Source organism: Ursus americanus, chromosome 14, assembly GCF_024610735.1.
Source record: "Ursus americanus isolate L20-20 chromosome 14, mUrsAme1.1.p, whole genome shotgun sequence".
Taxonomy (NCBI): domain Eukaryota; kingdom Metazoa; phylum Chordata; class Mammalia; order Carnivora; family Ursidae; genus Ursus; species Ursus americanus.
Window position 1 is genome coordinate 50430889 of NC_142140.1, and position 56340 is coordinate 50487228.

Below are 56340 nucleotides of genomic sequence, written 5' to 3' on the forward strand. Positions count from 1 at the left end.
TTCCTAGTCTCCTGGCTTCTCAAATCCCCCCTGTAATTTTGTTTTAACAGGTAAAATCCATATAACAAAATTAACCACTAACCATTTTCAAGTGAGCATATCATTGTCATTTAGTACGTCCGCAGTGCTGTGCGACCACCACCTCTATCTAATTCCAGATCTTTCCATCATCCCAAAAGGAAACTTGTACCACTTAGCAGTCAGTCCGCCTCCCCCCTCCCCCCAGCCCCTGGCAACCATTAATCTGCTTTCTGTCTTTATGGATTTTAGCTCTTCTGGATATTTCATATAAATGAAATCATACAATAGCTGGCCTTTTGTGTCTGGCTTCTTTAACTCACGTTGTGTTTTCAAGAGTCATCCACATTGCAGCGTGTGTCAAGACTTCATTCCTTTTTATGGCTGAATAGTATTCCCCTGCATGGTTAGCCAACATTTTGTTTATCTCTTTGCTCTTTGATGGACATTTGGGTGGTTTCAATCTTCTAGCTTTTGTGAATAATGCTGCTGTGAACATTGGTGGCCTCGTATCTATTCAAGTACCTGCTTTCAATTCTTTCAGGTACACACTCGGGGGTGGAATTGCTGGGTCATGTGGAAACTCTATGTTGTATTTATCTGCTGCACATTTAAATGGGAACATGCCATCCCCCTACTCATAGCCCTCCCTTGACTCCCCCTGTCACTGAGAATCCAATCCTGACCCTCCTCATGGCCCTTGAGGCTGTGCCTCATGGTCCCACCATGCTGGCCCTTGTGCTGTTCAAACAGTCTGGCCTGTTGCAACCGCAGGGCCTTTGTACTTGCTGTTCACTCTTCTTGGATCACACGTGACGGGCTCTTCAGCTTTCAGGTTTTAGCTCAACTGTCTCCTCCTCAGAAAGCCCCCCCCCATCTGTCCCATCACCTCCCCACCTCACCTCCTTTCCCTCTCACTCCCTCCCTCCAGCCACACAGGCCTAGTCATGGATCCTTTGCCCACCCAGCACATTTCTGTCTCAGGACCTTTGCACAGGCTATTCCCCCTGCCTGGAACATCCTTCCCCATGACTCCTCCCTCACTTTAGGTCTTTATCCAAATCCCAGCTTCTTAGAGAAGGCTTCTCTGACTTCCCCCTATCTGAAATTGCAGCCACCAGCATGCCCTCTGTCTTCTTTCCTTAATCTTTTTCATAGCACTTACCATCTGACATCCAGTATCTTTTCCTTGTCTGATTTCTTGCCTGTCTTTCTGATTAGAACGTCAGCTCCAAGAACAGAGAATCTCTTCTGCCTCGTTCACCACTGTGTCCCAGCAACTGGTACAGTACTGGCACACAGTAGGTGCTCGATAGATGTCTGCTGATTAGCTGAACCCTCTCACCCCCAAAGACAGCAATTGATGTTAATCTCCCCCCAAATCTATCCTCCTGGCCCAAATTTGAGAACTTTTCACCTTGCTTTTCTCTTGAGTGAGGGCATAGGATGGGATGGGGTTCAAACACTGCCCAAGGTGTGGTACAGGGAGCCTCCAGGAGGGCCAGGGGCAAACAGAGCCCCACCTGCTCACCCCTCAAGGCTTGGACGCATCTGCTATCCACTTCCCTAGCACCCTGCTCACTTTCCAGGCTAATTTAATCATGCCTCCTGTGTCTCCCTTACCCACTAGAACCAGAATGCCCCTGAGAGGGCTTCAAGGTTTGTTCTTGGGGGCACTGGGTCTTCCTCAATACCTCGCCCCATGCCTGCACTAAGGGCATGTAAGGGGTGCTCTGTGTTTGAGGAATAAATGGAAGGAGTGGATATATGAACCAAATCGTAAAATGACCGCAGGACTGCACATCCTGTGCTGAGTAGGCTCTAGGAAAAGCCCAGTGGGCGCCTCTGGCCAGCGGTGGAGGTCTGGGCATTGCTCAGTTCCTCCTGAGTCCAGGAATGCGATTCATCCCCAACCACCGTCTGCCCCCACCCCTCGCACGTGTTACAAGGTCTGGCCTGGCACTCAGAACCTAAGGAGCCTGAGGCAGGCCACTGAGACCAAAGGCTCCAGGCCTGAGGCCAAGGTCGCAGAGCATCGGGGACAGGGGAGGGTGGAGGGGCGCAGAACGCGGACGTGGGGATCTGAGGCAGTGGACGCAACACATGGGGGGCACAGGGTGGGGACAGAGGGCACGGGTGATTTGAGCCATGTCTGAAGCCGGGGTGCCCGAGGTGCTAAGGTGCGCAACATGCAGAGTCCCCCAGACTGTGAGGATCAGATGGGAGGATCTGAACGTGAGTTGCCCTCAGCGCGGGACACCCTAGGTGTGGGGGTTTTCTGGTATAGGGTGCACAGAACGTGGGGTACCCAAGGCGCGGGGCACGCTGGGCATGGGAGAACCGCGGCGCACGGTAGGACGCCCGAAGCGAGAGTCACCCTGGGAGCAGAGAGTCGGCGTCCGGTGCGCAGGGACCGACCTGCACGGTGTAGGGCACGCGGCGCCCAGCAAGACTGCGCGCTCGCGCCGACGCGTTGGTTCCCGGAGCCGGGCAGTTCTCGCAGCCTCCACTGCGGCTGCGCAGCCGAGGGGTGGGGGTGGGGGGGCCGTCAGGGCTCTTTCGCGCCCCCAGTGCCCCCCCCCCCCATCTTTTGCCTCCAGAGCCGCTCGCCCGCGAGGGCAGAAGACTGGGATGGAATGGCGGCTGGCTAACCGATCCCGGCTGAAAGCAAGAGCAGCAGGAGAAAGAGGAGGGGCTGGGAGGGGGTCCTGGCCGGGATTTTTTCAAACTGAGCCGGGAGTCCCTTAAAGCATGCCACCCCTTCGTTTTATACAAGTAAAAGTCACCCCTCTCGCAGTCCATGAAGAACGCAAGTTAGAATCACCTCAAGCTAATAGATTCCCAGGGTTGCTCTGCTGGAGGAGGTGGGTGGGCTGCTGGGGGGGGGGCTTGGGGGGGGCGGGGAGGAGTCTCAGAGCCAGAGGGCTCTGGAGATGTCCAGCTTTCTCTGAGCCGCAAGTTCTTGCCCCCTTCCAATCCTGCTGGGTTTATAGAACGCTGGCACTGCCCCCCCCCCCCCAGCACCAAAACCTTCCATGGGTCCCATCAGGTGCTATCGATATAGCTCAAAGTGGGAAACTGAGGTGCGGAGAGGTGAGACACGCCCCCCCATCCCCACACCCAACAGACCCGAAGTCAAGGAACCACAGATAGATGGAATCCTTTCTGCATCGACCAAGCTCTGCTTCCTTCACATTTGTTCTCTTAGATCCAGTTCTTCCGCCTCACCATCAGGATTCAGGGCCTGAGCTCTACAGCCATAGACTCCGGGGCATGAAAGGGGAGCAAAGGTGGTCCACCTACCCTCTCTCCCCTGGGAAGTTTTGGGGCCTGATTTGCCCTCAGGTTCTGGGTTATGAAAATCCCTGCCTAGTTCTGAAATGAAGGCTCTCCATAAAAGGGGGTGGAGGGCAGTAGGTTGCCACAGAGGCTGTCCTGGTCACCCAGCAAGCCTGGAAGTCTGGTGTCTCCATTTTCCCCTATGTTCGGCCACCAAGATATGCTTCTTGGAAGGGATTCTTAGAGGCCAGGTCAATTTGTTTGCAGATATTCAATTTAGGCTTTCTTAGATACTCAGAGTTCCCACCCAAGTCTGACCCAAGTTCTGTGAATTTACCACCCCAAACCCTCCCACTGCTACCTCCACCCTATTCATCACCCATTCTGCAGAGCCAAGCTTGGGTGGCAATGCATTCTCTTTCCAGGAGACAGAAACAGGGGTTTGCCCTCCTCCCCTTCCTCAGTCCTTTCCCTTCTTCTATAATCCAGATCCGGATTTATCTGCTCTATTTCTCCACCACACCTCACTGTACATATGCCCACTCTGGACCCACCAAGAATCAGCCAGGACTTTGGACTTTGCTTGCACTGGCTGCTTTACTATTCAGGCCTCACTTGGACGGACTCCCTTACCTGAGGATCCAAGCCAGGGATTTGCTCCTCCCCATCGAACAGTCTTAGAGTTGCACCCATCTTTCATAAAACTGAGCCAGCAGCCAGGCTTCCAGGTCCCATCTCCAGAGATCCTAACCTGATCTTACCTCTCGGGACCTTCCAGCAGCCCTCACCCCTCCAGTTTTCCCCCAGCCCCCACCTGGCACTGAGTTATCTATTCTGCTGAAGTGCTTATTTTTGGCCTGGGGCCCGGTTTTATAGCCCCCACTGTGGGTCTTGGCAGTGACAGTCTGCTTCTGGGGATCCAAGCCAGGTTGGACAGACTTCCCTACCCTGGAGAGGGGGTGCAGGGCTCCCTCTGAAGCTTCAGCCTGAAACCTGCCCCTCACCTCACTCAGCCAGATGCCTACAAACCCTCTGGTTCCTTGCCCTACTTCTTCAAGTCCACCAGCTGCAGTGTAGTTGCTGGGCTGTGAAATTCCGTACCAGGTTTTTGCTCTTGCCAAGAACCTAAAATTCAATTTTTTTCTCTCCGCCCTCCTCTGTCCCCCCGCCCCGTCCCTCCCCCCCCCCCAAAGAGAGACTTGAGGCGTTTATAGACACAACCTCCACCTAACACTCCCCTCCCCGCTCCTGCTGCCCCCGTCAGCTGCAAGCCCTTGTCCGGTTGCCCAGGATCTTCTCCTGGGGTCTTGTCCTGTCATGGGGATTCCAGTCCAGGCTTTGCGTCCCTCCCTCGTCTTTTATTGTAGGTCTGGTCTCCCAGGGTAGCGGCCTCCTCAATGCTTTCCCTTCGCAACGCCCCTAGATCCTGAAGCCGCTTTTACCAGCCTGCTTCGTTGCAGCCAGCGATCCGGATCCCTTCGTGCGAGAGTCCAGCCCTCCTTTTGCCCCTCCCCCTTGCACATCTCTGCCAAAAAGATTGGGGCAGCCCGTGCCGCCTCAGCCACTAAGCAGCCCCCTCCTGAAGTCCCCCTGCGAGCCCAGGTCTGGGAATTCTAGGCCAGGTCTTGCTTGCTCCCACTGCATTAGGCATGACGCATTACTCCGTCCCCGAGGATGAATCCGGCCCCAAATTTGCGTGCCCCGGGTGCATTTGGCCCTGTCGCAGCTACCCGCCCCAACCTTCCTCCCATCTCTGTCTAATCCAATCCGGGTTTTGCATACCCCTTCCAGAGCTCCTCCATTTCTCCCTTCGCCGGGCTCGGCGCCTTTCCTTTACTTAACTGCCGGCGAAATCCTCTCCGGGTCTTCCTTGCGCCCGTCTCCCTTCCCCCACTCCCCGTTCCGACGCAGCGACCCTGCACATCGCCTTCCCTCTCTCCGCTTTTCCAGAGAGGTTGGAGGCGGCAGAGGGAAGGAAAGTCCAGTCCGGGTTTTCGGGTCGGCCCCCCGTGCGCTCGCGCAGGTTGCGGCGGCCGATCCCCGGCGGCGGCTCCGGGCCGGGTTTTGCGCGCGCCTGCCGCCCCCCTCCCGGAGCTGGTGCGTCGGGGAGAGGGGCTAGCAGGCAGCTTGTCATTGCTGGTGCCCGGCGCCGGCTCGGTCCGCGCGTCCTGCGGTGCCCACGGGCTCGGCCCGGCGCTCCCCCTCCGGCCGCCCCGGGGGCGCGACGCCGCCGCGCCCGCCTCCAGCCGCGCCCCCCCAGCTCCGCGCCGCCCGCCCCCAACCCGAGCCCCCCGCGGCCACTGCGGGGAGCCCAAGCCGTCGGCGCGGGAGCTGTTGGCGCTGCGGCGCCTCCGCCCCGCCGTCTGCCGAGGAGGCCCCGGCGGATGGGGCCGCGCGGGCCCCGGAGCGGCGCCGCCGGGCGGCGGGGGGCTGCAGGGGCGCTCCGGCTGGCCCGTTAACCCCTCGGCCGCCGCCGCCGCCGTCGGAGGGGGCTGGGAAGTCGCCTGGGCGCACACGTGCCGCCTCCGTCGGGGCCGCGGAGCTGCGGGGGAGATGCGGCCCGCTGTCTGCGCCGCCTCGAGGGGCTCCGCCTCACCCCAGCCCCCGGAGCTCTGACGCCGCCCCCGCCCCGCCGCCTCCCCCTTCCCGGGAGGGGCGCGGACCCGCTCGCCCCCAGTCCCGAGCCTCCGCTGCCGCGAGGGGGCCGCCTTTGGAGCTGTGTAATCCGCTTCTTTTTTAATTTTTTTTTTTTTTTTTTTTAATTTTTGGTTAGTGGCGGCGGTGCTGGGCCGGGGGAAGGAGGGGACACGGAGGCCACCCTTGCCCCGCCACCCCTCACCCTTTTTCCCCCCGCCCCGGTTCCGGGAGATGTGCCGGGCGGGGGGCCGGGGTTCGCGGAGCCGCAGGAGAGACGCGCAGGGCCGACCCCAGAGCGGCGCTGGACAGGTGAGTGTCTGCGGGCCCAGGACGAGGCGGACGCCGCACCTGGGCCAGGTGTGCGGGCCGAGGCGGATGGGGGAGGACTGGAGCCGCGGCCTGTTCGGGCCGCGAAGGGGGAGGGGATGCTGGAGCCGTGACTCCCCGCACCTGAGCGGGAGGGGAGTCGGGGACTGCCTACACTTCATACCCACCGGCTTAGGGGTCAAGAGGGGCGGCCCCCACGGAGCGCCGGGGACGCGGGGGTGCGGATGGGCGGCCGCGGGGTGCCGGCGGGGGGAGGGGACCGCGAGTGTGCCCGCGCGTGGCTGCGTGTGCCCGCGCGCGCGCCAGCCTTTGTGGGGAAGCGGCGCGGCGGTGCCTGCGTGTCCCCGGTGCGTGTGCGCGCGGGTGCTTGGCGCCCTGTTTGTGTAGGTGTCTGGGTGTGAGCGGAGAGGGTGCGTGTGCGCGCCGCGCGCGGGCCCCGGCCCCCGGAGGAGCTGCGTCGGGGGCTGGCACCGCAGGATGCTGGGCCGGGGATTGTTTTTCTCCCGGAGGCAGAGACGCGGTGGATGGGGAGGGGTCTGTCTGGGTGTCCGGCCGGGTGCAGCTCGGGGGGCACCGCCGTCAGGAGGTGTGCAGCCCGGCGGCGTCTTCTCTCTCTCCCGTGATACCCGGTTAAGCATGGGAAGCTGTTGGGTTTGATCCACCCCGATTCGGGCTTTGAGGGGGAGAGCCCTCCCTCTCCCCCAGGTGTTCATCGGGTAGAGCTATGGGGTTTCGGCTGTCATCCTCGCACCTGAGGGTCCTAGGACAGAAGTCCGGACCAGAAGAGGGTGGAGAGTGCCGTGCGTGCTTCAGCCTCGGCCAGAAAATGCCCCTGCAGGCATTGCTCCAGTGCACCCCTGGCACCCATCTGAAGACAGCATCCTGCCTGCACAGCCCCCCCCACACAGCCCCGTCCCTACCCGTCCGGTCTAGGTCAGCACCCAGCCCCATCCTCGCCCAGCACCTCACTGTACGTTCCTGGGCCATAACCACCGCCCCCCATGACCCTCCCCAGCCGTGGCAGCTGCGTGGTGTCCCGCCGTCCCAGTCTTGAGGCAGGGCCCCCTTTCCTCCCGGCTTCTGAAGGACCCAGAGCCTAGGTTTGTCTGCCCACATCCAAACATGTGGTGTGCCTGGGGGAGCAGGGGGAGGGGTTCAAAATGGCTGCCAAGATGGCTGGTCGCCTCTCCGCCTCTCTCTGTTTCTCTCTTTCTCTCCCTTTTCTGCTTGTTCTGTTCCCTTAGCTGCTACAGGAGTCACCGCAGAGAAGGGTTTGGACAGTGCGGGAACAGGTGTGGGGGACTCCTAGGGGTGATGTCTGCTCTAGGCCTGTTGACCTCGATGCTGCTTGCTTCTTGAAGAGAGGCCGTTGGTCTCTCTCTGCTCTTCTTTCCAGCACCCCAGGGGCGGGCAAGAGCTTGTAACCTGACCCTAGACTCAACCCCTTCAGTCCGGCTAACAGCTTGGGGGCTCCCTGCCCTCCAACCTGCTCTTCTACGCCTGACACCCTGAACTGATCGCCTGACACCCAGAATTGATCGTTTGGGGTGTTGTGGTGCCCCATGGAGGGACCCCATCGCTCATCCTTTCCATCTGCCCCACGGCCGGGGGCTCAGGACTCAGGGTGGGCCTGGGTCAGGCCCCAGCTGTGGGGGCAGGTGACTTCTCCTTCTTCCCCTCTCCCCACCCACTAATGCCAAATTTATTACTTAAAAGTAGGATGAAAACAGGGAGAATAAGAGAAGGAATACAACCTTCATTATCATATCGAGAAAATTATCCGTGATTTTCCTAACTAGCAATTTGCCTGCCATGCCGTTCAGAACTGACTTGCCCATTAATTACAGAGATGAAAAATCATCTGGAAAGCGGAAAAGGGAACTAATTCGATCCCTGGCTGGCGGCAGTGGCACCCATGCACCGAGCCACATACGTGTACACTCACATGTGAGCGCCAGCCCCCCCCCCCCCCGCTGGTATGGCCACCTTCCTCCTCTCCCTCAGTGACCTCCCGCAGGGCCTTTGTCCGCCCCATGCTTGTTGCTCCTGCCCTCCGATGCCCCACTAGGCCGTCCCTCCACAGGGCACCCAGCCCAGCCCCCACTCTTGGAGAGCTGGCTTAAGGCACGCTCACCCCTGCTAATGCCTGATCTTGGGCTTGGAGGCTACCCAGGCTTGGGGAGGGTGGGGAGCTGGGGACCAGCGTACCTGGGCCCTGGTGCCTGTAGGGAGCAGGTGGAAGGGAGACTCATGAAGCCCTGTTTCTATTCCCAGCATACCCTGGGGAGCCCCTTTTCTCCTGGGGGATCTAGGAGAACCCTCCAGACATGTGGGGGAGGAGCTGGCAGGCTCCCTGGCTGCTCTGGAGTCTGCATCAAGTGGTCTGGACTCTGGGCCCGGTGCCTCCACCTGTGAGAGCCACTGCGTCTGGAGTTTGCAGCCCCCTGTGCCCACCCCGCCACCCACCCTGCCCTGGCTGGTGGGAGAGCATGAGGGGCCCCAGCGTGGGCATCTGGTGGGGGTGGGGTGCTGCTCTCAGGAGGTTGTGCTGCTCAGCTAGAAGAGGAGGAGGGGGATCCCTGTGGTCCCCACCCGCTGGCTGGGGGGCTGGGGGGGGGCTGGGGGGCGCTGGAGCTCCAGGTCTCTGCTTCCTCCTGCCTCTCCAGCCAGCTGTGCGGCCAAGGACAAGGCTCTGGTTTCTATGTGGGCTCCTCTCAAGGATCCGATTTCCAGACGCCAGACACTTCCCCTCTTCCAGACCCCTCTTTGGGGGACAGGGGGGGGTTCCCTGGGTCTGGAACCTGACCTGGTGCCTCAGCAAGCCAGCCTTCCTTTTGGGCTGGGTCTTGGCCACCCCCATGAAAGAGGAAAGCAGGGTCCCAGGATGGGAGGCTGCTGCTGAGCAGAGCCATGGGGGAGGGGGCTCCACCACCCCCAAATCCAGTCCTCCGCCAGATGTCTGTATGTGTTCTGTGTGTGATTTGGATGGCGACCCGGCTACGCCTGTGTGTGGCCATGTGTCCAGCAGGCTAGCCCTGTTTTGGTAGGGGTCTCCTGTGTGCTGTGCTGTGAGTTTGGCAGAGCCGGCGGCCCTGCGCGTGTCTGCGGTCTGCACAGGAGCAGGGTTTGCCTCTTACGTGCACTTGCGGCCGTGTGCCTAGGGTGTGTACGTGCTGGGTGCGCCCCTTCGTGCAGTCCGTGAGCACAGGCCAAGCGCCTTCTCTACCAGGCGCTGTGCTGGCGATGCCATGGGGACCGTGCCCTGGTCCTGTCCTCATGGAACTCATAGTTTGGCAGCCCACAGAGATTTCAGTCAGGAGGCTGGTATCACAGGGCTTCGGGAGAAAGCTTGTGTCTCCTTTCTGGAGTGGCCAGGGTCCCAGCTGGGGAGGGGGCGGCCCCTGCGTCCAGGCACTGCGTCCAGCAGGTTCAGGCGGTGGGGCATCTTGGGGTTAGGCCCCGCATGATCTTCCCCATTACCTCATCCCCTTCACTCCCTCTTTCCTTGGGCTCCACCAAACATGCTAAGCACGATTCCACCCCAGGGCCTTTGCACTGGCTGTTCTTCCACCTGGGACTCTCACCCAGACATATTTGCAAGGCTTTTGCTCCTTCACCTGCTTCAAATGTCACCTCCCCCCCTCAAGTAACCTTTACCCCATGCGGCCTGTTTAAAATTGCAGCCTCCCACCTACCTCCTGACTGTTCCTAGCACGGATGGCTTCTCTCACACTGTAGTTTCTTGATTTATTGTGCCTGTATTTATCACTTGTCTCCCCAGCCAGGATCCAGGTGCTCAGGGAGTTTGTCGCTCGGTTTGCTTTTGGACCCAAGGTGCCTAGACTCATACCTGGCCCACAGTAGGCGTTCCAGAAATCTTACCTGAGTGAATGGGAGGGGGTCTGCCAAAGGACTGGAGACTCCCAGGTGAGCCCTCCAGCCGTGCCTAGCAAGGACTCCCATTAACCCTGCCCCTCTGGGGGGATTGAGGGCTCCCACTGGGGGCCTGACCAGGCCAGCCTTGCGTCTGTCTGCCGTGGCCACCGGCGAGTCCTCCTCTCTCAGGCGGCTCGTGGGTGCCCCGTGGGTGAGGGTGTATGTACGGAGCCACCTGCCCGTAGAGCTGTGTGGGCGCTGTGGGCTTTAGAGCTTGGGGTGGGAAACGGAGGGGCCCTCTGCTCATGCGGGGGATAGGAAACCCAGGGTCAAGGCCTGAGCAGCCCCTCCTCCTGGGGCACTGACCACGAGGAGGGGTGAGACCCTCACGCTTGTTTCAGCCTACGTGGGCCCTGCGTGGAGCAGAAGTCCTCTGCTTCCCCACCCCCAACTCCAAAATTGGGGGAAGATAAAAATTTCAATAAATAGATGCTGAGGCTAAAAATCGCTCTGCCCCCCAAAGCTAAAAATAGCCAAATAGCCGGGGCCCTTCCCTCAGTGGCTCAAAATACCCTGGAAGTCAGGAATGAGCAAGCCAGGAAGCCAAGTGGGTGCCCGTGTCCAGCCACCAGGGAGGTGGGGCAGGCAGGCCCGGGGCCCGGGGCCGGCTCTCTAGGCCAGGGTCCCAGACATGGCCGTATGGATACTGGGGCCGGTCATTCTTCGTGGGGGCTGTCCCAGGTACCATAGGACTTTGGGCAGCATCCCTGCTCTGTGCCCCCTAAATGCCAGCAGCACCCCTCCCACCCCCGGGTGAGACCTAAAAAGGACCCCAGACGTTGCCAGACAGCCTGGGGTAGAGGACAAAATTGTCCCTCATTGAGGACCACTGCTCAGGACCGGGGTGGGCAGACTTTGTCCATGAAGAGCCGGCCAGTAAGTCCGGAGCCAGGCAGGTGGCTTCGCTGCTCGCATGCATGTTCTCCCCCTGCCTCTTCGCAACCTTTCCGACGTGGCCAGAGCATGCTTAGTCCACTGGCTGTGCAGACACAGTCTCTGGGCCCCAGGTGGACAGCCCCTGCCCCAGAGAGCCCCCCAGCTGCCCTTGTGGTGGAAGTTGGGGCACGCGTGAATGCGCCCTCCTCTGCAGAGGAGCAGCCCCATTTGGGGCACAGTTGTGCACTTGAGGACATGGCAAGTCTGGTACAGTCTGTCCCTGTCACCTCCCTGCCCTCACCTCTTCCTCCTCCCCCACGCTCACTCCACTGGTCACACTGGCTTCCTCACTTGTCCTCACACATGCACCAGCCAGCCCCAGGACCTTTGCACAGGCTGTGCCCTCTGACAGGAACTCTTTTCTCTTCCTTGGACACCTGTCTGGCTTCTCTCTTACCTTCGAGGGGTTTTGCTGAAGTGTCTGGTCTTTCTAGATCACCCTATTTTAAATTGTACGTACACACACACACATACACACACACACACACCAGAGGCAGCCCCTGTTCCTCCACAAAACTAGTACATCATAGAATTGGCTTCTTTAGTGCTCTTTGTGTCTGGCCCATCCGTGGATATCTGTCCAGCTCCTGGTCAGTGCCTGGTACCCAGGTGCTCTAAAAAGGGTGTGTGGGGTTGCCATATGTTATTTCTAAGCCCTGTGGCCAATGTGGAAGGCTTTCATCCCATTTCCCTGGGGAGAGACAGAATTCAGGGGAAGAACGTGGGGCCTCGTCACACAGCCTGAAGTGGGTGGAGCTGGGATTCAAACGTAGGACCCTGGGACTCTTCCCTCTTGCCCTGCTGGGCATCCTCTCCGCCTCCCTCTGGTCTCTGTACCCCCACCCTGCCCCTTCACTGCCAGCGTCTGGAGGCCCAGAGACTCCTACCACCTCCTACCCTCTGTGTTAGGCCGTGGCTCCTACGACTTCTTTCAGCTCTGCTCTGTCGTGGTCAAAGTGCAAGGCTGTGGGATGGGCAGTGAACAGTATGAAGTGGAATGGACCACAGGCCTCCGTCGTACCCGCCTCCTGTGGTAAGGAGCTTAGAGGAGGCACTCGGCCAGTCTGTAAGTCAGGGAGGGCTTCCTGGGGGAGGGGGCCTCCCAGCAGCAGCCTGGAGGAGGAAAGAGGGATAAAGTGGAGGAGAGAGAGAGAATGTGAGGAGAGGCCTGCCCTGAGGTCAGAAAGAAGGTGGTGGCTCAAAGGGGAAAAGGTAAGAGGTTTTACAACAGCCAGGCCTGTGGAAAGGAGGCTGGAGGCTCATCTTGGGGGCGGAAGGATTGAGTTTGTGCCATGAGGTGTGTCCATGGGGCTGGGAAGGCCTTTGGAGGGGTCAAGGCCCACCAGGCAGGATAGGAATATTCAGCATGAGTTCTCTGTGGCTCCTGGGTGGGAGAGAACCACAGAGGGAAGAAGGGGGGCCAGGAAGCCAGCAGGAAGAGGAAGCCACCGTGGGCTGTCAAAGCGAAGGCTCTGGAAAGGGCCTTGAGACATTAGAGATGGGCTGGTGTGGGGGTTCTCAAAGGCAGGAGTTGACATGGTTTGCCGGGAGATTGGTAGGAGGGTGAAGAAAGGAAGCAGGGGCTAAACAGCAGGATTCTGGCTTTGACGGCTGAGGGGACAGGGAGAAAAAGGGTGGGGGCGGGGCTCACCCATTGCTCTCAGCAGCCCCCACCTCCCCTCAGTCTAATCTCCCTTGGCAGCAGAAGGAGTCTCTGAACTTCTGAGTCAGGCCATGCCCCTCCTCTGCACAGAACCCTCCTTGGCTCCCACCTCACCTGGAGAAAAAGCCTGTGTCCTACCCTTGACTCACAAGACCCTGCTAGCTCTGTCCTTTAACCTCTCCTTGCCCTCACCTCTTCCCACTCTCCCTTGCTCACTGGGCCACAGCCACATTCCAGCAGATTCTACCTCGGGGCCTTTGCATGTGCTATTCCGTCGGCCTGGGATGTTCTTTCCCTAGGTACCTAGATGGCTCACCTCCTTGACACTTTTGCTAAAATGTCTCCCTCTAGGAGAGGTGTTCCCTGACCATTACATTTGTACCCACAGATACACCCCCACACACACGCCCCTTCAGGCCTTTTTGCCTCCAAAGTACTTGTGACCCATTGGGAACTAGGTAACTATCTGCTGAGTGGATGACCTGTTCTCTGGGTCTGTTTTGTCTCTGTTCGTTAAGCAAATTAATAAGCGCTTGCTCTTGCCCAGGACTGGGCACGCAACAGAGAGCCAGACTGACCCACAATGGAACTTTCCCTGGGGAATCCCCAGCTGGTGGGAAAGATAGACGTTCAACAGCAAAGCCCAAGTCCAATTAGGGAGGCCCAGCGTGCCATGAATGTGGGTGTAGGAGAGACCAACACAGGCGGTCTGGGGGCAGAACCTTTTGAAGGAAGAGTGGGGGCAGGGACAGGAGCCCTGGCACTGTGTGCCTGTGAGAGGGAGAGAGAGAGGTATGGGGGGGGGGCAGGCACCTTGGGAAGCTAGAGCAGGGAAGGGGTTGATGAGGTGGCCGGAGACCAGAGCCTGAGATGCCGTGCTAGGGCACCTGAGACAATAGAGAGCCATGGAAGGTGGTAGGCTAGGAGGGACATGATTGGGTTTTCATTTTACAAAGATCACTTGGGCTGGGTAGAGAGCAGATGGGGTGGGAGTGGCAGATAGATGGGGGAGACCAGGGAGGAGGCCTTGGGAGAAATGGCCCCCACCGCTCTGTGGTCCAGTGCCACCGGGCAGCCAGAGTGACCTTTTAAAACTGACGAATCAAACCCCACCCTGTGGCACTGACATCTAGTGGGAGAAAGACAACAAACACTTCAATAAAATGCACAGCCGGCGTGCTAGCGATGGGTGCCATGGAGAAAACAGCCAGGATAGGATGTAGACGTGCTGAGACCAGCAGGGCCTCCCTGAGCAGGCGATGTTGGAGCGAAGACCTCAAGGAGGCAAGGGAGAAATCTGCGGGTAACTGGAGAGGAGGGAACAACCTGTGCAAAGGCCCTGAGACGGGACTATGCCTGATGGTTTCCTCCAGGAACCAGGGGCTGAGTGAGCAAGGAGGAGAGTGGGAGGAGCTGAGGGCAGGGATGGGACAGAGTGTGCAGGGCTGTGTAGGCCCCAGGGAGGACTTGGGCTTTTGCTCTGAGTGAGGTGGGAATCATAGAAGGTTCTGAGCAGAGGAGGAAGGTGCCCTGACCCAGGTGCTCACTGGCACCCTCTGGCTGCTATGGAAGGAACAGGCTGCGGGCGGAGAGGACCAGAGACACGAGAGGAGGGGGCAGGTCTGACCTGGGAGCAGGTGATGGGGCTGGACCAGAGAGGGTGGAGGAGTGGGAGGTGAGCAGATTCTGCGGGAGGGGCGGCAGGAGTTGCTGGGGTTGGATGTGGGGGTGAAAAGAAAAGAGGGGTCCAGGAGGAGTACTTGGGAGGACTGGGCTGCCCTCTGGGGGAGGTGGGGAAGAAGGGGCTGGAGTGGAAGGTTTGGGGGGGGACCTGCCCTCTCTGAGCCCACCCACAGTGCCCCCCCCAGAGGAGCGCTGCGTGCAGGGCACTGCCTGGGCACTTGGTCCATGTCTGCAAGGTTTATCTGTTAGTCTCCAAGGGCGATGGGGAAATGGACTGAGAGAGACAACGAGCTAAGCCTGAGGCCACACAGCAGATTCAGCCCGGGAGCCTAGGCCTTGTACCTTCCCCTGGGGCCTGCTGCATCCTTTTTTTTTTTTTTTTCTTTTTTAAGATTTTATTTATTTATTTGACCGCAAGAGAAAGTGCAAGCAGGGGGAGTGGCAGGCAGAGGGAGGGGGAGAAGCAGGCTCCCTGCTCCAATGACGGGCTTGATCCCAGAGCCCCAGGATCATGACCTGAGCCGAAGGCAGATGCTTAATTGACTGAGCCACCCAGGTGCCCCAGCCTGCTGCTTCCTTACTCTGCCATGCCTGGGGGCTTCCTGGAGGAGGCAGGCTTGTGGAGCTGGGCTCTCAGGCTGCTGGCTTTGGGGCTAGAAGCTAGAGACTCTTCTGTGAAGGGGTAGGGCCATGAGGGGCCCAGAGCCCCCTCTGTGGGTGCCCCCCCAGGCATTCAGGCTCCCACCCACTCGAGCAGAGGGTCGCCATGGCAACTGCACTCTAGGGCAGACTAGAGGCGCCCCCTCTCCTCCAGCAGCTGGTTCTCCTCCTGTCACCTTCCCCTGCCCCATTTCAGGGCACCTGAGGACAGAGCCTGGGCCGTGTCACCCACCCCCAGGACCCCTGCTACATGCCGCCTCGACTTGACACTGACGTGGGGCTCAGTAGCAAACAGAGGCAGGTGTGGGTGGGGCTGGTGGACTGCCCACATGACCTGGGGGTTAGACATGCCTGGGGTCTAGTCCCCTTCCATGTGAGGGCAGTAAGCCCAATTTCCCATGCATTAAATTAGGGTCAGCCAAGCTGAGGCTCGAGGTAGGGACAGACGCAGGTTCAGCTGGCCCTGTGGGTGCAGCACCTCTGTGTGTGCCCAGCTCTGAGGATGCTATCACACATGGGGGGCGGGGGGGGGGAGGCTGGAGGAGGGGACTCTCCCGGCCACCACCGGGGGCTCCCCAGCCCAACCGGCAGGGCCAGCCTGCCTGGATTCAAAGTCCTCTTATCAGTCAGGTGCCCCTGGGTCCTCACAGTCCTCAGTCCTCGTCTGTAAGACGCAGGTATGTGCTTTCCCCCTGCTCCCTTCCCCTCCTCCCTCCCCCCATGTACTGAGTTCCTGTGGGTTAAATGAGCTGTGTGTATACATGCTTGGAATGGGGCACAGAGGTGTCAGCTGCTGTCCCTGGGATCACAGGAGGTTCTGGGACTGGAGATCCAGCAAGCCTCCCACTCCCTGGTTTGTGAAAGGCTCCCCAAGGTTTCGCGGCTCAGCCCTGCCCGCATCTCTGCCTCGCAGCCGACCCCCGTGGGAGTTTGCTAGGGCTCCTGCGACAAAGCACTCCGGACTGCACGGCTTTATCAGAAACTTATTGTCCTAGTTCTGGAGGCCGAAGTCCAAGATCAAAGTGTGGCTGGTTCCTTCTGGAGGCTCCGGGGGAGTCAGCCCCATGCCCCTCGCAGGCCTCTGGGGGCTCGCTGGCGATCCTAGGCTTGTAAATGCACCGCCCCACCTCTGCGTCCATCTTCACACGGCACACTCCCTGTGCGTCTGTGTGGAAACATCCCTGATCTAGAGACACCAGTCCTGCTGGACTAAGGTTCACACTAATGACCGCATTTTAACTTGATTACCTTGTTAAAGACCAAACAAGGTCCCATTCTGAGGTGCTGGAGAATAGGGCTCCAATATGTCTTTTTTTTTGGTGGAGGGGCAGTTTAGTCCATAACACCCCCTCCCAAGGCCTCAGGGATGGTCAGGCTTAGGCCTCCCAGGATACGGCTCCCGCCTACCCACATCTGGCCTTGCCTCCCCACTCAGGTGGGCACCAGGTGGCAGGCAGAACCGTCCGGGGCTGGTGGGCACACAGTCTGGCCTGGAAGAGAGGGGAGGGAGTGGATGTCACAGTACCCGGCTCCTCGTACTCCAGCCCGGAGCTGAGGCCAGGTCTGGGGGTGCCTGGGGCTTTCTGGGGAGAGCTGCTCTGGGGACGGGCCTTCAGAGAGCAGTGGGCAGCCCGAGGGGAACGCCGTCTGCACCCCTGAGGCAATGGTGCCTGGGCTGTGTGGGTCGGGCTTGGCCCGCAGGTCCCAAACATCTGTCTCCACCTGCCCCCCCCCCCACTGTCACCTTGCATCGTTCAGTAAATATTTGTCTGAGGACCTACTGTGTATCTAGGTGCCAGGAGATGGCCTCGGGAGCGTGCATTTTCCTGGGGATCTGGGGCTACAAAGGAAATCCCCAAGTGGACAAGTCAAGTCACAAGGCAGTGACGTGATGGGTGGTGATGGTAGTGACAGCTGCTGCAGGGGACACTGTAGTCACCACGTGCCAGTCACGGCCCTGAGTGTCTCACGTGTGTGAGTTCATCTTGTCATGCAGCTGTCTGTGTGGTACCCTCATTTTACCAGGAGGAGGTTCTGGGATCGGGGCAGGGGGGCTGGACAGGCAGGCACTGACCACAGCAGAGGCTGAAACAGGCGGGGGAGGCCCTCCTGCATCTCTGGGGAAGGCACATCTGAGCTGAGACCTAAGGGCCACAGAGATGGGGACACAGGCTGGGGCCACGTGGTGGGATTCTGCGTGGCCTCACAGACCGGGGAGGAGGAGCCATGGCAGGGGCTTGTATAGGCGATGGCATGTCGAGATGTCTTTAAAAGCGCCCCCCCCCCCGAAACAGCCCAAGTGTCCCTGAACAATGAATGGTGAACAAGGTGCGGTCTGGCCTTGTAGGGGACCTTGTAGGGGAATATGACTCAGCCGGGAAGAGGAATGGCGAGCCGCCCCAGGCTGCAGTGTCGACAGGCCTCGAGTGAGAGAAGCCAGCCATAAAGGGATAAATACTGCCTGATTCCGTGTAGATGAGGTCCCTAGAGGAGATCGGTCATTGCCAGGGGCTGGGGCGGGGGAACAGGAGGGACTGCTCCGGAGGACAGAGTCTCTGGGGTGCTAACAAAGTTTTGGAAATAGACCAGGGCAGCGGCCGGCACAGCACGGAGAATGTAATTAATGCCAGTGGATAATACACGTAAAAACGGTTAAAGTGACACATTTTATGTTACATATTTATTATACCATAATTTTTTAAAGGCCTCTCTGGCTGCCGGTGGGAGCCCGGAGTGTGGGAGCAAGAAGGGTGGGGGCTGCTGGGAGGAGGTCAGGGCTATCTGGAGGGCGGTTGCGGGGGACAGACAGACGCTGGGGTGTCATGGAGGTCCAGACCCAGGACTTAGTCCTGAACAGGATGTCAGGGCGAGGGAAACGGGAGCCAGGGATTTTGACTTCTTGCAGCCCAAGGACCTGGGGGGTGCTGGACCCATGGACTAATATGGGGGGGGTTTGGTCAGGACGAAGGTGCCTTGGAGACCCGAGGGAGGTGTAGATGGTGAGAGAGAAGCAGGCCTGGTACCCCAGTGTGGCAGTCATCACAGTATAGACGGTGTCTAAAGCCATGAGGCCAGTTAGACCCCCCGGGAAGGAGTGCGGGGTGAGGGGGGGAAGGAGGAGGCCTGGGGACTCTACCTGGGGTGTCAGCGTCCTGGGTCCGGGTGCAGCCCGGAGAGGGGAGGGGAACCACCGCACTCAAACGTGTGCTGCCTGTGCCCTGACCCGCGCCACGCCGTGGACAGCACCCTCGGATGGGTCCCGGGCTGGCCTGTCACCTGTGCAGACTACTGTCCTTACCAGAACCCCGCAGGTTCGAGGCACGGAGGGAGCTGGGGTTGGGTGCAGGGAGATGGCTCAAGTTCACGCCACCTGTGAATGGCGGAGTCAGATCCAGACCCATGTGGGTTGGCTGCCCCCAGAGCCTGGCATCGGTGGCCTTTCCAGCATTAACCAGCCGCTAACTAGTTTGAGTGCCCCCAGGGAGAGCCGGGGAGGGGAGTGTCTATTAGTGTGGGGTCAGTGCCTCTCCGGAGCCTGACCGCGGCTGGGAGCTGAAGTGGGGGGCTGGGGGGCTGAGAGAAAGCCCCTGCCCCCCCCCAAGGTAACATTGTAAAATGCTGGGAAAGGAGCGCAAAGTGCCACAGGCTGTGTCTGGTCAGGGTTGTGGGGTCAGCAGTAGAGGGGGGCTTCCTGAAGGCTGGGGCTGGGGAGGGCGCAGGCATGCCGGGCCGCATTGTCAAATCACTTTTCATTTTGCAAGAGGAGTCTGAGGCCTGGGAGGGGGTGTCCTGCCCAGGAGTGTGCTGCTCCCACCTTTATTTCCTGAGAAGCTGTCCAAGCCTCAAGGAGCTCATGGTCTAGTAGGGAAGGTTGGCCCCAGACCTGGTAATGTCCTACAGGTAACTTCAGGTGGGGTTGAAAGCTGTTAAGTCAAAAACGGGGCAACAGGATGGCAAGTGAGAGCAGCGGGAATATTTGGGGTGGACAGCATTGGTTCCCCTGCTGGCATGGCCTTGGAGTTGAGCCCTGAACGGTGAGAAGCCATATCAGGTGTAGGGGATCCTGGGAGAGCATTCCAGGCAGAGAGAGCAGTGGGCGAGGGTTTGGGGGGGCAAGCTACAGCGTCCTAGGAACTTACAGAGCAGGGTGGCGCCGGATCACCGGCAGCTCTAGGCCCTGGTGCGGAGCGCAGACCCCAGTGGAGAGCTGAGGGGAAGGCTGACACTCGGCTGTGCGTCATTCAGTGATCCCTTAGCACTGAGTGGACAGCAGGCGTGGCGGTAGGGAGGCTGAGAGGAGGAGGCAGGGAGGCTGGGACCAGCATCCAGCAGGATGGCGGCTTGGTCCTGGATGGCGGCACTGGGGGCCACAAGTGGATGGGTTGGCGAGGTGCTTTGGAGGCAGAGCTGCCAGGACTTGCTGATGGAGCTTATGAAGGGGAGGGGTGGGAAAGGGTGGGGAGTCGAGGTGGATTCCTAGGTTTGGGGTCTGAGATGCAACAAACGCATTGCTGTGTGCCAGGCCTGTTCCAGAAGCCGGGGCTAGCTGTGAGCAAAGCAGTCCAATGATCCGTGTCTGTGCAGGGGCCATTCCATGCGAGAAATAAATAGCTACTTTTTTTTTTTTAAAAGATTTTATTTATTTGACAGAGAGAGTGAACGAGAGAGAGAGAGAGAGAGAGAGAGAGCGCATGAGCAGGGGGGTAGGGAGAGGGAGAAGCAGACTCCGTGCTGAGCTGGGAGCCGGACAGGGAGCTTGATCCCAGGACTCTGGGATCATGACCTGAGCCTACGGCAGATGCTTAACTGACTGACACTTAACTGAGCCACCCAGGCGCCCCTAAGTAGTTACATTTGAACAAAGGCCAAAAGGAGGCAAGGGGCAGCAACCTTGTGGGTAACTGGTGGGCAGAAGATACATGTGGAGGAACTGGCAAGTGCAAAGGCCCTGGGGCAGGGGTTGGTGTGGTCAAGGAACAGCAGGAGGCAGGAGTGGCCTGAGCAGAAATGGGATCGCGGAGCTGACTGGTTGGTGGAGGGGTTTCGTTTGGTGGGGGAAAACAGTAATCAGGGCTCTGTTGAGAGATTCCAAACAGAAAATAGATATGGAAGGTATTCATTGGTCAATGGCATTGAAACTGTGGGACAGGCTGGGGTGATGGCGGGGGAAGACAGAGTAAGTGGGTGTTCACACGCTGGAGGGCTGGTAAAAACACGGGTGCTGGCCCTCCCCAGAGAATGTGTGTTTGTAGAAGTTCATGGCCAGGCTGGTGCCACTGGGCCAGGGCCACCCTTGAGAACCACGGCGCAGATAAAGGACAGGACCGGGAGTAGAGATCTGGATTTGCAATTTTGAGAGCATCCGGAGGAGACTGGAAGGAGAAGGGAGGAGCGGCCAAGAGGAGAGGACATGGGTCAGAACGGGAGCCCTGTGCCCGCAGAGTTGCAGTGCCCAGGGACGGGCAGATGTGTGGGAGGATTGCAGGGGAGGGCACACAATGCCAGCCCCCCTGGCCCCCTAGGGGACCGCACACCCCTCCCTTACACCCGCCTGCCTGTCTCCATCTTACCTCGAGGGTCCCCCAGAGGGGAAAGAGGGGACTCAGTTGTCCCTGGTCCCTGATCTGTGGCGCCAGCCAGCTGGATTTTAATTAGCTACCAGCGCGGGAGAGACAGGAAGCAAGGGCTGGGGGCGGGGCCTGGACTCCTGCCCAAGACTGAGAGGCTGCCAGTCAAGGCCAGGATGCCTGGGTACCTCCTCCCCTGCCCCCCCACCCCCCTGCAGGACTGAGTGAGGAAGCCGGGTCAGGGAGACAAGTGGGCAGGGTTGGGATTTGGGGATGGAGAAGAGGCTTCCAGAAGGCCTTTATCTCCCTTGATGGACGATCTGAGGCTTGCCTGGGTGCAGGTGGGCCCTTGACAGCCATGGCATCCCAGTTAGCTGCCCCTGCCACCCGAGGGGGGGCTGCGAGACCACGGGAGGAGCTTCCGGGAGGTCCCCTTTGGTCCAACGTGCCCACATGGGTGGGCCTGTCTGCCGGCCGGGCTGGGAGTGAGCCGTGGAAGCCCGAGGGCCTGGAGGGGCGGCCAGCCTCCGGCCCAGGGGTGCAGCTTCAGTCCCGTACAGCGGGCTCGAGGGAGGCCTTGACTGGCCCCTCTCGGGGACCGTGGCGGGGAAGCCCTCGGCCACCAGCAGGCGGAGAGGGGACCGGCCCGAACGCCCCTCCTCCTGGGCCTGCCGGGCCTTGCCGCCGCCTCACTCTCCCTGTTCTCCTCAGGCTGGTGGGCCAGGCCACGGCGCCCACCTGCTGATGCGGGGCCAGGCCCCCGGCACAGGACGCTGAGCGCCCCCAACACGCCCCCGGCCACCGCCATGGCCCGCCTGGCCGCCGCGCTCTGGAGTGTGTGCGTCACCGCCGTCCTGGTCACCTCGGCCACCCAAGGTAGGTGCTGCTGGGGCGGGGGGAGCCGCGCCTTGCAAGGGCGGCTGGGAGGGCAGAGAGAATGTTGAAATACCTCCCAGCCACTTGGTGAAGAACCGAGTCCCCAGCTCGTCCCAGACGGCCGCCGAGCCAAGCCAGAAGAAGACTCAGTAATCGCACCCCCCCCCAGCGCCGCTGAGGGGTCCCCGGGCAGCGGGGCCCAGCCTGGCAGGGGTCCCAGAGCCTGGGATGCGGGCCATGGCCTCCTGGGACCAGGACCGGCCTTCCCGGTGAGCCGGTGCGCCCCTGTCTTGTGTGTGTCTCTCTCTGTGATTACATCTCTGTGGCTCTCGCTGGGAAGAAGGCTTAATTAAAGCATGCCCGCTGACGTTTATTTAAAAACAACTCATTACCCGGCTCGGCCCTATGCCGGCCCCGGGATCCCGCACACGCAGCAATTAGTGCCCCGGGCCCGCCCGCCCACCTCCACCAATTACTCAATTACGGTCCCCGTGGAGGGCCCAGGCGGGGGCAAGGGCAGAGCAAGAGGAGAGGCAGGAAAAAGGGGCCTTCTGGCCTTGCCCCTAGCCCTGGGCATGCCCCCAGCCGGCACCCCCCAGCTCTGTCTGGAGAGTCCTGTTGGTGGACTCTGCTTCCCTGTCCCTTCCTGTAGCCCAGTACTCCAAAAGCCGCAAAGGTGGAGGGGACATCATTCAGCCAGGCCCCAGGGCCTTGGCACTGCTCTGGTCAGCCGGCACCCTCTGCTCCCCCAGCGCCCACGTTCTCTTCCCATCCAGGTCCTGCCCCACCGCCCCAGCTGGCCTAGGAGGGGCCACTCCACCCCCAGACCCATCTGAGCCAGCCCTCCACCCCCGACCTCCCTCCTAGGCCCGGGAAGGACTAAAATTAGCTGGGGTAGCAGATGGTGCTGGAGGAACACATGTAATACTTTCCCCCAAGTGAGACTCAACTCACCCCAAAAAACCTCAGGGGCCTTGCTGCCATCCCCCGGGGGCCCCCCACCTGACAGTGGAGGGAGCAGACCCCCAAAGGGGGTCTGCATGGCTCTGCTGCCCTCGGGCACCGCTCCTTCTCTTCACCCACACGCTCCAGTCTGCACATCAGAGCCTGTGAGCCACTGCGTGTCCCCACTTCCCTCCAGCAACCTGCGAGGCCTGGCTGGGGCTGGTGTCCGACAAGGTGGCTGACCCGGCAGGTGGGGACCACGTGGAGCCCACTCTGTCCTGAAGAGACTGGCTCCCTCAGTAGGTTTTTTTAAAGATTTTATTTATTTGAGAGTGAGCGAGCACCAGCGGGAGAGGGAGAGGGAGAGAATCTCAAGCAGACTCCCTGCTCTGTGCAGAGCCCAACGTGGGGCTTGATCCCAGGACCCCAAGATCATGACCTGAGCCGAAGGCAGACACTCAGCTGCCTGAGCCACCCAGGCGCCCCTCAATAATCACAACGATAGTTCTTAGCACCCATCACCTCACTGCCTCCTTTAGGCCTTTGTTCAAATGTTACTATTTAGGCTTACTCGCACCTACTGCAGCCCTCCCGGTACTGTGAGGTGGGAGTGGCAGCTCCTTGGAGAAGGAACTGGGGCCACAGAAATGGTCGGTTACTGGACGAGGCCACCAGCCAGGGCATTGAACCCCGGTCGTCTGGCTCCTGAGCCGAAGCTGTCGGCCCTCACACAGCATCATGACCGTGCAACCCCACTGGGCATTTTCTTTCATTGTCACGCTGACCCTCACCACGCAGGGCGCCATACTCAGTGCTTCCTTCGGGAACGTTCTGTAGTGCGTGGAATCCTTGAGGCATAGCCCTGGGCTGTTGGCGCTGATCTTACAGACTGGAAACGGAGGCCCGAGGAGGCTAAAGCACTGGCTGTCCCAACTGAGTTTGCGTCAGAGTCGCTGACGGGCACATCGGCCCGAGGTGCCTGGTTTCACCCTGGAGATCCTGAGTCAGCAGGCCAGGGGGTGGGGAGCCAGAAGCTGCATTCTTAACCAGCCGCCACATGATGCTGGTGCCGCCGATCCCGAGGCCACACCGAGAAGCTCTGGCCCCACGGACGTGCCTGGCCCGTCAGCCAAGGACTGGCAAAGCCAGGCGCTGTGGTTTCTTTCGGAACAGGAGAGCGTTTCCGCCCATGCCGTCTCTCCCCCTTGCGTGGGGTGGCGTGCAGTTAGGGAAGTGCCCAAGACCACCCTCGCTTCTGCACCGGTTGCAAGTTCAGGAGTCCTTTAGACCACCCTCAGATTTGATGACTCCCTAGAAGCGTTCACAGAATTCCCCACGCTGTTATACTCACGGTTACAGTTTATTCCAGTGAACAGTTAGAGAGAAAATCAGCTGAGGGGAGGGGTGTGTGGGGCAGCATCGCCCCTCCCAGCAACGCTGTGGACAACATGCATGGTGTACTGCCAACCTGGGACACTCCCCTGAGCCCCGGGGTCCAGAGCCTTCACTGGGACTCGGTCGTAGAGACATGGGTGACCACCCACATGACTGACCTCGGTCCCCAGCCCTTCCGGAGGTCAACTGATACCCAGAAGTCCTACTCACGTTGTTCGTGTGCTCATTTGCTAGGGCCGCTGTCACGGAGGGCCACAGACTGGGGGGCTTCGACAACAGAATAGTATCATCTTATAGTTCTGGGGGCTGGGAGTTCAAGATCAAGGTGTCAGCAGGGTTGGCTCCTTCTGAGGGCCATGAGGGAAGTTGCTGTTCCAGGCCCTCTCCTGGGCTTGCAGCTGGCCATCTTTTCCCTGTGTCTCCACACTGCCTTCCCTTTGTGTGTGTCTCTGTGTCCCAATTTCCCCTTTTTATAAGGACACTGGTCATATTGGATTAGGGCCTACCTTACCGGCCTCATTTTAACTTGATCACCTCGGTTTCAAATTTGGTCCCACTCTGAGGTACAAGGGATTGGAACTTCAGCATATGAGTTTGAGGTGGGGAGGACACAATTCAACCCATCAACCCATCCGGCCTGGCCCAAGGCCCCCAGGTAGACAAAGACGCTCCCCACGCAGGACACCCCCAGTGCTTAGAGGCACCTCCCAGGAGCTGAGGGCAAAGACCTTGCCGTACACGTGGGCACACCAAGAAGCCCATTTTACAGATGAAAGAACTGCGGTCCGTATAGCCCACGTCCTGGATACAGCCAAGCTGGGGGGGGGGGGCATCTCCTCAGCGGGGTCTTCCCTCCTTGTAGGCCTGAGCCGGGCCGGGCTCCCGTTCGGGCTGATGCGCCGGGAGCTGGCATGCGAAGGCTACCCCATTGAGCTGCGGTGCCCAGGCAGCGACGTCATCATGGTGGAGAACGCCAACTATGGGCGCACAGACGACAAGATCTGCGACGCCGACCCTTTCCAGATGGAGAACGTGCAGTGCTACCTGCCTGACGCCTTCAAGATCATGTCACAGAGGTGAGCCCCCCCCCCAAACTGGGCTCCTAGGAGGAGGGCTGGAGGCAGTTCCAGGGGGCCCTGGGTACATGCCTGTCCTCCGTGTGCTCCCTGGCCCTGGCGCCCTATTCCCACTCCGTCTTCCTACGATGTGTCTAGGTGCTGTTTCCTGAGCACCTACTGGGTGCCAGGCCCCTGCAAACGGCCAGGGAGACCCAGCCCCCTTCCCTGGCAGCCTGCACCCACCAGGCACCCCAGAAGCTCATTCCAGGATTCACGGGGGAGGGAGTGGAGGTCTCGCCGTGTAAAAGCCATAGCAGGACAGGGTGAGAGCATCACCGGAGCTGAGGGAGAGCTGGAGGTCGCACAGGCTTCCCTGAGGAGGGGACATATGAACACAGATGGCAGAAGTGCACGTGTGCGTGAGAGAAGAAGTGAGCGCCTGAGCATGCAAGGCTGTGTGTGAGTGCGGGGCGGGGGGGGGGGTGCTGCCAGGCGGAGGCACCTCGAGTGTGGAGCTGCAGAACCCTTCCTCACAGCACCGCCAGCCCCTCACAGCGGGTCAGCCCTTCACGTGACACCCGGATTTAACCGCCCCTTCCGCCCCTCCCGCTGCCAGTGCCCCCTGGGGTTGCCGCACAATCTCCTGCCGTCCAGCGTGCCGCGGGCTGTTCCCACCTCAGCAGCCAGGGGGTGCCTGCAAACACCTGAGCCGGGGCACCCCCCTCACTCAGACCAAAAGCCTGTCTTCCCTGAGACCTACAAGGCCCTGCGTGCCCTGCCTTGTGCTCTGCTCCGGGCCCTCCCCGTCTCCACGCTCTAGCCACCCTGCCTGTTCCTTACTCACATCAGGCACCATCTGCCACAGGACTCCTCTGACTCTTTGCACCGGCCATTCCCCCTGCCTGGAATGCTGTTCCCTGACACCCACATGGCTCATCCCTTCCCCTTCCCATGGATTTTCTTACCTATCTCAGCGAAGCCTGTCTGACCACCCTCTCTAAAATCCCAGCCCCCCACCATGACTTCTAGCCCCTTCCCTGCTTTATCTTCTAGCCCTGACTACTATCCATAGTTCTGTGGAATATTTTGCCTCTTTATCATGCTTGTCTTCCCTCACTGGGCTGTCAGCCCCATGGGGACAAGGTGCTGTGTCTCTCACTGCTGTGTCCCCAGCCAGATACATAGCAGGCGCTCACTGAGTTTTTGCTAAATGCCTGAGAGAGGGCAAGGTTTCCTCCGGGATCCAGAGCATAGAACGGAAGAAGGAAAGGAGGGCTGGAGCCAGCTCTGCAGCTCCTGAAGTGTTGGCAGAGGTTTCTAGAATAAGTCACTGGGCAGGATCATGGAGAGCCTCCAGAGAGTTTCGGGCAGGGGACGGGGGTGATCATTTGGCTCAGACCAGTGGACAGGCTGGAGCTACCTCATTCCCTGCCCCCCACCTTTTCTCCCTCAGTGTGTACCCTTCCAGCAGTCCTCCCCCACCTCCCCCTTCCCTGTCTGACACCCCGCCCCAGCATGAGCAGCCCTAATCCAGCTTCCCAGTCTTTGCTTAGGCTGTGCCCTGCCCTCCTCGGGAATCCCTTTCCTCCCACCTCCTGCCTCCAGCTTTCTCCCTGCCCCCCACCTGCCTTCAGCAGTGCCCAGCACGGCAACTGGCCCAGTTCTGGCATTCGTGGGTTCTCGGTTCCAAAAGGGGGAACACTGAACAGTGTGGTTCCGAGGGCTCAAGAAGTGAGAGGCCACCGCTCTGCCATCTTAGCCTGGAGGCGAGGCTCGTCCTATTAGTTCGGGACGGCTCTGCTGCTCTGACGGAGAAACCCCAGAATAGCTAGAGTGACCTTAAACCAGATCGGAGGAGAGAGACCCTCAGCCCTCGCTTCCCTCTGTCTCAGAGGCTCCCGCACCCAGTCCTTTTAAAGGCCCCTCGGGCCCATTCTCACCTCCCTGGCCAGAATGCGGTCACGAGTGCTGGCCGCCGCTGGGGAGGCTGGGACGCGCGGGGCCCAGCCGTTGTCTCTCCTGGATATTGAGGTGAGAGTCACATAACATATTAGTCATTTGAAAGTGAACAATTCAGCGGTGGTTAGTACATTCGCAGTGTGGCGTAACCACCACGTCTCTCTAGTTCCCAACGGGAAACACCGTCCCCATGAGCTACAACAGCCACCCTCCCCTCCCCCGGCCCCTGGCAGCCACTAATCTGCTTTCTGTGGCTGCAGACCGGCCCGTCCCGGACATTTCATATAGATAGGATCATGAAACGGGGCCTTCTGTGCCTGACTTCTTGTGCTCAGCAGTGTCGTCAGGGTTTTTCCACGTCGTGGCACATCAGAGCTTTCCTTTTTATGGCCAAATAATATTCCACTGTGTGGATGGACTGCGTTTTGCTTAGCCTTTCCTCTGTCAGTGGACACGTGGGTCGTTCCTGCCTTTGGGCAATTGTGTAAATGATGTCACTGAGAACATTCACGTACAACCAGTTGTTTGAGCCCCTGCTTCCGGGTCCTTGGGGAACAGAGGTAGGGGTGCAGCTCCTGGGTCACAGGCCACTCTCTGCTTAACCTTCAGAGGCCAGGGCTCAGGTTTAAAAGAAGGGGCTGGAGGGGGTGGGGAGCAGATCCTCATTAACTAATTCCTGCCCTGCCGAGACCTGGCCTGGGGTAGGGCCCAGAGACCTGGGCTGGAGAGATCGATGGCGGGGGGAGAAGGCGGGGGAGAAGCGTGTTTTTGTTTGTACGTAAGCCAGGCTCCTGGAAGTTGGTGGGGACTCTGACTCCCCAGGGGGACCTGACGATGGCTTGGGCGTGAGGTGAAGAGACTGCCTGTATCCTAAGTGCAGATCTCACAGCAGTGCTTCCAGAGCACGGCACCCGCCTGAGACCCGGCCTGGGGTGGACACATACGGGCACCATGAGCGTCTCATAAGTGGCGTGCTAGCCAGGACACCGCCTCGTACGCACGGCCTCACGTCTTCCTCTTCGCTGAACAGGCAGGGGCTTTCCAGCCTATTTAGGAAAAATGCCAAGGGCGTAATGGCATCAGTGACACGCAGATGGGATGTGAGGACGGGGAGCTGGGGAAGCAGTTCATGGGGCAGGGTCTCTGGCGCAGCCCTGAGCTTGCTGCCCTGCTGGGGCCGAGCGTAGAAGCCTCTCTGGTGCGAAAGAGAGAGCAGGCAGGACACAGAAGATGATGCCCCCACAAGGCCCCTGGCCTTGGTTGCCACAGTTCCTTCTCCGTTTGGGGGTGCTCGTTCCTCTCCTGACCCTGAATGCTTCCCCTGCCAGTTCTAGGCCGGTCTTTTGCCAGCTTCTCATCTCTTCTCTGCAGGTGTAACAACCGCACCCAGTGCGTGGTGGTTGCCGGCTCTGACGCCTTTCCCGACCCCTGTCCTGGGACCTACAAGTACCTGGAGGTGCAGTACGACTGTGTCCCCTACAGTGAGTCATCTTGTTCCTTGTGCGGACATGGGCCCTTCCCCCTCCCAGAAGCAAGCGAGGAGGAGACACCTTGACCACACACACACACACACACACACACACACACACACACACACACACACACGGCCAAGGCAGGACCAGGCATTTGGGGCGCAGATGGGCCTGCTCCCTCCCTCACACATTCTTTCCTCCCAGACCTGCCCCCCCAAGTCAGTCCCTGCCCCTCCCCCAGCCCCACAGGCTCTATCCCCATCTGTAGGGCACCTTCTTCCATTCTTGTTACCACAGCGCACTAGCCCTGCCCCTTCCCATGTAAAAAGCCACACCCCAGAACTCTTCTTGGTGCATCTACCTGTCTCCTGGTTCCCTGGACCTGGACCTTGCTGCCCTCCAACATCTCTGCCTCCCTTCTCTTCTCACATCTCTTCCGTTTCTGATCACCCCTTTACAAGCCCGCTCTTCCCTCTTACTCACTCCCCTTCTTTTCTCAACTCCCTCTCCTTTCTCTTGTCCCCCTCACCTCTCACGTACTCCCAGTCCTGCCCCTTCTCAGTCTTAGAAGCTGTGTTCCAAACCTGTAGAGAGGCAGACTGCCCTCTGAGGCCTGGTGGCAGATCTGGTGTGAAGGGCTAGGGGCATCTTCCACAGATACCTATCTCCTGGTTAGTGTGCCCATGATCATGATAGCACTTCCTGTCTGCAAGGGAAGTGCTGCCATGTTGGACTAAGATGGCCCCCAGGAAGCCTGAGGAGAGTAATCTGGGGAGCCAGGGACCTGGCTTTCTTGCAACTGGCCAAGGGGAGCCCACAAAGACAGGGTCTCTCCTCCTCAGCACTCCGCTCTTAACATGGCCCTTCTTTCCTGCCCTCACTGTCCCTTCCCTTCTCCCCATCATCCATTCCCCTCCTCTCCCTGCCAGCTTCATGTAGCCAACCTGGAGGTAGGGCCTCTGGGCAGATGGGGGAGGAGGCAGGGCCACCAGAGTGTCTGAGTGTGGGGGGCAGGGGCAGGGGAGCAGGAGGCCCTGTGACTGTCCCTCCTCTGCCCTCCCACCCCAGCCTCCCCCCTCAACCTTTGATTTCTCCTCGCAGGTGATGACCTACGTGCTGGGGAAAACAGGATCACTTATGTGCTTCCATAACCTTCTTTTACTCCTCACCCTTTCCTTTCAGCAACTGAGGCCTCCAGCCGCCACCTGAGGGGGACACCCATCTGATCCTTGAAGCCTCCCCACAGCACTGGGGACACTCTCCACCCACCCCCGTGGCTGGGGCAGCAGGGAAGGGAGGCGGGAGGCTGGGAGCATTGCACAGCAGGGAAATCAGGCTGGGTTTGAGGCTCAGCCTGGCTCTGAAACTTGAGCAAATGACTTAAACTTCTCTGAGTTGCTGCAAAAGGAGGCAAGAGGCCAGGAGAGCATGCGTGTGAAGCACCTGGCCCAGGGCTGGCCACGGAGCCTGCTGTGTGGCAGAGTGCTGGATGTAAACTCCCCCCAGGGCAGTGGCTTCGTCCTCACCCCCCAGCGCCCAGACCCGAGCCTGGTTCAGGGTGTGCTCAGTAAGGGTGCGGGTGCCCTTCCAGGCCAGCTTAGCCCGCGTTTTCATCTATGATGGTGGGAGGGGGTCCCTTCCGGGGCATGCTGCCAGGAACAGAGAGAACGTGGGTAAAGCTCTTCACGCGCCCCACGCCATAGGCATCTACGAAAGAAACGGTGCCTACTTTTGCCAACTGCACGGAGCCTCAGTTTCCCATCTGTAGACAGGGTTCTGGAAAGACTGCCTGGGAAGGACCTAGCATGGTTCCAGCGCTTAGTCGCTGAGGAAGCAGGAGGCACTTGGTAGTCATTGCCTTTGTTGTGACTACTCGTAGTGATTTTGCCCAGTTATTGCTGTTGGTGATGAAAAATCAAACCAATGACACATGATGAGCACAGGCCTCTTGAGGCAGGCGAGAGAAAGGACAGGAAACACGTCCCTTGGTCCAAGTGGAGGCCAAAGCAAGTGGGCACCATGCGGGCAAAGAAGCAGGAAAAAAGAGGGCATAGGGAGGAAAGAGGCATAGGGACCTCCTGAAGCTGATCCCCCCTCCCACGGAGTGTGGGCCAGGGCATGACCCTGGGAGAGCAGGCTGGCCCAGGGAGAGCAGGCTGGCCCAGGGCATGGGCAGCCCCAGTCGGACTGAGACAGCCAGCCTGAGCCCTGGGGGAGGTGGGACACACCGTGAATGTGTCTGGGACACGGTGGGGCCACGTGTGCCCTCCGCAGGCAGAACCCAGGGGTGAGGGGGTGTAGCTCCTGGTTGCAGAAGAGGGACTGGAGTTCCAAGGGTGAGGGAAGCTAGGCTGGAGAACAGGGAGGCGGGGCACTCACTTGTCCCCCACTGTTCGTGTTCGCTGAGCACTTCCTGTGTGCCAGGCCCTGGACGAGGCGCTGGGAAGGAAGCCAAACTCTCCCCTGTGGAACTCCCTGCTTGGGCCTCTAGAGAGGTGGCAGGAGAGCGAGGCCCTGGTCAGAGGTTCCTGAGGGGCCAGGGACACAGAGCCTGAAGGGGGAGCAGCCTGGGCAGCCATCTTGCGCTGGGCTTCAGAGGCTGGGGTGACCCCAGTGCTGGTGTGGGCGAGTCAGGGGTGGGTGCAGGGGCCCACCACAGGGAGGGGGCAGTGGGTGTGTGGGACTCCCCCCCCACACACACACAAACACACAGCCAGACAGGCCCGACTAACGCTGGATTTGCCTTGCAGCTGAGCACATTCTAACCATGCCCCCTTCCTCCCCCAGGTGCGCCCGCCCGCCCGCCGGGCAGCAGGCAGGGAGCTCCTGGCTCCTGGGCCCCCAGTGGGGGGCTGGGCAGAAACACGGAGCCACAGGCTTGTCCCGGGGGAGCGTGGGAGCGTGGGAGCGTGTCTGTGCCCCCACCTGCTGTCTGTGATGTCCCCCTACCCCAGCCTCTTCCTTCTCTGCCTCTGTCTCCCCCGCCCGGCTCTCTGAGGCCCAGGGGCTCTGCCTGTCTGCCTCGCCGCCGCCCATCATCCTGTGTTCCACTCCGCCGCCCTCTCTCTCTGTGTTGGCTTTTTCTGGGTTGTGAGGGCTTGGGGGAGCTCAGCTGGATCCTAGCAAGGCCAGCACAGAGAGGGAAGGAGTTCAGCGTGTTCTCTCAGCTGGGGGCGCCCAGGCCCCTGAAGGCACTGAACCCCTTCCCCCTTGGCCCCTGGTTCTAGCAGGAGGGCAGCAGGAGGGTTGTGCGGAGGGGGGGAACCTGTGTGGCTCTTCCACCCCTGCCACGTCCTCCCTGGTGCTCCCCTCACCAGAGCCCACCTTCCAGCTGAAGCTCCCCCTCCCCAACCCCCACTGCACTGAGGGTGCCCCCACCCATCTGAGGGCTCCGTCCACCTGCCTGTTTGTACACCTCCCCCCCCCCGTCTCTCTTGGTCTCTGTCCTCGCGTGTCTTCCCCTCCCTGTGACTGTCTCCCGGACACTCTCCCCAGAGGAAGGGACTTGGGGGCGGGGGCTGAGCTGATGCTACGTTCGGGGTTGGGGAACCAGGATGAGGAAAGAAAGGAAAAGGGGGCATGTTGCCAGATAAGAAACGAAAGCAATTTAATCTTTTTTTTTTCTCTTTTTTTCTTGCACATTTTTTTTCAATTTGTTTTCTCTCTCTCTTCCGATGCTTAAAGTAGAAGTGGAGCAGAAAGGTAAACGCACTGTTACCAATGCTAACCCCTAACTCACACTTTGCTCTCGCCTGTACCGTACTTATGTGACCCACCCTCCCCGCTCGGCCCCTTCTTCTCCCCACCCCAACTGGGTCCAGTTGGTATCCCCCACCCCGGGTGTCCTCCCGGTGGGGCCAGCCCTGGTGCCGCCACGGGCGGGCGACTCCACCCGAGGAAGCTCCTCTCTGAGCACGGGCAGGACCTTCTGTCTCTCTCTCTCTCTCTGCCTCTTTTTCTCTCTGTCCCTCCTTCCTAGTCCCAGCCCTTGCGGGGGGGACCTGGCCTTCTCTCATACTTATTTTGCCTCCTTCAGGAGAAGTGTGTAAGCATCCAGGGTGGGAGGGGAGGGAGGGACCCCCTTCTCTGGCTCCCGACTGGGGGCGGAGTGCACCGGGTGAGCCAGGCGAGCGGTCTTTCTCCTCTTCTTCCTGCCCCCACTTCTGTACCACGTGTCTGGCTCGGGGAGGCGGGATGGAGGGGACACCTTTGTTTTCCTTTTGGGGAGCAGATTCCTTCTATCTCTCGGGCTCCTGGTGGCATAAGTTCCTTCTGGTTTGGCGTTTCCAAGGCCCAGAGCTGTTTTGGAGCACGGAGCACCAGTTTCCCCCACCCCCAACCCCCATCCTTGACCGGCCAGGGGGGCCCAGCCCTGGGGAGGGATGTAAAGCTGTCCCCAGCCCTGGGAGGGCAGTCTGCCAAATTGGGGGCCAAAGGGCGGGGGTGGGCCTTATGGTGGGGGGAGCGCTGGGTGGGGGAGCGTTTTCTCTGGTTCTGAAACACTTGCGAAGCTGCAGTCAGGGTTTCTTCTGGGCTGTTTTGGTTAGAGGACCAGGGAGAGGGGGGTTGGGGGAGGTATAGGCCGGGTCAGGGGACTTTCACGAGCACCGTAATTTCTTGCAGGGTTAACCTTCAGCAGGGGAAAACTCCATGGTGGGTGGAGCTCTTCCCAGCATTTGGAGAGGGGAGGGGATAGAGCGGAGGAACTTGGAGGGTGGGATATTGGGGAAGGTCCAGTCCTCCCCTGAAATTTCGGGGACATTGACAGCCCTGAGGCTGGCCATGGGGGCAGGGCCCGGGTGAGCCATCCTTGCAGGATGCTCTTACCTTGAAATTACGGTGGTCTGTGGAGCATCCCCTTCGAGGAAGGTGGGGCGGGGTCCCTCCAAGCTGCTCCCCTCCCCCTGCCCTCCCCCATCTCAGAGAGGCCTGGGCAACCAGCCCAGGCCCCGACCCTCACTGCCCCGCCACTCTCTCCCTCTCTCTCTCCCTGAGTCTCTCTCGCACCCAGCACCAGACACTCTTCTTACAGGCCCGGTGGTGGTTTGGATACCGCAGCCCTGGATCTTTTCTCTTCAAGGGGGGAGGGAGGGGGAGGGAAGAGGAGGTGTTGGGAGCTTGGTGCTGGGGAGGGGTCCTTACTGTCAAAGGCCCCAGGCAGACCCTTCCTCATCTTCTCCCCCTTTCCCAGGGTAACCTCTAACCACATTTTCCTCCTCCACACCCTTTTGACCAGGTCAGGCTCTGAGACCTCCCACCGCCCCCTCACACACACAGACATATCTGCTCAGGGGCCACAGAGCTGGCAGGGGTCCTGGCTTGGGGAGAGGGGAGACCTGGGCACAGAGGAAAAGGTGGACGCCAGGTGTGCTGGACGTGGTGCAAGCCAACCCCTAAGGGCACAGGGGACAAGGAGATGGTGGAGCCCAGGATGCAAGCCAGGATCCCTCTGGTTCCTGCTCACTTCTGGATCCCAGACTCCCTTCCCCTTCCTAAAACAGGGTGTGCTCCTGGCTGCTTGCACCCGGGGCCCCTTGTCCCTGATGCTGTGAAGGGAGGGCTAGATATCCCCCCACCTAAGCCTGTCAAAGAGTGAGGCTGGAAGTGGGGGAATGAGGAGTGGTGCCTGTCCATGACCCTTTTGCCACTGGGGCTGCCCCCCAAGCCCACACCAGGTCCCAGCCCTCCCTGTTCCCTTGGGGCCAGCTGCTTTGGTGACAGACCAAGCAGGAGCAGAGAATTCACTGCAAACCCTCACCCTGGCCTGTCTGTGGGTTCAGCTAGCAGGGAGGTGAGAGGGAGGCCCAGCCATCCTGGATGGAGGGGTATTTCTGGACATCACCACTCCCAAGTCCAGACCCCTACTGGGTCAGTAAGGGGAGGCTAGGAGCAGGTGGCACTGGGATGTGACGGGGCAAGGGTGGGCAGGCCAGCGGTGGCCAACGAGATGCAGTTGAGGTTTTCCTCCTTTTCAGGGAATGGGGGGGTGGGGCGGGGCCCCCCACCTTTCTGACATCAGCGCTGCCTTGGTCCCTCCTCCCGAGCCGGGGATGGTCGCAGGTAAATCGGGGTCCGGGGCAGGGGAGGGGGGGGGGCCTGGCTGGGGCGGGCTGGGTCTTTATCCTAGCTCCTGGTTCCCTCCCTTGCCCCCTCTGAGCTGGACCTGGGACTGCCCCCCCGAGGGACCCTCAGTCGGGCCTGGGCCTTGGAGTGAATTCTCTGCTCACCCCTCTCTCCTCGCCAGCACTAACCCTTTCTTCCCAGGTGGTCTCCAGCGTGCCTCCCTTGGAGCCAGGACCTCGCCGAGGCCCCCCACTTTGTCTCTCTTCCCTCCACGCAGCTCTCCTCCCCCCTTCCCCAACTCTCCCAGGGAGCCCCATCCTTCCCCATGTCCCCCAACTCCCCCCCGCCCCCGCCCTGTGCACCACTGTCAGTGTCTGCTGCTGAGCACACCCCATGAGAGACCTTGCCGGCTGGGGGCAGGGCTGGGCACCCTGGGGGAGGGGCTGGGCTTCTCCAAAAGCCCCTCCTCACCTACTGATTGTGTGGGTACTGGGTGTGGGGGGGCCACAGGCTGCATCAGGAACTTTGGGTGCCTCCTCTATCCTGGAATAGGGGGGGACTCCTGACACCCATAGTGGGTACGGAAACATCACTCTACTGTGCAATTTTTGCAGGGGGGGAGGTGGAGACAAACAAAACCTGTGTCCTGGTGTGGTTGGTGAAGGATGGGACCCTCGACCGTAGCTCTTCCATAGGGGGCTGTGACGATGGCGAAGGAGCAGGGCACTGAGTCCCTGGAACTTCAAAGCCAGAAGTGGCTGCAGTGAGGAGATCTTTCCGCCCCCACTTAAGGCACACGAGGAAGTCTGGGAGGGCTCTTGCCAAACCCTTTATCCCCAGCCTGTGGGGTCTCTAGCAGCCAGGGAAGGAAAGAGGGGCACCACCTCCTCCCCTCCCCCTACTAACCCTGCTCTTAATGGCCTCCAGGGTTGACATCTCCAGGGAGAGGGGCAGCTGGGCAGGGCAGGGGTCCCAGCCCGGAAACCCCCTTCCCATCACCAGCCCTACCAAGCAACCGTGACTGCAGCAGCAGGAGGGGACAGCCTGGCTACCCCGGGCGCGTGACCAACTTGCCTCTTTCTCTCCCCCTCCCTCGCCTCTGCTCCTCCTCTCCCCGTGTCCTCCCTGCCCGCCCACCCACCCACCCGGCCCAGTCTTCGTGTGCCCAGGGACCCTGCAGAAGGTGTTGGAGCCCACCTCCACGCACGAGTCGGAACACCAGTCTGGCGCGTGGTGCAAGGACCCGCTGCAGGCGGGTGACCGTATCTACGTCATGCCCTGGATCCCCTACCGCACGGACACGCTGACGGAGTACGCCTCGTGGGAAGACTACGTGGCCGCGCGCCACACCACCACCTACCGCCTGCCCAACCGCGTGGACGGCACGGGCTTTGTGGTCTACGACGGCGCGGTCTTCTACAACAAGGAGCGCACGCGCAACATCGTCAAGTACGATCTGCGCACACGCATCAAGAGCGGGGAGACGGTCATCAACACGGCCAACTACCACGACACGTCGCCCTACCGCTGGGGGGGCAAGACGGACATCGACCTGGCTGTGGACGAGAACGGGCTGTGGGTCATCTACGCCACCGAGGGCAACAACGGGCGCCTGGTGGTGAGCCAGCTCAACCCCTACACGCTGCGCTTCGAGGGCACGTGGGAGACGGGCTACGACAAGCGCTCGGCGTCCAACGCCTTCATGGTGTGCGGAGTCCTGTACGTGCTGCGCTCCGTGTACGTGGACGACGACAGCGAGGCGGCCGGCAACCGCGTGGACTACGCCTTCAACACCAACGCCAACCGCGAGGAGCCGGTCAGCCTGGCCTTCCCCAACCCCTACCAGTTCGTCTCCTCCGTGGACTACAACCCTCGCGACAACCAGCTCTACGTCTGGAACAACTATTTCGTGGTGCGCTACAGCCTGGAGTTCGGACCGCCCGACCCCAGCGCCGGTAGGGATGGGCTCCCCCTCCCTCGGCCCCAGGGTGGGGGGAGCACGCAGTGCGCTAAGAGCTGGGATCTGGAGGGGGCCCCGGGGATCCCCGCAGCACGCGACGGAGGCTGGCCTAAGCCGTTCAGTGAACTCGTTTCGTTTTCACAGTTTATGAGGTAGGGAGCACTACTGCCATTTTACAGATGGAGAAACTAAGGCCCTGGGAGGGCTGGGGGGAGGGTGTTAGTTTCCTCCTCCGAGGAATAACTCTGGACCCCGCGTTCCTAACCACTAAGTTGTACCGCCTCTCCCAGGGGCCGGTGCACTTTTAGCCCTGGAACCCTCATCAGCACAACCTGGGTGGAAGCCTGTGCCTGTGAAACAGAACAAAGCCCGGCTGCCAGTATTGAGGGCAAGGGCCCCTCTGCAGTCTCTATCTGCCCTTTCAGCTGCCCTCAGCCAGCTCTGAGCAGCCCCAGAGCGCTGGGGAGCCTGATCCAGTCCAACCTCGTTTGCATAATGGGGAGCTAAGGCCCGCACAGGGAAGGGGCACAGGGAAGGGACTCCGCCAGGTTACAGGGACCAGAGTGAGAGTGGAATGAGGATGGGAGGTGGCTGTGTTCAGACATCCCCTTCCTGGCCCGTTCTCTTTGGTTATACTCAGACCTCAGGCTACACTCAATTGAATTTTTACTGCCTTTTGATGCTTTAGATGGTCTTGGGGGCAGAGAGAGGCCAGGGGAGATCTCCCAGACCCAGTGGGTACCAGGATATCCTCCCACTTCGGAGAAGATGCTAGAATGCCAAGGACCCCATGCCTGAGCACACCATGGCAGGCCCCCGGGTATGGGATGACCTTGTCTTGTATACCATCGTCCCTTCCAGGCCCAGCCACTTCCCCGCCTCTCAGCACAACCACCACAGCTCGACCCACACCTCTCACCAGCACGGCCTCACCCGCAGCCACCACCCCGCTCCGCCGAGTGCCCCTCACCACGCACCCCGTGGGCGCCATCAACCAGCTGGGACCTGACCTGCCTCCAGCCACAGTCCCGGCTCCCAGCACCCGACGGCCCCCAGCCCCCAATCTGCACGTGTCCCCAGAGCTCTTCTGTGAACCTCGAGAGGTCCGGCGGGTCCAATGGCCAGCCACCCAGCAGGGCATGCTGGTTGAGAGGCCCTGCCCCAAGGGGACCCGCGGTGAGTACGGAGGCTGCAGTCACCTCACTGTGGCTGGCTTGGGGCGTGGCCACACCTGGTCTGGCCAGGGAAGATCCCACCCCTCAGCTTAGCCCAGACGCACTTGTCCGTCTCCCCTGCCAGAATATGGGCTTTATGAGGGCAGGGGTCTGCAGCTGTGTTCCCAGAGCCCAGCAGAGCTCTCAGGGTACAGGATCAGCTCAGTGAGTCTCCCTGCCCTGTCCCCTCTTGCAGTGCCAGGCAGACCAGGAAGGGAGCCCAGAGGAGGTGACTTGGGCCCCCCAGCTTCAGGCTGAGTTGGACCAGGCCCCGATGCAGCCAGTGGCAGTCCAGAAAGCAGCTGAAGTGCCAGGCGGGGTGGGGCCAGGACCATGTGCTCCCAAGTGGAGCGATCAAAAGGGAGAGTCTGAAGAGGCTTAAGGGAGAAGAGGCTTCCAAAATGGACTTCGCTAGAAAGTTTCATTTCTGGTAGGCAAAGATGGAAGGAAGAAGAGCCAAGAGGGGAGAGCTTAGAAGTGAGGGGTAGCTTATGTCACCTCAGAGTGACACCTCTCTTGACTGTCCGGCCCTCTTCATGTCCGGTCTTCCGTGTTTCCTTCACCTCTCTCCTCACCTACCTGTCCCCCTGTCATCTTGTTTCCCTGCTATGGCCCCTTTTTCTCTCCTTCCCTGTGGCTCCCTTTTCTGTTCCTGTCTGTCCCTGCAGGAATTGCCTCCTTCCAGTGTCTACCAGCCCTGGGGCTCTGGAACCCCCGGGGCCCTGACCTCAGCAACTGCACCTCCCCCTGGGTCAACCAGGTGGCCCAGAAGGTACCAGCAGCAGCTGTCCCTCCCAGACTGGCACATTTGCTTGCACACTGGGCCCTGGGTGGCCGGGCACAAGGCACACTGGGGCAGTAGAGCAACTGGGAAGACAAACGGGCAGGTCTGGGAGCCGTGACTGAGTGGGTCCCCTCCCTGGCCTACAGAGGGAACAGAGACAGATGGGGAGGGAGAAGGGGTCAAGAGGGAGGGAGGAGAGGGGCCAAGCAGGCTGGGCAGGTGAAAAGGGAACATGTGAGAAGCAAGGTGGTCTCTGAGATAGCCGGGGGCCCCACTCCCACCTCACACAGATCAAGAGTGGGGAGAATGCAGCCAACATTGCCAGCGAGCTCGCCCGTCACACCCGAGGCTCCATCTACGCGGGTGACGTGTCCTCCTCGGTGAAGCTGATGGAGCAGCTGCTGGATATTCTGGATGCCCAGTTACAGGCCTTGCGGCCCATTGAGCGCGAGTCGGCGGGCAAAAACTACAACAAGGTGGGGCCTGGCAGTGGGGCCAAAGGGGGGGGACTGCCCTGAGGGCTCAAGAAGAGTCCAGCCTGGTACCTCCAAGCTAGGCGGCCAGAGAGCAAAGGACTGATCCCAGGCATACTGGATCTTCCTCCTGAGCTGCCCTTGGACTGTCCTTAGAGTTGAGGGTCCCTTAGGAACAGGTCCTGCTCACACCCAGCCATGGGTTGGTGGCAGCTGCAGAAAAGCCAGCTCTCCAGGGCCCAGATGTGACAGTGTTGGCATTAGGGAATCTGACGGCACCTCGCTCTCTTTTCCCAGATGCACAAGCGGGAGAGAACTTGCAAAGACTACATCAAGGTGAGGCCCAGAGGGTTCCTGCTGGCCATGTAGGGGGTGAGGCAGCCCTCATCCCTTGGGCACGCCCCAGGCAACCCTGGGGATGGAGCTCGAGAGGAGGGTATGTAGAGTCAGAGTCCAGCCCAGGGAACTGGAGGATGTGGGGGGAATCACAGTACCACCCCCTCGCCTGCGTAGGCTGTGGTGGAGACAGTGGACAACCTGCTGCGGCCAGAGGCCCTGGAGTCCTGGAAGGACATGAATGCCACGGAGCAGGTGCATACAGCCACCATGCTCTTGGATGTGCTGGAGGAGGGTGCCTTCCTGCTGGCCGACAATGTCAGGGAGCCCGCCCGCTTCCTGGCTGCCAAACAGAATGTGGGTGAGTGCTGCCGTGGTGCCCAGGGCAAGTTCAGGTGCAAATCCTTTTTTCCCCCAAGGTTTTATTTATTTGAGAGAGGGAGCGAGTGAGCAAGCATGTGCATGAGTGGGAGGAAAGGGAGAGAATCTCAAGCAGACTCCGTGATGAGCGTGGAGCCCGATGCAGGGCTCAGTCTCGCAACCCTGAGATCATGATCTGGTGCAAATCTTGAACTGTGGGGCCTGCCAACTAGGGACACCCTAGCCTTGGGCCTCTTGCCATAGCTGGGCCCCTGGACTGGGGACAGACACCAACCACATCTGCCCTGCTGTCCCCTGTCCCCACAGTTCTGGAGGTGACAGTCCTAAACACAGAGGGCCAAGTGCAGGAGCTGGTGTTCCCCCAGGAATACCCAAGCGAGAACTCCATCCAGCTGTCCGCCAATACCATCAAGCAGAACAGCCGCAACGGTCAGTGCCCAAGCCCTGGGCTGGCATCCCTGCCTCACGAAGAGCATCACATCTTACATTGCATCGGGTTGAAGAATCCGAGAGAAGGGTGGGACTCATAACAACACACAGAGTTGTTCTCCATTCAAGCAAGCAGTACATTTCAGGGGATTTGTGGGGTCCCCCCAAAGCCCCAGAGCACAGGACACTTTGTAGTTTGCAGGGTTCACTCCTGTGCAGTGGCACTCGAATCTCCTAGCACAGGGAGGTCTATCCCGTTTGAGACTAAGGCTCGGAGAGGTTGGGGATTTGCCTGAGGTCACACAGCAAGTGAGGTGGGGGCTGGGGACACAGTCCCTATGTGTCCTGGCATACTGCCTTGCCATTTGGAACTGCCTACAACTGATTGATGGTACATGGCAGGGCTCCCCAAGCCCCCCTCACCTGGGCCACAGCCTGGCTTCAGAGGTCCCAGTGGCCAGTGTGGCTGAAGGTGTGCTCGCTCAGGACTGATGGCACACCCCGCCGTGCCTGTCCCCCCAGGTGTGGTCAAAGTTGTCTTCATCCTCTACAACAACCTGGGCCTCTTCTTGTCCACCGAGAATGCCACGGTGAAGCTAGCGGGTGAAGCGGGTTCCGGTGGCCCAGGTGGCGCCTCCCTGGTGGTGAACTCCCAGGTCATCGCAGCGTCCATCAACAAGGAGTCCAGTCGTGTCTTTCTCATGGACCCTGTCATCTTCACCGTGGCCCACCTGGAGGTGACTGAGGCGTCCCCACCCCCCCTGGGGGTCCCACCATCTTCCGTGTCCCCAGGCTGTATATTCTCCCCACTGTGCGTTCACCCACCCCAAGAGCAAGTTACGACCCCTCCCTGGGGCACCAGCCCCCCAACTCCCACCGCAACAGCTTGGGCCATTTGCCCCCAGAGATCCCAGACTGTCACCTGGAGCCCCAGGCACTTTTCTCATGCTTGTCACCATCCCCATAGCTGGGTGTGGGGGCTGGAACGGGACTCCCTGGATCTGACTGCCCGGCCACCACCACACAACAGGCCAAGAACCACTTCAATGCTAACTGCTCCTTCTGGAACTACTCGGAGCGTTCCATGCTGGGCTACTGGTCAACCCAGGGCTGCCGCCTGGTGGAGTCCAACAAGACCCATACCACGTGTGCCTGCAGCCACCTCACCAACTTTGCCGTGCTAATGGCTCACCGCGAGATCGTAAGCTGGCCGGCGCTCCGCTCCTCTGGGCAGGCCCATTTGCTGGCCTGGCTTTGCATGGCATCCTAGAGAGCGCTGCATGGGCAGTGCCAGGGAAGACCAGCTTCGTGGGCATGGGGGGGTGGCACCAGTCTTGCCCGGGGCAGGAGGCCACATGTCTGGTTCTTTCTGGTCATGGTCCCAACCTTCTCCCAAGGCACTCTGGAGAAGCAAGTTGGTGTCACCTTTGTCATCTCTCCTCAAGTTTCCCAGAGCATGAGGACGTGAGCGTGCCACCTACAGAAGGGCGGGGGCCAGCAAGCTGGCCAGGGGGCAGAAGGCCAGACGGGCAGCACTGGTGGTGCTCACGGCCTGTGGCCTTGTCCGCCACCGGCACCTGGCTGAGCCCAGGGTGAGCCTGGCCAAGCTGCAAGGTCAGAAGTGCTAAGCGAATCCGTGCTCCTGTCCCCCAGTACCAGGGCCGCATCAATGAGCTGCTGCTGTCGGTCATCACCTGGGTGGGCATCGTGATCTCCCTCGTCTGCCTGGCCATCTGTATCTCCACCTTCTGCTTCTTGCGGGGGTTGCAGACCGACCGCAACACCATCCACAAGAACCTGTGCATCAACCTCTTTCTGGCCGAGCTGCTCTTCCTGGTCGGGATAGACAAGACTCAGTATGAGGTGGGCCGGGGGTCGGGGGCAGAGGCAGGTGGGAGGAGAGCCAGCGCTGGCACAGGAAGCCCCTCACCTGTGGTACCCCTCCCTGCTGCCCCCAGATCGCTTGCCCCATCTTCGCCGGCTTGCTGCACTACTTCTTCCTGGCCGCCTTCTCCTGGCTGTGCCTGGAGGGCGTGCACCTCTACCTGCTGCTGGTGGAAGTGTTTGAGAGCGAGTACTCCCGCACCAAGTACTACTACCTGGGCGGCTACTGCTTCCCGGCCCTGGTGGTAGGCATCGCGGCGGCCATCGACTACCGCAGCTATGGCACCGAGAAGGCGTGAGTGTCCCTCCTCTCATCCACCGGGGTCTCTCCTGCCTGGCTCTGCTCAGCAGAATCCCTGGGGCCAGGACCCTCAGGGCAGTGGCCTTCCTGCTCCCGAGATCTAAGGCCACAATCTGCGGAATCCCCGGGGGCCAGGATGGGAGGGAAGGGCAGTCCCGCTTCTGTCTACCCCAGCCCCACTTCCTTTACAGCTGCTGGCTCCGAGTTGACAATTACTTCATCTGGAGCTTCATTGGACCTGTCTCTTTTGTTATCGTGGTAAGTGGGAAGGTGGTACCCCCAGTGCTACGTCTCCGTCCTTCACGCAAACTAGCCTGGACCCTCGCCCCCACTTTCCCCAAGCCCTGAAAGGGCTGGTTTGAAAACCGTCGAAATTGAGCAGCCAGCTAAGAGGACAAGAACAGAGCGGGTCTGTAAAGCTCCGGCACCAAAGCCCATCCATCCAGGAACTGTGGTTTGAGCCCCTGCCTTGTGTCAGGCTGTGGGCCCTGTCCTCCCACCACCAGGAGCCACATTAACACAGTTGTTACCGGTCAGCGGGCACCTGAGGGCAGGTACATCTGCAGAGGAAGCCCCGAGGAAGGGGGCGTTGAGGTGGAGACTTGGCCAGGAGTTTGCACTGGGAGGTGGAGGGACCCCAAAGGACCCCCCAGACTAGCCCTTCCCCTTGTCCCACCCCCCAGGTGAATTTGGTGTTCCTCATGGTGACCCTGCACAAGATGATCCGGAGCTCATCCGTGCTCAAACCCGACTCCAGTCGCCTGGACAACATTAAGTGAGGACCCCTTCCCCACTTCCCCCTGCCGGCTCCGTACCAGGCCTGGTCTCTCCCAACGCTCCCTGAAATGTGATTTTACCACAAGATGTGATTTTAAGGACAAACATGGTGTTTTATTGTGCTTGTTGTATAGTTACTTAACAAGTATTAGAAAACATGGCATTAAGACATCCAGTCTGTGCTTTTGGGGACATAACTTCTTAGGGCAAGGGCAAGTTGAAAAGGTAAGTCCAATTCAAGGCAACTTAAAGAGAAATTGGCAGCAAAAGATAGTTGAAGGGTCTGGAAATATGGCCTAAGGCTGAAGGCAAATGACTGACCTTTGCAAAACCCCAAACCCCAACCTCAGGCCCAGGCTGGGTGGAAGTACCAGTGTGTAAGCAATGCCCGCCTCCCCTCCCCCAGAAGGCCTACTCACCCCAGGTGGGCCTGTGCAGCTAGCATCCAGACCTGCCTGAAGAGGGACACCGAGCAGCCAGCGGGGGAGGTTTCTCCACTGGCAAGGACGTTGACATTCCTGTCCCCTCCCCCAGATCCTGGGCCCTGGGGGCCATCGCACTGCTCTTCCTGCTGGGCCTCACCTGGGCGTTCGGCCTGCTCTTCATCAATAAGGAGTCAGTGGTCATGGCCTATCTCTTCACCACCTTCAACGCCTTCCAGGGGGTCTTCATCTTTGTGTTTCACTGCGCCTTACAGAAGAAGGTGAGGTCAGGGAAGGGGTCCAAGTGCCTGCCTTCTGCAGTGGGACCTGTGCGTGCTGTGAGGGGAGCATGGGCTTGGGGTCAGTGAGGATTTAGGCAGGGGTAAAGAGGGTTCTGGAACAGAGCAAGATATGGCAACCTGGGGGAGCGAGAGAGGATGGATTTGGGGAGTTGGGAGAGCACAGGGCAGGGTTGTGGTAATAGAGGACCAACCCCCCACCCACCCACCTACGATGTGGGGGCACGAATCAGGTGTGTGGATGGGAGAGGACTGAGTACCACCCAGACAGAAGGTTTCTATTCAGTAGTTACAAGATAAACTGTAAATTCTGTGGTAATAAAGTTTCCTTTCCAACATGCTTACAGGAGCCCCCAGGCTCACAGATTCCTGCCCTGCCCTCCCTTCCCTTCCTCCCCTCCAGCCATTCTTTCCTCTGCTTTCTCTCAAACACCTGGAGAGGGGACATCTGGGTGGCTCATTCAGTTAAGCGTCTTCTTTCAGCTCAGGTCATGATTCCAGGGTCCTGGGATCGAGTCCTGCCTCAGGCTCCTTGCTTAGCGGGGAGCCTGCTTCTCTCTCTGCCTCTCCCCTGCTTGTGTGCTCTCTCTGATAAATAAAATCTTGGAAAAAAAACACCACCACCACCTAGACAGGACCCTCCTCAGGGCTTGTTTCCGTTACTCCCCAGATATCTATAAGGCCTGCTCCCCTGTTTCCTTCAGATCTTTGCTGGGATGTTTCCTCAGTGAGACTTCCCCTGGTCTATTTGAATTCACAAACCCCCACCACATCCCCCAACCCACCAGCACTGCCTGACCCCCTTCCTGGCTATATTGGTCTGCGTAGCGCCCAGCAGCATCAGACATCCTACAGTGTGCTGTTGTTTGCACGTACATATGTCTCGGTCTACCAAAATATTAGCTCTTGGAGGTAGGGCTGTGTGAATGATTTGTTCTGTACCATCCCTAGGGCCTAAGCTATGCCTGGAACATAGCAGATGCTCATTAAAGATCTGTTGAGTGAATGAATGAGAAACTCAGTGGAAGTAGAGAAAGGAGGATGAGCCTGAGCAGGGAGAGTGCCTGCCTAACTGGCTGGTTGCTGGGGGACAGGAGACAACGAGGTTTCTGAGGCTTGCAGGGGCACCCACTGCCAGCTGCGTGTCCCCCTCCCCCAGGTGCACAAGGAGTACAGCAAGTGCCTGCGTCACTCCTACTGCTGCATCCGCTCCCCACCCGGGGGCGCTCACGGCTCACTCAAGACCTCAGCCATGCGGAGCAACACCCGCTACTACACAGGGACCCAGGTACCTGGGCAGGGGCCAGGGCTCCAGGCAGGGCTCCCTGGGGCTGAGTATTGGACCCAAGGGCCCAAGAGGCAGGGCAGCGCTCAGCCCAGGTCCCTGGTGGTGCTCAGCAGGCGACTGGCCTCAGAAAGATCCTGGAGGATGGGTAGCCTGGGGGTAAGGGGCTCACATCCAGGCTGTGTCCCCAGAGCCGAATCCGGAGGATGTGGAATGACACCGTGAGGAAACAGACGGAGTCCTCCTTCATGGCAGGCGACATCAACAGCACCCCCACCCTGAACCGAGGTGAGACTGCGCGTCCCTTGCCCTTGACTCTATCCCTCAAGATTCCTGGACCAGTGTCTCTGGGCCACCTTGTGACCTCTGATGTTCTGGACAGGTACCATGGGGAACCACCTGCTGACCAACCCCGTGTTGCAGCCCCGTGGGGGCACCAGCCCCTATAACACCCTCATCGCCGAGTCGGTGGGCTTTAATCCCTCCTCACCCCCTGTCTTCAACTCCCCAGGTGAGAGCACTCTGGTATAGGAAGAGGGTGACAGCCCCGGTCAGGAGTGTGGTGGGGTCTGCATCCCGAGGGTCTCTGCTTGGGGTATCCTAGTGCTTCCTGAATTGGAGCCTGGGCTTGACTTTCCAAGCATACTCTCACCTTCTCTCTTTTCCCTCCTGGCCGGCATCTACAGGGAGCTACCGGGAACCCAGTAAGTGTGACTTGCCTGGTAACGTTTCCGAGGCCAGGAGGGGAATGTGATAGTGGCATCCTGGGATGACTTCAATCAGGGAGGAGAATTCGGGTGCCCCCCCAGACCCCACACACATACAGCCGGAGGGGGTTATGTTTGGCCCATAGGTAGGCAACGAAGGTGGTGATGGTCAGAGCACAGGAAATGCAACTGGTCACTAGGGCTCTTCACACTGCTGAGATTCTGAGCCTCCAGGTGGGAGGAGACCTAGAGGGAACTGGTCCCCACCCCTGTTCCTCCAACTTGCTGCTGGGCTGGTGTCCCCACTACCAGTGAGGAAGAATGGGAATAGGAGATCCCAGCCCCGGGGAAAGCAGGCACCCCCTCTCCCATGTGCCCACAGCCCCGTCACTGCCCGCCCTTCTCCTGAGCTGGCCCCTTTTTGCCTGCAGAGCACCCTCTGGGAGGCCGGGAAGCCTGCGGCATGGACACACTGCCCCTCAACGGCAACTTCAACAACAGTTACTCCTTGCGAAGCGGGGATTTCCCTCCAGGGGACGGGGCCTCTGAGCCACCCCGAGGCCGGAACCTGGCCGATGCTGCTGCCTTCGAGAAGATGATCATCTCAGAGCTGGTACACAACAACCTGCGGGGCGGCAGCAGCGGGGCCAAGGGCCCCCCACCACCCGAACCCCCCGTGCCACCTGTGCCAGGGGGTGGTGGCGAGGAAGAAGCAGGCGGGCCCGGGGGTGCTGACCGGGCAGAGATCGAACTTCTCTACAAGGCCCTGGAGGAGCCGCTGCTGCTGCCCCGGGCCCAGTCGGTGCTGTACCAGAGCGATCTGGATGAGTCGGAGAGCTGCACTGCGGAGGATGGGGCCACCAGCCGGCCCCTATCCTCCCCTCCGGGTCGGGACTCCCTCTACGCCAGTGGGGCCAACCTGCGGGACTCGCCCTCCTACCCGGACAGCAGCCCCGAGGGGCCCAGTGAGGCCCTGCCCCCACCCCCGCCTGCACCCCCCGGTCCCCCTGAAATCTACTACACCTCGCGCCCACCGGCCCTGGTGGCCCGGAACCCCCTGCAGGGCTACTACCAGGTGCGGCGGCCCAGCCACGAGGGCTACCTGGCGGCCCCGGGCCTCGAGGGGCCAGGGCCCGATGGGGATGGGCAGATGCAGCTGGTCACCAGTCTCTGAGGGACCTCATGGACCAGGGGCTGGTGGCCCAGGCCAGGGAGGGAACCCTGGGTGGGGCTCCGGTGGGAGAGGGAGACTCATGGAGGCAGTGGCTGGTGGGCCACTCTCTCCAGGTGCCCTTCAGCCGTGGGCCCTCTAGGCCCCTCAGGAGCTCTGCCATGGGGGCTTGTGGTGCAGGGTTCACAGACAGGGTTTCCTACCAGCCACATGCACCAGCTCGATTTGGGGGAAGTGCAGTAAGGAGGAGCCAAGAGGTCCCCAAGGGAGTAAGGAAGGAGAAATTGGATGGGTGCAGCCCACTCTTTACTTCCCCGTGTCCCCTACCTTTCTTCCCCCTAGAGGGAAATGAGGGCTTTGGGTTCCCTGGGCCAAGGGCCCTGCTGAATGGAACCTGTCAGCTGCTCCTCTCTCTGCAGCCAAAAATGCTGCCAGCTGCACCAGGAAGGAGCAGTGGGAGCAGACAGACAGACAGGTTCCACCTACACTACAGTTCCCTACTCCTGGAGACTGGGGCCTCTCTGGCCCGAGAGAAAGCCCCAGGGGCAAGAGGAATGGGCAGTTGTGGCTGCTGGTTTAAAGGTGGAACTTTCTCTGAAGCTCCTTCCCTCTGCTCTTCGTCCTTGCCTCCCCAGCAAGCCTGCCCATCAGCCTCCTCAAGTGCACCCAGTGACCCCCTCCCTTGGGGTGACTCCTGATGAAGCACAACTCCCCGCAGGGCCCCCAGCCCACAGGGGTGGCCATATTTGGGCAGTTCCCAGTCCTGTGGGCTCGGCTATCTGGGGAGCAGATTTTGGGTCTGGATCTCCCTGGGGAGTGGGTCCTGGGCTTGGATCTTTCCCTAGGGGGCCATCTTACCCCTTCCTCTCTCCTCCTCCTCCCCCATTGCTGTAAATATTTCAACGAAACGGAAAAGAAAAAAAAAAGACAAAAAAAAAGAAAAGAAAATCTCATCACTTGAAGCCACCGGGAGCCTGTGGCCCAGCCAGCCCGGGGCTTTCTCCGGAGCAGAGTGGCGCCGCCGGGCCCTGGCAGCCAGGACTTCTCCGTGTATGTGTGCATCCCCAGCCGGGGTGGGCGGGCCGCCAGAGCAGCTTTTTACAATCCAGAGACAGAAAACAAAATTTAGAAGCAACAGCGAAACAAAGAACCTGTTTCCTTCCCGGCACCGTTTCTGTCGCCTCTTTCCCTGCTCCACCTGTTCCCTGGCATCAGTCAGCCCTCCTGGGGCGTGTACCTCACTGCCTGCCCCAGGACCGGGGCCTGTCTCCCCCTCCCCTCCCCACTGGCCCGGGGAAGGCACCCTCACACCCAAAGATGCTTTTGCCAAGATGGCTGCGCTGTCCCTTTGAGTTCCTGCTTCTTGTATATTGCTTCTGGGACTCGGCTGAGGAGGAAGGGACTGACTTCCCACCTAGAGTGGGTGATGGGGGGAAAAAAGGGAAGGCAGCAGGTAGTAGGTGTGACAGGGAGGCTGGGAGTGATGCAGTTGTCTTCTTGGAGGGAGGGGGGCCCCAAAGGTGAGAGATCATCTTCCCTACCCTATACCCTTCTGTGGGGGAGGCAAAGCCAGGTACCAGGGCCTGCAGTCAGGACACCCCTGTACCAGGCACTCTACCCCAAACCTTAGACTCCGGAAGCTCTGGGCTGGGGATGTCTCCTGAGTACCTCTTCCAGCACCCTCCTCCAGCCGCTCACCCTGGCCTTCCCACCCTGCCCCCCAACTCTTTGAGAGTAGGGTAGTCCCATCACCACAGCAGCCCAGCCCTGTCATTGCCATTCTCCCAGGGGTGGCCCTCCACCTCTACTCTGACCCCTTCTTGTCTCTTTTGTCCCTCCCTCTTTTCTCACAAGTGCCATGAGTTTTCAAACATCTTCGGGTCTCAGCCTGCTGCTGCCATAAACTTCTTTGGGTTAAGGGGGGGGGGGCTCTAGGGAGGAACTGGGGGAAAGGGACAGGTAGGTAGCTGGAGGAACCCTTTTTGCTGCTAGAAAGTCCCTCCCTTCTGGAGAGCTGGGGCTGGCTTGTCCCCATCAGTTAGGGGAGAAGGGGTCAGACCAAAGATGGTGGTTTGTCCCATGTAGGGAGACAGGTGTGGGGAGAAGGCAGGGTTGGGTTCCATCTCTAGCTTTTTCAGGTAAGAAGGCTGAAGACCATGGGTAAGTCTGGATGGGGAAGAGAAATAAGGATAAGGGACAGTCTTGCCCAGACAGCTGTGGCCTTCCTTGGCATTACTAGGCCAGGAACTCCACTGTGGGAAGGGGCAGCCAGAGGTCTGTGAAGAGCTGGCAAGAGAGGAGGGATGATGGAGTCGGCCTGGCATCAGTCCAGCTAGAGCTAGAGGCTGCCTCTCACACCAGCAAGAGGGCTAGGAGAGTAGGCTTGGCAGGAGAGTTTCCTGGGGGACTGAAGGTATACCAGGAATCGGCTTCCTCGCCCCTGAGCAGCCCTCCTCCTCTCTCTCCAGACACTGACAATCAAGGGGAGAGAGAGCGGGGCGGGTCCCTAGGTTCCCATTCCAGCCAAAATCACCAAGGTGGACTCCCAAGCCTCAGAGCTGCATGGCAGGGCCCCCTGGTGGGGTTGGACACCACTGCAGCCTAATGCAAAGCTACCCCCAAGAGCCCAGGTGACCCCTCACCCCAACCAGACCTGGTGCCTTGACACCCCACCCCAGCTGGGACGGTATAGAGAAGGAAGGGTCTTGGTTTCCTCTCCTACTCCCTTCCTTGGGCTCCTGAGTTCATTTGCTTTTAAATCTAATGTTTTCCTGTTTTTTTGGGGGGGGGGGTTGGTGGCTTTTATTTCTTTTCTTTTTTTTTTTTTTTTTTTGGTTTCCCTTGCCTTCCTTTCTCTGTCTCCACCTTTTCCCTGTGTCTTTCTCACTGTCGATGTGTTCCTCTTCTTTCACCCTCAATTTCTCTGTGTCCATTCGGGCCTCCTCCCCTCTCTCCCATCCCTTCCTCCCCCCCCCCCCCCACCAATCCTCCTTGGTCTCCTTTTCGATATGCCAAACCAATTTTGGGTCGAGTGCATTTAACGAGAACAAAACAAAAGGCTCATAACAAGAACGTTTCAGAAAAAAACAAAAAGTTTAAAAAAAATTGTTGAGTCAAAAAAAAAATCAAACAATAAAGAAATTAAGATTTCTTGGAACGACAAGAGTGGTGTGACTCACTGGGGGGTAAGAAAGGGGTGAGTGGATCTGCTCAAAGTATCCCCAGGAGGCTGCCACAGTGAGGTACCTGCACTGAAGCATTTCGAACCCACGGCAGAAGCCTGGTGAGTCACAGCATCATTAACGTTTACAGAGAATTTTTTAAGTTCCTGGGCCTGGCTGAACACTTCAGGTGCAGTTTCTCTTTGAATTCTCATAAATGTTCTAGGGTGGAGGTTATCAGATCTCCATTATACAGATGAGAAAACTGGTTTACAATGCCTAGATGCATGCCCAAGTTTCCCTGGGCCGGGCCACTGCCATGTCAAGTCTCAGAGGCCCTTCAAGCTGTATTTAGAGCAGAACAGAGGAACTGTATGCTGTGCCTGTCTCCTTCCAACAGCCGTTCCTAGACTCCCACAGGCAGCTGGAATGGTGCATTTTCTTTTCTTTTTTTTTAAGATTTTATTTATTTGAAAGAGAGCACGCCCAGGAGGTGGGGAGCAGCAGACTCTCCACTGAGCAGGGAGCCCAATCCCAGGCCCCTGAGGATCATGACCTGAGCCAAAGGCAGAAGCTTAACTGCTTAACGGACTAAGCCACCCAGGCACCCCTGCAATGTTGCATTTTCTACATGACAAGGTGGAATATTGCATCATGTGTACTTCACATTCTCCAATATAGCTTCCAGTGCTGAGAGAGAGGAATGACTACTCAAACAGCACGAGCATCTCTCTCCACGCCTCTCTGCCTTCAACATCGGCAGCCAGGATGCCATATTCCCCCAATTATCTTCCCACCTCTCTAGCCACTCCTTCCCAGTCTCTGCAGCTGGTTCCTTCCAATCTCCCCACTTCTTAATGTTGGTGAGCCCAGCTACCTACACTCATTCCCTGGGAGATCTCAGCCTTGTAGCATGGTTTTAAGTAACTATAAACTGATGATTCCCAAACAGAGCTCCAGCCTGAACTTTTACCCTCGAGCTCCAAATTCATACACATCTGACTAACCCACTCCACATTCCCCTGGGTGTCTGGTAGGACTTCAAACTTAACCTGTCCAAACCTGCCCCCCCCCAGCTCCTCCCATAATCTCCCTCACCTCAGTTAAGAGCAAGTCTATCCAGAGACTCAAGAATAAAACCCTCAGAGGTTCCCTTGTACTTATGTCCTTGTTCAAACCCCATCCAATCTGACAGTAAATGCAATGGTAGTTCTAACTTCAAAATATCCACAGTAAACTAGTTCTCACCACCTTGGTTCAAGCCACTGTTGTCTTACCAAGACCACTGTAACAGTCCCCTAACTAGTTTCCTGTCCCTCCTCGGGCTTTTCTCAACACAGAAACCGGAATGATCTTGGTAAGCATTTCGTCCCTCCTCTGCTCAAAATTCTCCAATGTAATCCTCTCTTGCCCAGACAAAAGGCCAAGGGTCAGCCCAACAGCCTACAATGACCTATAACGGCTCTACAACATCAGATATCCCCATGGCTCTCCTCCTTCCCTCCACTTGCCACACTGGGTTCCTCGCTATACACAAACATGCAGGCAGCACCTGCCTCAGAGCCCCTGCACTGGCCATTCCATAGCATTCATTTATTCTCCCGCAGGGCTTTGAAAATCAGAGTTTCCCGGGCCACTCCATTTAAATTGCGATTGGCCACTCCAGAACCCCCTAACCCATACATCTTGTTTTGTTTGTCTCCCAGAGCACTCCTATCTAGCAAACCAAGAAATTTTTGGCTTATTATCTCCCTCCACGACTAGAATGTAATGTAGAACGGTCTGGTTTTTTTCATTGCTATTCCCCAGTGTCTAGCACAGCATTAGACACAGTAAGTGATCAATAAATATTTGTAAAAGGATGGAAAGCTGAAATGAACATAAGACCTGAGTGAGCCTGAGACATGAGTTACGAATGATGGGAACTATGAATCTGCCACTTCCTCCACTGCTCTCAGTTCCCATGTGCCATTCACTGTGCAATGCTAAGGTTTAATTTAGCATGGTCCTGAAACCTAAGTTCAGGGTTTCTTGGGTACCCGACCCAAGAAAAGGCAATCTGTTCCTATCCTGGAAGAGGAGCGGATGCTCTGGACTTACTGAGAGACACTCTGTGAGCAAGTCTGGGGACTTTAAAGGATAATTAAATTTAACTATATATGATTTTAACTTCATGCTCTGATTCTGAAATCAAATCCCGGCATGAGATTCTACAACATGACCAGCTCTTTCACGTCTGTGTCCCTTCCTCTCCTCAGCACGGCACACACCCTTCTCTGCTAGCACAATCTAAATCTGCCGTGCCGGATGCCTGTGACATTGAGGCGGCTGTAGTGGTACATACCTGGGGCAACCATCTGCACATGCCCACGAACAGTAACATTTCTGTTGAGATTTATCACTTCAAAGTCCTTTCCTACATTTCATCTAATTTAATTATCACAAGGTATATATTATTATCCCTATTTATCAAATGAGGAAACTGAATTTAGAGCGACTGACTTACTCAACACGATTACTAGGCAGTTGAAAGGGTCTGCATCCTGCAGAGGTTTTCCATGCCCCAATTTAAGCCTTTCAATGATGAGATGAGGCAGGTGTTAGCCCCATTTTATGGCTGAGGAAGCAGAAGCCCAGGAAGGTTAGAGAATGTCCAAACATTCACTCAGCTAATAAGAGAGCTGGACCAGGCCACCATCTTGGTCTTCTGATCCCAGGGGCTGCTTCTAGGGATGTCCGTACTCAGCTGCAATTGCCCACTCCCCATCACTGCTTACCCATCCCACACGGCACCCAATAAAGGAGGCTGACTATCTGGCTCCCCACACCAGAGGACATGCCCACTAACCATGCCACACCCCAACAGTCCCCACATAGCTAGTATTAAGGCGGTCCAGAGTGGGAAGGCCTTAATGCAGAGCGACAGAAGATTCTCTTTAGACTCCCAAAAGACTAAAGACACTGGGGCCCTCTGTCCTTGAGAAAACCTCCTCTCTCCCACAAACTCCTGGAAAGGCCTGGGGGAGCCATGCTGAGGCTAGTCCTCCATTCCCACAACATCCACCAGCTTATTCTGCTCTTCTCTTACCCTTTCAAACATCAATCATAGAAACCAGCAGTGATGACAGGCCACTGCTGGCTTCTCCCTCCGCCATTTACATCATGTTCACTTCATCAGGACTCTCCTACCAAAGCCCTTGCCACTGCTACTCTTTTCTATCTGTCTTGTCCCACTGTCTCCCACAGCCCTCCACCTCCATCTAAGTGATCCCACCCTCTCACAACTGAAGCCCTCACTGTAACCCAACCAGTCCTCTCCCGGGAATCATTCCTAAGGAATCGCATGTGCACAGGAAGACACAGCAGCAAGAAGGTTCACTGTGGTCAGGCTTCTTAGAGTGAAACACAATGAATAAAATTTCAGCACAGAAAATCATTACACAGGGGGGCCTGGGTGGCGCAGTCGTTAAGCGTCTGCCTTCGGCTCAGGGCGTGACCCCGGCGTTATGGGATCGAGCCCCACATCAGGCTCCTCTGCTATGAGCCTGCTTCTTCCTCTCCCACGCCCCCTGCTTGTGTTCCCTCTCTCGCTGGCTGTCTCTATCTCTGTCGAATAAATAAAAATTTAAAAAAAAAAGTGTGTGTATAGTTACATAAAACTTTGTGCATATGTGTGCATGTGAACACATGCATGTGTGTATATTGCGAAAAATAAAGGGAAACCTCACTAAAATGGAGTCAGGAGGCCAGAAGGGGGAGCTCTCAAGCCCCACCACTAGTTTTTTGCAGACCGGACAGGAAGAGATGGACAGGAAGAGATGTACCTGGCAAGCGCACACTGCTACCCCAGGAGTAGGAAGACTTTCTCCCCCCACCAACAAGCCCTGCAATAGCGCAGCCCTGGAGAGACAGATAATTCAGCCAATGAAAAGCCACTACACTTAGAACTCCCAGTTCACTCCCAGTTCACTCCAAAGGACTTTTGGTTTGTGACAGCCCTCCTAATTTCCTTTTCTCTATAAAAGAGCATACCTCTCCTTTGTTATCTAGAATTGCCTATGGTTATGGCTTCTATCACAGCTTGCAATTCCCAAAATGCAATTCTCTTATTCTCAAGCCCATTTTTGCCCGTAAAACTGATAGTTTTATTTTTGAGGTTAACATTACATATGTGTGGGGCGCCTGGGTGGTGCAGTCGTTAAGCGTCTGCCTTCGGCTCAGGGCGTGATCCCGGCATTCTGGAATCGAGCCCCGCATCAGGCTCCTCTGCTGGGAGCCTGCTTCTTCCTCTCCCACTCCCCCTGCTTGTGTTCCCTCTCTTGCTGGCTGTCTCTCTGTCAAATAAATAAATAAAATCTTAAAAAAAAAACAACCCACATTACATATGTGTATATATATACACACATAATATCAGAATATAAAGCTATACATCAGAATGTTAACAGGGGTAATTTTTACTTTCTTGTAATTCTCTATTTAAAAAATTATTTCTTTAAACATATTATTTTTACTTATTTTTTGAGAGAGAGAATGGGACAGGGGGCAGAGGGAGAGAGAGAACGTTAAACAGACTTCATGCTGAGCGTGGAACCTAACACAGAGCTCGATTTCACAACCCTGAGATCATGACCTGAGCTGAAATCAAGAGTCGGATGCTTAACTGACTGAGCCACCCAGGCGCCACCCCCCCCCCCCCGCCAATATATTACTTTTGTAAACAGGAAGAAGTATTTGTGTGTCCTACTTTCTGTGGAATAACAAAAACCAAGAATAACCGATACCTCTGAAAGAATAAAGAACAAGGTGTTAGAACTAGCCTTACAGGGGCGCCTGGGTAGCACAGTCGTTGGGCGTCTGCCTTCGGCTCAGGGCGTGATCCCGGCGTTCCGGGATCGAGTCCCACATCGGGCTCCTCGGCTAGGAGCCTGCTTCTTTCTCTCCCACTCCCCCTGCTTGTGTTCCCTCTCTCGCTGGCTGTCTCTCTGTCACATAAATAAATAAAAAATCTTAAAAAAAAAAAAAAAGAACTAGCCTTACAAAGATTGGTCTAATATGGTAATATTTAAGACAACGTAATATTGAAACAGGAAGAGACAAACAGGCCCATGGAAGAGATCTATGACTGGATGGAAACTTGCTCTAGACAGAGGTTACAAATCACTAGGGAAAGGATGGATTCATCCAGAGGTTGAATTAATGAGCAGAGTTTGGGGTGAGTAGGTGTACCACAGAAGATTTAGGGGACAGGAAAAACACTCTGAGACTATAATGATGGCCATGTGTCATACATTTGTCCAAATCCTTAGAATGTACAATACTAAGAGTGAACCCTAATGTAAACTACAGACTTTGGGTGATAATGATGTGTCAATGTAGATTAATCAACTATAACAAACGTACCACTCTGGTGAGGGATACTAATGGTGGGGGAGGCTATGCATGAGGGAAGGTGGGGCTGGGGGTATATTAAAATCTCTACTTTACTCTCAATTTTCCTGTGAACTTGAAACTGCTGTTAAAAAAAACTAAAAAGGAAAAAAGTTAACTCCTTAAAAAAAAGTAATGAGGGGCATCTGGGTGGCTCAGTCTGTTAAGTGCCTGCCTTTGGCTCAGGTCATGATTCATGGTCCTCAGATCGAGCCCCACATTCAGGTCCCTGCTCAGCGGGAAGTCTGCTTCCTCTCCCTCTGTCCCTGCCCCTGCTCTGCTCTCTCTCACTCTCTCTCAAATAAATAAATAAATAAATAAATAAATAAATAAATAAATAAATAATATCTTTTAAAAAAAAATTAATGAGGATCCTAAAGAGCTGTTGTTTAAAGGGACAGGGATGGGGCGCCTGGGTGGCTCAGACGGTTAAGCAGCTGCCTTTGGCTCAGGTTGTGATCCCAGGGTCCTGGGCTCGAGCCCTACACTGGGCTCCCTGCTCGGCAAGGAGCCTGCCTCTCCCTCTCCTTCTACTGCTCCCCCTGCTTGTGCTGTCAAATAAATAAAAATCTTTTTAAAAATAAAGGGATAAGGATTATATCTATGTATACTTACTAAATTAGAAATTAAAACTGACAATTTTTAAATATATAAATTAGCTAATAAATCCATTAAATGTTAACATAAATAACCTGTTTCTTGAGAATAACTATATGTTTTTAAAAACAAAGTAGTTGAGGGGTGCCTGGGTGGCTCAGTTGGTTAAAGGGTCCGATTTCGGCTCAGGTTGTGGTCTCAGGGTCATGGGATTGAGTCCCGTGACAGGCTCGCACACTGAGAGGAGTCTCCTTGGGA

At 58.3% G+C, this 56340-nt stretch overlaps 1 protein-coding gene across 3 annotated transcripts; it reads left to right on the forward strand.

Moving 5' to 3' along the window:
- The first annotated feature begins 5157 nt into the window (after positions 1-5157).
- Positions 5158-47845, forward strand: ADGRL1 (adhesion G protein-coupled receptor L1). 3 transcript variants are annotated; one of them, XM_045811944.2, is made up of 23 exons: positions 5232-6243; positions 21418-21582; positions 24785-24998; positions 28311-28420; positions 35629-36429; positions 37296-37610; positions 38317-38420; positions 38723-38908; positions 39203-39241; positions 39419-39602; positions 39929-40051; positions 40574-40788; positions 41082-41252; positions 41705-41914; positions 42010-42230; positions 42428-42494; positions 42920-43011; positions 43548-43716; positions 44894-45022; positions 45211-45307; positions 45402-45530; positions 45706-45723; positions 46158-47845. In XM_045811944.2, the coding sequence occupies exons 2-23, from the start codon at positions 21513-21515 to the stop codon at positions 46898-46900; spliced, it is 4407 nt and encodes a 1468-aa protein (XP_045667900.1). In that variant the 5' UTR covers positions 5232-6243; positions 21418-21512; the 3' UTR covers positions 46901-47845. The 3 variants fall into 3 exon arrangements, with proteins under 3 accessions (XP_087723342.1, XP_045667900.1, XP_045667902.1); XM_045811946.2 differs by lacking the exon at positions 5232-6243 and adding an exon at positions 34387-34471; XM_087867216.1 differs by lacking the exon at positions 45706-45723 and having other exon boundaries at positions 5158-6243.
- Positions 47846-56340: the final 8495 nt, after the last annotated feature.

Excerpts from the sequence above, each read along its gene's own strand:
- ADGRL1 (XM_045811944.2), top strand. The coding sequence starts at position 21,513 with ATGGCCCGCCTGGCCGCCGCGCTCTGGAGTGTGTGCGTCACCGCCGTC. Across the intron at positions 41,253-41,704 it reads TAATGGCTCACCGCGAGATC|TACCAGGGCCGCATCAATGA; the intron begins GTAAGCTGGCCG and ends CCTGTCCCCCAG. Across the intron at positions 45,308-45,401 it reads CACCCCCACCCTGAACCGAG|GTACCATGGGGAACCACCTG; the intron begins GTGAGACTGCGC and ends TGTTCTGGACAG.